The following is a 57463-nucleotide window of genomic DNA, read 5'->3' as shown; positions in this document are numbered from 1 at the left end:
ATGGTATTACACAAGGTATTAGGCACTGTTCTAGGTGCGCAGAATATAGCAATAAAGGAAAAGGACCCCCTAAAAGTGGGGAGGGTGTTTCTGATGATAATGGAGGGGGGACACTGTTACGGTGAATGGGCACTAAAGTGGGAGCCTGGAGGCGGTCATATTGGTCCAGGAAGGGCATCATGGCGCTGGTGCAGGGTGGGACTGTGCAGGTGGTGAGAAGTGATCGGATTCTCTATTTGTTTTGAGGGGAAAGTCGCTCTCCTGTGGCCGTGAGAAAGAGGAAGCAAGAGCGCCTCCAAGGTACCTGGGGTGAACTGCGGAAGGATGGAGCCCGCCATGCTGGGGAGGAAGAGGGGGAAGCGGGGGAGGAGGGAGGGGGACCCCTGGGAGTAGAGCTCTGGACCTGCGGGGCCACCACGTGGAGCGATCAGGAAGGCGCTCGGACTGTGGGTTGGAGAGATAAGTTTATTTGTCTCAGTGGGTGTCCCTGGATTGGAGAGGAGGAGGGAGTGTCCCCATAACTAGCAGTTTCTGGGGATGAGGAAGAATCAGGAAAGAAGGAGCGACGGTAGGGATGGGAAGAGGACGGAGTGAATCAAATAAAAGAGCACCATCCGGGTCCCAGGCTGCCACGCTTCCTGTAAAACCGGGAGAGAGGGAGATCTGGGGTTTAATACCGTGGAGGTCATTGGTGAAGGCAAAAGCAGTTCCACAGGTTGAAGACAAAGTAGGAAGGAGAAAGGGTGTGTGGGTGAGTTTTACTACAGTTTTTCGTGGGGAGAGGCAGAGTGGAGGCTGAGACTAGGGCAGAGGCTAGACAGGGAGGGCGCTCAGTCTTTTTTTTTTTTTTGCCTTAAAGTGGAAGCTGCCCAGGAGAACGGCTCTAATTGGGGGAGGGGAGCAAAAACAGAAGATAAGTGATGGTGGGGGTTACCGCAGAATTGGAACCCCGGTAAATTGCTGGTGGCAGTGTGAAGTGATGCAGCTGCTGGGGAAGAGAGTTGGCGTTTTCTCAAAAGTTAAACATGGAATTACCACATCACCAGAAATTCCACTCCTAGGAATGTATCCCAAGTAACTGAAAACAGGTATTCAGGCAAATACCTGTACCTGCTTGTTCCTAGCAATGTTATTCACATTACTTAAAAGACGGGGACAATCCATGTGTCCCGCCGTGGATGAATGGACACATAGAATGTGGTCTGACCAGAATGGAATACTATCCATTTGTGACAACAAAGGAAGTTCTGACACATACTACAATGTGACTGAACCCTGAACACATACACAGAGCAAAAGGAACTAGAGGCAAAAAGTCAGGGTGTATGAGTCCATTAAGCCTGCGAAATGTCCAGAGTAGGTAAATGCACAGAGACTGAAATTAGATCAGGGGTTGCCAGGGGCTGGTGGGGAGCAGGTGAGGGGAAACAACTGCTTCCTAAGTAAGTGGTGGGATCCCCTGGTGGTTCGGTGGGTTAAGAGTCTGCCTCACAATGCAGAGGCCACCGGTTCAATCACTGCTCCGGGAAGATCCCACATGCTATACGGACAACTAAGCCTGTGCGCCACAACTACTGAAGCCCGTGAGCCTACAGCCTGTGCTTCAAAGCAAGAGAAGCCACCTCAATGAGAAGCCCTTGCACCACAACGAAGAGTAGCCCCTGCTTGAGACAACTAGAGAAAACCCTCGTGTAGCAAGAAGACCCACCACAGCCAAAAAATAAAGAAATAAAACTTTAAAATAAATAGGTGGTGGTAAAAAATATGTGAAAAACTTTGTACTTAGATCAGTTTTAGGTTCACAGGAAAATGAGGAAGGTAGGTACAGATACTTCCCCTATATTCCATGCCCCCACACATGCATAGCCTCCCCCATTATGAGTACCAGAGTGGTACCTTTCTTACAATCCATAAACCTACAGTGACATGTCATTATCACCCAAAATCTGTCGTTTGCCTTCGAGTTCATTCTTGGTTCTGTACATTCTATGGGTGTGGACAAATGTATAATGACATATAGTCGAAGCTATGGTATTTCCAGTAGTCATGTATGTGTGTAAGAGTTGAACCATAAAGAAGGCTGAGCACCAAAGGATTGACACTTTCGAACTGTGGCGCTGGAGAAGACTCTTGAGAGTCCCTGGGACAGCAAGGAGATCAAAGCAGTCAATCCTAAAGGAAATCAACCCTGAATATTCACTGGAAGGACTGATGCTGAAGCTGAAGCTCCAATACTTTGGCCACCTGATGCAAAGAGCCGACTCATTGGAAAAGACCCTGATACTGGGAAAGACTTGAGGGCAGGAGGAGAAGGGGGTGACAGAGGATGAGATGGCTGGATGGCATCACCAACACAATGGACATGATTTTGCGCAAACTCTGGGAAACGGTGAAGGACAGGGAAGCCTGGCGTGCTGCAGTCCATGGGTGGCAAAGACAAAACTTAGAGACTAAACAACAATAATGATGTGTATCCACCATCACAGCATCATACAGGGTATTTTCACTGCCCTAAAAATCCTCTGTGCTCCCCCTATTCGTCTCTCCCTGCCCTCTGATTCCTGGAAACCACTGATCTTGTTACTGTCTCCATAGTTCTGCCTTTCCTCAAAATGCCATAGGGATCGAATCATGCAGTATGTAGCCTTTTCAGGTTGGCTTATTTCACTTAGTCATATGCATTTAAGTTTCCTCCATGTCTTTTCATGGCCCCGTAGCTCATTTCTTTTTAGCTCTGAATAACATTTTATTGTTTGGATGTACTACAGTTTATCCACTCACCTGATGAAAGGTGTCTTGGTTGTGTCCAACTCTTGATAATTATGAATAAGGCTTATATAAACGGCTGTGTGCAGGTTTTTGTGTGTGCATAAGTTTTCAGCTGTGCTGGCTAAGTACCAAAGGAGTGCTATTGCTGGATCATATGGTAAGAGTATGTTTAGTTTTGTAAGAAATTGCCAAATTGCCTTCCAGAGTGACTGGGCCATTTTGCATTCCACCAGCAATGAGCCAGACTTCCTGTTGCTCCAATCCCTCACCAGCATTGGTGTGGTCTGTTTTCTGGATTTTGGCCATTCTCATAGGTGTGTACTGGTTTCTTGTTGTCTTAATTTGCAATTCCCTGGTGATATATGTGGAGCATCTTTTCATGTGCTCATTTGCACTATGAACATGTTTGGAAGTCTGTGTTGGTGATAGCCGCACAGTTTTATGAATATACTAAATGCACTGAAGTTTCTCTTATTTTTAAAAATTATTTATATTTTTTGGACGGGCATGGCTTTTCCCTAGTTGTGGTGCACAGGGGCTACTTTCTAATTGTGGTGCTCTGGCTTCTTGCTGTGGTGGCTTCTCTTGTTGCAGAGCACCGGCTCTAGGGTGTGTGGGCTTCAGTAGTTGCAGCACGTGGGCCCGATAGTCGTGGCTCCTGGGCTCTAAGGCACAAGCTCAGTAGTTGTAGTCGGGCTTAGCTGCTCTGAGGCACATGGGATCTTCCCAGACCAGGGATCGAAACTGTGTCTCCTGCATTGGCAGGTGAATTCTTTACCTCTGAGCCACAAAGGAAGCCCTTGAAGTTTATTTTAAATGGTCAATTTTATGTTATGTCAATTTCATCTCATTAATAAAACAACAAGGTGAAAAATGAATCAGCATACTTGTATGCTGGTGGGAATAATCTAATGGAGAAGGAGGACTGATGGGGTGACTCCTTAAAGAGTCGGGTGGGAGCTGGTGGAGGTGGCCTGGATTTGTGGGATCAGGGCAAATTGTTTCCTCATAGAAGCAGGAAGCGGGGCTGGGCTGGTGCATGGTTCTGGATGCAGGTCGGCAGGCTGGCGGGGCGGGAGGTGGCGGCGATAGAAGTTTTTTTCCCTACTGGTTTTTGTTTTCTCAGTGATGCTGTCTGTTCTGCCACAATGGTCGGTAAACAGGGGAATGATGTTGGTATAAAGAGGAAATGGCCGTTCATTCTAAGCTTGCTTTTTCAGCCCCTTGATGAACGCAGGAAGTCACCAGTAGGTGGCGCTCTCTGCGTGCGATTGACGTCCATCCAGTCATGCATTTCTTTTTGCCCACGTGCTTATTTTTCCGCTTCTACCCCGCGGGGCGTTTGTTCATTCGCCTTTGCCTGCATCCTTCCTCACTCTATTTTCCATCAAGCCACATTCACCTTTGGGTTTTTATCTTTATTAAAAATTCTTTTTTGTTGTTGATTTGGTTTTTCACCTTTGTATATATATTTTTTTTCAATAACCTCAGATACTCAGATGACACCACCCTCATGGCAGAAAGTGAAGAAGAACTAGAGCCTCTTGATGAAAGTGAGAGAGGAGCGTGAAAAAGCTGGCTTAAAACTTGAAAGGTTGTTGCTGAACGATAAGACGCCGGGAATCTTGTCCTCCGGAGGAGAAGAATTCAATCCGGGGCCAGAGACTAGGCTGGACCGCTCAGAGCTTTTGTGTAACAAAGTTTTATTAAAGTATAAAGGAGATAGAGAAAGCTTCTGACATAGGCATCAGAAGGGGGCAAAAGAGTACCCCCCACCTTTGTATTTTTTCATTGTAGATTATACGTAACACGAAATTTACCGTTTTAACCAGTGTAAATTCACAGTTCAGTGGCACTGAGTACATTCATCTTCTGCAACCATCACTATCATCCATCTCCAGAACTCCTTTCATCTTGCAAAACTGAAACTCTGTCCTCATTAAATACTAACTCCCCATTCCCCCTTCCCCAGCCCCTGGTAACCGTTTTTCTAACTTTCTGTCTGTATGAATTTGACTACTCTGGGGACCTCACTTTAATGGAGTCATACAGTGTTTATCCTTTTGTGACTGGTTCTTTCATTCAGCATAATGTCTTCAGGGTTCATCCATGTTGCACCATATGTCAGAATTCCTGAATCACCTTATTTTATTTATAATTTATTTAACTTTTATTCATATTTATTTATTTGCCCCCTACAGTGGAAGCACAGTCTTAAACACAGGACCGCCAGAGAAGCCCTCTGAATTTTTTAAAAAGACGAGTTCCTATATTTCTTGATGCCTATTTGAAATGTAACAGTTAAAAATTCAACTTTTAAACTCTACTGGTGTTCCCCTTAATTTCCTTTCTGCTCTTGTTAGGGCTCTGTCTTCAGGCTTGCCAGGATGTTGAGCTGGCACCGCCCCCACCCCGCCCCCACCCCTGCTTCCTGCACCAGTCCTAACCCTCTCAGGTCCCCAGATCCTGGAACACACACGTGCTGCTGGGGCAAAAATAAGCATCTATGTTAGAAGCAAGTCTGTTTGCTGACAGAGATCAATTAGCCTTGGATTTCTGAGGCTGACTCCTCCATGTTCTTCTGGCCAAGTTGTCCTTGGCCATGATGTAATTTTCCTCCCCACACTGTGAGATTTGAATAGCAGTATTTTTAAAACGTTTTTATTGAAGTACAGTTAATTTACAATTTTGTGTTAGTTTCAGGGGTAGAGCAAAGTGGTTCTTTTTGCCTTTTTTTTTTCTCCAGATTCTTTTGGCTTAGTGGTTAAAAACCTTCCTGCCAATGTAGGAGCTGCAGGAGACTCTGGTTCAGTCCCTGGGTGGGGAAGATTCCCCTGGAGAAGGAAATGGCAACCCACTCCAGTATTCTTGCCTGGGGAATCCCACGGACAGAGGAGCCTGGCGGGCTACAGTCCATGAGGTTGCAAAGAGTTGGACTTGGTTGCAAGACTTGGACAAGACTGAGTCACTGAACATGCATGCACACAATTACAAGGTATTGAGTATATTTCCCTTTGCTATACAGTAGGTCCTTGTTAGTTACCTATTTTATGTATATGTTAATCCCAAATTCCTAATTTATCTCTTCTCCCTCCCTTTCTTCTTTGGTAACCATAAATTTGTTTTCTGTGTCTGTGAAGTCTATTTCTGTTTTGAAATAAGTTCATTTGTATCATTTTTTTTTTAGATTCCACATATAAATGATATCATGTGATATTTGGCTTTCTCTTTCTGATTTACTTTGCTTAGTGTGATAATCCCTAGGTCTATCCACGTTGCTGCAAATGACATTATTTCATTCTTTTTTGAAATAACTCAGTAATGTTCCATTGTACTTATAATTTATATGTATCACATCTTTTTTACCGATTCGTCTGTCAATGGACATTTAGGTTGCTTCCATATCTGTGGGTAGTATTTTGTCTAAGATTTTTGCTTCTATGGACATCAATGAAAACTGGTGTGAATTTTCCTACCTTGCTCCATATTCTTATCTCTCTTCATTGAGGTGAAATTCACATGAACAAAATCAACCTTTTGAAAGCAAACAATTCAGGGACTAATTTAGGCCACTTTCAATGTTGAGCCACCATCACCTCTGTCTCGTTCCAAAACATTTCTCTTATTTTTAATAATTATTTATATTTTTTGGACGGGCATGGCTTTTCCCTAGTTGTGGTGCACAGGGGCTACTTTCTAATTGTGGTGCTCTGGCTTCTTGCTGTGGTGGCTTCTCTTGTTGCAGAGCACCGGCTCTAGGGTGTGTGGGCTTCAGTAGTTGCAGCATGTGGGCCCGATAGTCGTGGCTCCTGGGCTCTAAGGCACAAGTAGTTGTGGTGCACGGGCTTAGCTGCTCTGAAAAGGAAACCCCTGTACTCATTAAACAGATGTCCCATTCCTTCTCCTCCCCTCCCCCTAGTAACCACCAATTTGCTTTGTCTCTGTAGATTTACCTGTTCTGGATATTTCATATAAACAGAATTATACAATATGTAACCTTTTAAGTCTGGCTTCTTTCACTTAGCATACTGGGTTTTTGAGCTTTGTCCATGTTGTAGCCCTATTTGGTTATGGTTTGTAGTCTTTATCATCCTCTTAAAAGAAGTTGGGTATTCTACCCTACCTCTACTTTAAAATATTTTTTTATTTATTTAGTCTGGGCTGGGTCTCTGTTGCCGCACAAGCTTTCCCTAGTTGGGTTGAGTGAGGGGTATTCTCTAGTTGTGGCTCCCGGGCTTCTGTCTGCCGTGTCTTCTCTTATTGCGGAACACGGACTCTAGCGCACTGGCTCAGCAGATGTGGTGCCCGGGCTTTGTTGCTCCGTGGCATGTGGGAACTTCCCGGACCAGGGATCGAACCCCTGTCCCCTGATGGCCAGGTAGATTCTTATCCACTGGACCACCAGGGAAGTCCTGCACCCCACTTTCTTCTTTTTAAAAAAATCTTGGTATCAATTTGAATAAGATGGGAATTATGTGCTACTTGTAATGGCGATAAAACTTGCTTGTAAAATCCTCTAGGTTTTGTGCTTTAAGGAGAGGTAGGTTTTTGTTTTCTACCATTATTCCAAGTTCATTAACATTTATGAGTCTAGTTAAGTGTACTGATTCTTCATGATACAATTTTTGCATTTTATATTTCCCCATGAATGAATTCATTTCATCTTGATTTTCAAATTTATCAGCATATAGTTTATATAGTTTTTAAAAATTGCCTTCACCCACTTTGCCTGTCCCATTCCCTCCCCTGTCTCTGGTACCTACCCATCTGTTCCTTGTATCTATGAGGTTGTTTTTGTTTGTTTGTTTGTTTTGTTTTGTTTTTTAAGATTCCACATATAAATGAGATCATACATTTGTCTTTCTCTCTCTGACTTATTTCATTTAGCATAATGCCTTTAGGATCCATCCATGTGGTTGCAAATGGCAGGATTTCCTTTTTGTGGCTGAATAATATTACGTTGTATATATACCACATCCTCTTTATCCATTCATCTGTCAGTAGACACGTAAGATTGTTTCCATATCTTGGCTATTGTAAACAGTGTTGCTGTGAAAATGGGGGGCGATGCATTTATCTTTTTAAGACAGTGATTTTGTTTCCTTCAGATAAAAACCCATAAGTGGAGTTGTTAGATCAGATGATAATTGTATTTTGGTCACCTGATGTGAACAGCCGATTCATCAGAGAAGTCCCTGATGTTGGAAAAGATTGAGGGAAGGAGAAGAGGGTGTCAGAGGATGAGACGGCTGGATGGCATCACCAATGCAATGGACATGAACTTGGGCAAACTTCAGGAGATGGTGAGGGACAGGGAGGCCTGGGGGTCACAAAGAGTCGGACACAACTGACTGACTGAACAGCAGCAACAAATGGCATTGTATTTTTAAATTGGGGGAGAATCTCTGTCGTGTTTTCCGTCGTGGCTGCATCGATTACATTCCCACCACCAGTACACTATGGTTCCCTTTTTCTCTACATCCTCACCAACATTTGTTATGTCTTGTCTTTTTGATACATAATTAGTCTTTCCGTATATATTTTAAAAACTCTCCTCATTTCCTTCTTGTCCATTCTTTTCAGAGGTTTATCTTATTAATGTTCCCAAAGAGTCAGAATTTTTATTCTTGCCATGTTTTGTTCCTTTGTCCTCTGTTTTGCTGATTCCTTTAATCTCTGTTAGTTCCTTATTTTCTTGTGTCATTCGGTTTTCTCAACTGTGCACTTCCTCATCTGCTGCCAGGTCACCTGTCTGGCTGAGTGCAGCCTCCCTCCCTGGCCAGGTGCTTGTTGTCCAGTCAGGAGGTCCTGGTCAAGCGGATGGGCTCTCAGTCCTGAATTGTGAATCTTGGGTCTGCACGGGTGAGGCCAAGTGGGGCCAGGCTTTGCAGGGCCAAGTGTGGGGGGAGGGAGGCTGGGGGCTTGAAGGCATAGGCGGTGGATGTCGCATCCCCCCCAGTTGAAGAGGAGTCCAAGAAGTCCAAGAAGTCTTCCTGGAGGAGTAACTCAGTTGGGAGGCTGAGTGGATGTGGGTCTTGAATGGTGAGCTTTCAGCACCTTGGAGAAGACTCGTGGGCCTTCCATATAGGCCCCCTATAAAGATGCACACACACATTCTCTGTAGAATAAAACATATCCTCTGTGGGGAAGCACGCAACAAGCATGCGATAATATGCACAAGCCCACAGGACCCATGAGAATATACACGGAGGAACAAACATGAGCAGGTGCAGGATGTAAGCGGCAGTGAATGAAGATTACCAGAATTCCTAATTCATCCTGAGGGACTAGTGGGCCAAGGGCACCTGGCACTAGATGAACAGAAAAGCTTCAGGTCAGGCAAGATCCAGGAGTGCTGTATCATATCAGAGGTAGGCGAACAGAGGAAAGACCTGATGCCCTAATCTTGTTTCTCTCTGGGAGGGAGGCTGGAATTCTACCATCCCCTTTCAGGAAGCAGAGGTGCTCACTGCCTGGGTTGAGGTGGGTGAGGCAGAAGGTACTGGTGGTGTCTGCATGTCCAAGAGAAAGGGGAAGCCTACAGACACAGGAAGGAGGACTGGCTGGAGGCAGGGGGCAGCACTAGAAGCAGGATTCCTTGTTAGGGGACGGGGGGAGGGGGTGTCTGCATCTGTGAGAAGCCCTGGATCCCTGTTTGCCAGCTGGCCCTGGGGGGTCCAGACTGGTCCTTCCCCTTTGTTGCTGCAGCTGTAACTCTGCTCCCATTCCTCAGTTTCCCCTTGGATGTCCCTGAATTCCCCTTAGTGGTCTAAGGGCTTTCTTCGGAGGCTCTCAGAGACCTCAGCTCCACCCAGCAGGCTCCACACTGTCTTGCCTTCCACCGATGAGCCACAACCTCTCCTGGGACACAGGAGGCCTGGTTGAGTCCCCTGTTTGGGACATCATGGATTCACCTAGGACATGATAAGAGTGTGTGTCCAAAGAGAGCGGACTTCTGTTGATCAGGACGCAAAGTTACTCAAGACATAGAGCCTGAGGAATTCTTCCAGAATAGATGAAATTGAAAAAGATAATTGATGAGACAAAGGACAACTAAATGCATCATGTGACCCTGGGTTGCATCCTATATAGCATATGAGGGGGACAACTGGAAAACTCTGATGGTCTGTAGTTTGGATAATACTGTTGTATCAGTTGGACTTCCCTGGTGGCTCAGCAGTAAAGAATCCTCCTGCCAATGGAGAAGACGCAGGAGAGGCGGGTTTGGTCCCTGAATTAGGAAGATCCCCTGGAGCAGGAAATGGCAACCAACTCCAAGAGGAAAGTCAACTGAAGTCCTTTGCTCATCTTTAAAATGTTTGGTTATTGTTGAGTTGTGAGTGTTCTTTATATATGCTATGTACTAGACTCTTTTCAGGTATATGATTTGTGAATATTTTCTCCCATCCTGCTGGTTGTCTTTTTGCATGTCCCTTTTAAGTTGTATTTATTAACAATAGAATGAGTATCTGTCCGTACACCCCACCACTTCAAAAGCTACAACAGTGTTAGTCATTTAAATCTACCTGAATCCCATCCCCCTGCCTCCCAAGATCAAAAGCAACATGAATTTTCTGAATTTTGTGTTTGTTTTCTATTTATTACAGAAACAATTCTACTAACAAATGTCCACGCCTAAACCATACATCATTTTGTTTGCGTTGTTTCTGAACTTTATAGATCCTGAGTGGTTGTGCCAATTTATAACCCCCATGTGAGGTTATTTAAATAATGTTTTTAATTTTTAAAAATTAATTAATTTTTATTTTTGGCTGCACTGGGTCTTTGTTGCTACACGTGGACTTTCTGTAGTTGTGGCGAGCAGGGGCTACTCCTTCCTGAGGTGCCCGGGCTTCCCACTGCCGTGGCTTCTCTTGTTGCAGAGCACAGGCTCTAGGCGCTCCAGCTCAGGGCTTGTGGTGTGTGGGCTTAGCGGCCCTGCAGCATGTGTGATCTTTCCTGGACCCAGGATCGAACCCATGCCCCTGGCATTGGCAGGAAGATTTGTATCCAGTAGACCACCAGAGAAAGCCCTATATGTGAGGTTATTGATTCCCATCTTCTCCAACATTTGCTTTGGCCCATTTATTTTTGACAACTGAATGGGCCTGAAATTGTATCTCACCGTCTTGCTTTGCGTTTCCCTGATTAACACTGGGATTTGAGTATGTCTTCACATGCTTATTGGCTGTAAGTATCGCAACCCACTCCAGTATTCTTGCCTGGGAAATCCCATGGACAGATGAGCCTCGCGGGCTACAGTCCATGGGGTCACAAAGAGTTGGGCACGACTTAACGACTAGACAACAACAGCAAGATCTCTTCTGTAAATGCCCATTGTAGTTTTTGCTTCTGTTTTTTTTTTTTTTTAAGGTCACTTGTCCTTTTCTGACTGAGCTGTAGCTGTAGGAAAAACTGGATGTATCTTTGGGGATAAAGAGGTAAGGCATTTGCCCTTCTGTTAATTGCCAAAACCCCCAGGGTGTGTGTGTGTGTGCGCGCGCGCGCACACACACACAGGTGTAGTGGGTTGGGGTGGGGCATGGTCCAGGTCAGATCCTTTTTCCCTGCAAATCTCACCCACAGAGGGTGCCGTCACTGTTTTAGCTGGGACAGCAAGGAGAACCGGCATTCATCGTTGGTTTAATTTGCGCTTTGCTCAGATCAAGGGAGCCTGCACATCTTTTTGTCTCTTCCCAGGTTGTTCACATCTCTCCCGTGTGGACCACTGTGCATCTTTTCATCCCTCTGTCCTCCCCTCAGGACCTGATTCTTTCTCATCACATTTCCTCATTCACATTTCTGCGTGACAACCCTTCACAGCTCGTTATTCTTTTCCTTTTTCCCTGTTTCTCCTGTCCTCTCCTGTTCTTCCCTCTAGGTCATCCATCTTCAGAGGCAGCATCCACCAAGCCCCTAGTCTTCTCTCCCTCCTCTTCTCTCTGTTCTCTCCAATGCCTCCTTTTCTCCTACCTCCCACACCGTCCCTTCTCTTTTCCTCTTTGTTCCTTCCCATGCCATCTCAGCTGTTCTTACTATTTTCCCTTCTCATCTTTTCAGTCCCTCTTTCTGGCATCTCTAACACCTGCCTCTTTTTTTTTTTTTTTTACTTTATTGATGTATAGTTGATTTACAAAGTTGTGTTAATTTCTGTTATATAGTAAGGTAATTTAGATATGTATATTTTTTCATATTCTTTTCCATTATGGTTTATCACAGGACATTAAATATAGTTCCCTGTGCTATACAGTAAGACCTTACTGTTGATCCATCCTCTATGTAATAGTTTGCATCTACCAATCCCAAACTCCCAATCTGTCCCTCCCCTGCCACCTTGAGTCTATTTGATTCATAAACAGAAGTTCATTTGTGTCATATTTTAGATTCCACATGTAAGTGACTCAGACAGTAAAGAATCTGCCTGCAATGCAGGAGACCCAAGCTGATCCCTGGGTCAGTCAGGAAGATCCCCTAGAGAAGGGAATGGCTACCCACTCCAGTATTCTTGCCTGGAGAATTCCAAGGACAGGGGAGCCTGGTGGGCTACAGTCCATGAGGTTGCAAAGAGTCAGACATGACTGAGTGACTAACACTTTCACTTTTGTACTTTAGGTCTATCTAGATAACCTCTAGGTCTACCCAGGTTCCTACAAATGGCATTATCTCATTCCTTTTTATGGGTAATATTCCATTGTGTATATATACATCTTTTCTATCCATTTATCTGTGGACGGACACTCAGGTTGTTTCCATATCTTGCTACTGTAAACAGTACTGCTATAAACAGGGGCGCACGGATCTTTTTGAACTACTTTTGCCTGGATATATGCCCAGGATTGGGGTTGCTGGATCACATGACTCTCTTTTCTCTGCCCTCCTCCCCCCCCGTCCTTGTCTCTCAGTGGACACAGAGCAGCAGCCTTTCTCCTCTTTGCCATCTCTTCCTACTCCCATCCTCTGCTTTGCTGAGAAGCACAGAAGGCAAGATCGGTTCCCCTACCCTTTCTCTTCTCCAACCCCTTCTCTGGTGTTCCCAGAAGGCAGCACTTTCTGGTCCTGCATGGAACCTTGTGGCTGTGATTTCTGGGGCACCAGGGTGGGGGTACCCTCCTGCATAGCTCGTAAGGAGATGCTGAATTCTCCCAGGTGGACCCTTGAGAAGGAAGCCTGCAGGAAGTCCCCCCCCCCCACTATTTCACTGTCTCCAGGGAGGTCCTGGGGACCTTGAGGATGGCCTTGAGAGGGAGCTGCAGGAACAGGCGTGAGTCTCCCCTCTGCCCATCTGCTCTGTGACCTTGGGCAAAGGAGTCCACCTGTCTGAGCTCAGTACCTGCTCATCTGTATTCAGGGTCTGTGAGCAGCTAATGCAGGGCTGCCCTGGTGTGGGAGGAGATGGCTTGGCTCAGGCGCTGGCTGGGAGTCGGGGACTCACCCAAGGGGGTCCCTACGCACTGCTTGCAGTCTGGGTCCCCAAGGGGTGAGCATGTGTCTTGGGGTGGCATTGAAGGTCTCACTGGTGGGGTACGCAAGTCCGGGCTGCCTTGGGGCCTCTGGGGATGGATGAGGAGCTGTAAGGGGGACACAAGCTCTCAGGCAGAGAAGCTGGTTCCGGTCAATGTTTATTGGACCCCTTTCAGCCCGGGGCTCTTCACATTTGCCAGGCTGCAGCCTGCAGGTGGCGCTGGCGGGCTGCAGCGTCCGTGTAGCTGCCCGCCGCCCCTCCTCCCTTCCCGCAGCTCCGTCGGTTGCTCAGAGAAGGCGGGAGGGTGGGTTGAAGGAAGGGGCTGGAGACTGATCATCAGCCCCACCCACCTGGGGCCCTCCCCGTCTCCACAAAGTCTGCCCGAGATCCCCCAGTCCAGCTGCCCCACAGATCGGAGCTGCCCGGCGCTGGGGCAGCCCCCTCGCGGCCAGTCCTCTGGCCGGCTACGTGTCTGGTGTGTGCCCGTTGGCCATGCGACCGACTGCCCGGCTCCGAGGGCCGTCAGTGGGGGCTGCTCCGGGCCGCGGCGCCGCCCCGTTCTTCATCTGAGGACACTCCTCGGCCGCCTCCCCATCGCTGGAGTCTAACTCCTCCACGTCACTGCGAACATCCTTCTCCATCTGGGGAAGAGGAGGCAGGGAACTGGCTTGGCTGGGGCCCCAGGAAGGCATGCCGCTAGCCAACACCACCCCGACCCTACCTGGCCTTTCATTCCTTTTTTAAAATTAATTAATTAATTAATTAACTTTCTTTTGGCCCCAAGCACCGCACAGGGGATCTTAGTTCCCCCGACCAGAGGTTGAACCTGTGCCCCCTGCATTGGCAGCATGGAGTCTTAACCACCAGACTCCCTACCTGGCCTTTCTTTATGAAGCTGTAGATCATGCGGAGGATGAGGCAAGACCAGAACACATGCAGTAGCTGTAGAACCACCAGAAGTATGTTCAAGAAGTAGTAGCCGAAGAAGGGGCCCAGGTTGATAATGGACTCGTAGTACGTGGTATAGAGGATCCTACGGGGTGGGCGGGAGGGAGAGGCAGGCCTTTACTGGCTGCTGTAGCACCCAGTCCTGGGAATCTCCTAACATGCATGACCTTCCTTGCTCTAGAACCTTCTATGGCTCCCCATTACCCTCCTCCCACCAAAGAATAAGGCCTGTGCTCTTCAGTTGGGCAGTTTAGTCATCCCCTCACCTGATTATATTAAACTCACAGAATGCACAAGCTGGCCGACTGGCTAGCCACAAGCATGAACCCCAAGGGGGAGCTTAGTGTCCCAGTAGCTCTCCTGGGTGGTCCTTTCACACCTTCTCGGGCCCCCGTCATTTCCCCCGCTGCCACCTCCACCCAGATCAGCTGTAGGGTCATCAGTGACCTGCCTTGATCAGAGAGCAGAGGCACCTGGCTGGCCCTGCCACCTGCTCTTTCCCCTTGAGCCTTCAGGGACCCACACTCCCAGGTCCCCACTTCATGACTGCTCCCTCTCCATCTCCTCTGCAGGCTCCCCTGACCTGCAACCCCAGAATTGGGCCTCTCTGTCAACACCTGGTCTCCGGTGACCCCATCCAGTCTCGTGGATGAAAACACTGAACATTTACCCCTCTCCCCAGGATCCCAGGCTAGTGTCCACCGCTTCCTCCACTTTTCGGTGGCTGTGGTGGTGACTGGGGGTGTTGCCAGCCCCTTAAACCCAGCACAGTCACAGCTAAGCTCCTGTTCCTCAAGCAGCAACTCTGACCCCATTCCCGTCTCATAAGCCTCGAGTCATCTCCTTGAGCCCACACACTTCTCTCACCTGCCCTGGTCCTGCCCCATCATTGGCTACCCGGACCAGTGCTGTCATCTGGGCCTGGCCCTCAGCTTCAGCCCCAGCCTCCTACCAGCTATTCCCCCTGCAGCCACCAGAGGGAGCATGTGAGAACTCACATCGGGTCCCTCCAGTCCTCTACTCAGGGCTCCCACCTGCCTCGGGATAAAGACCCAATTTCTCCCCAAAGCCTGCATACTCTGTCCGTCATGCTCTGCCTTCACTTCCTCCCTCTCTCCCTCTGCTTCCGCCACAGGGGTCTTCTATCTATTCTTCCAACATGCTGCACACGGTCCTGCCTCTATGAATGCTGTCAGTGAGGCCTTCTCCAACCACCTTAATTCCAACTCTCCACGCAGTTCCTAAGCTCTTCCTGACTTTTCTTCTCTTTAGCACAATCACTGCTGCACATATTCTGTAGCCGACTTGTTTGCCTATTATACTTCTGCATCCACCAGTGTCAGCTCCACAGGACCTTCCCACTGTTCCCTCTGCTGGTGTGAAAGAGGAGGGAGGTGGGAGGCTCAGCAAATTCCCAGGCAAAGACCTGACCAAACGGGGACCCGACCCAGTCTCCCAGTCCATGTTCCAGGCACCCGGGGCTGATGATGACTAAGCCCAGTGCTCTGTTTGCCTACCTCTGGGCCTTTGCATAGGCTGTGTCCTGTGTTGGAAACCCCTTTCCCTGCCTCCTCCTAGAAGCCTCCAGGCCAACAACCCCAGTTCCCTGGATTGGGGAACCCAAGAACCGACGGTGAGGCAGACCCGTATCTCAGCCACCTCCAGCCCCCACCCCCCACCGCGGAAGGGCTGACTCACTGGGTGGGGAAGAGCACAAGGCGAGTGTAGAAAAAAACCAGCGAGAAGATGATGAACAGAGTGTCGCACAGGCGCCGCCAGCGTGTGTAGTTGAACAATTTACTGGCCTGGGGAGGGCAGCAGAGAGAAATAGACCTGGGAAGGGCAGGGCCAAGAAATGGCGGGGCCTCCTCCCAGCGAAAAAGTGCCCCGGGGCTGGGCCAGGTGAGTTGGGGCAGGGTTTCATCTCTAGGAACTGCCTAGACAGGTAAAGTGTGATCTGCACGGGTGATGGGGTGGGGGCCTGACCTCTCTGGAGACTGCCAGGGAGTGGTGCCTCAGCTCCCTGAAGGCAGACATGGGGTGGGGCCCTCAGCTCCCTGCAGACAGTGGGTGGGACCTCAACCCCAGGGGCACGTGGGAGGGTGGGGGGTGGGGGGCGGGTGGAAGCCAGAAGGGGTCAGGCTGGGCCCAGCCCACCTCCAGCAGGTAATCGGAGGAATCATGCAGCAGCAGCACCAGGGAGCCGATGCGCATCAGATTCAAGCTATAGGAGAAGCTGATCAGGATGATGGTCACGAAGTGATGGATCACCTGCTCCTTGAAGTCCTGTGTGAGAGAGATGGTCACCGCCGGGATGACGCTGGGTGGCTGGAGCAGGCCCTCCCAGGGGGGTTGCTTGGAGGATGGGTACCATGCCACCTCCCTGAGGCGTCAAGGTTCTTGGAGTGTGGGATAAGGCCACCCCTCCCCACCTGGAACTGGGTCATAATCATCCCAGGGCATCACTTCCCCATCCAGACTCTTGGCCTGACCTCACCTTGCGCTTGGTGTCAAAGGGCAGTGTCATCAGCAGAGAGACGTAGAAACTCAGCTCCAAGAGGTACCAGTGGTACAGGCCTGGCTTCATGGGCTGTGGCAGGGGTGCAAGGTTAGCTGTGGGGAGTGGAGGCGCCCACAGGGCATGGGGTATGGGGCAGGGCCCTCCCCATTTGCTCAAACCCACCACACATGACTCCCAATGAGTGAGGAAGGCATGAGCTCCCTGTCCGTAGAGGTAACCAAGGCAGTGGTTTTGTGGTTTCCTGCTCCAAGTGTCCTGACTCCTGGCCCCTCTCTATTCCACAAGGGAGCCAAAAACTAGAGTGGGACTCAGAGGAGAATGATGGTAGGATGTCCAGCTTTGGCTCTCCTGCCTGTGACCACAGGAATTCTGACCATGCTGATCTTCCCACCAGCCTCCAAACACCCGCCTGGCGCTCACCTGATGTGGGTAATTTTCCCAGCACGTGACCGGCGTCCACAGCCACGACTCCTGCAGGGACGGGGGGAGTCTGAGGATGTCCAAAGGTTAGCACCCAAAACTCGCACCCCAGGCCTGGGTCCTCCTCCCGGGCTCCCGGGTTCTCAACGTGCTGCTCACACTCAGGCTGGCTGTTTCGGGTCAACTACAGCTCTGCCCTCACTGTCGGGTATGCGCAGGAGTGTGTGTGTGCTAAGTCACTTCAGTTGTGTCTAACCCTTTGTGACCCTATGGACTGTAATCCACCAGGCTCCTCTGTCCATGGCATTCTCCAGGCAAGAATACTGGAGTGGGTTGCCGTGCCCTCCTCCAGGGGATCTTCCCGACCCAGGGATTGGACCCGCATCTCTTATGTCTCCTGCATTGGCAAGTAGGTTCTTACCATTGGTGCCACCTGGAAGGCCCTCTCACTGTACACCAGAGGTTTGTTATTCAGAATCCCCAGCCCCAACACAGAGTAGGTCCTCAACAGGCCACCCATCAAGTGAACATTCACCATCACCTTGCCACGTTCCTTCCGCCCTCCCTGTGCCTTTGCATGTTTCCCCATCTGCCTGAGCCCCACACACCCCTCCCCAATCCAATCTGGGCCCAGCACATAGTAGGTGCTTGTGGGATACACGGCAGGCAAGCCATCAGGTACACTCACGTGATAAAGAACCATGGTTCCACTGATGAAGGAGCACAGATAGAAGGCAAACCTCCAGCTGCAGGTGGGGAGGGAGCCCATGAAGCAGCTGCCAAAAGAGCAGATCCCCCCTCACTGCACCCCCAGACACCCCCTCACCAGCCCCACCCTGGGCTTACCTGGCCTCACAGAACTTCTTGGTCAGGCAGGGCCGGTCCTGATTCCGGCGTCTCCGGAACCAGCACTGAGTCTGCCGCAGTGTGAGGCCACACTGGGTGGCCAGGAGGTTCATCTGGGACTGGAGAGCGGGTGATGAGGGCCAGGGTCACAGAGGTGGCCTCCCACCACTGTCCCAGGACAGTCAGAACCCAGCTCTGCATACCCCGTCTCCACGCCGTGGTCCTAAACCTCACCTGTGGGGTGGTCTACCTATGTTGATAGGGGAATAGGGGATTTCACAGGATGCTGTGTGCGTACTCAGTCACTTCAGTCATGTCCGACTCTTTTGGGATTCTCCAGGCAGGAATACTGGAGTGGGTTGCCATTTCCTCCTCCAGGGAATCTTCCCAAACCCAGGGATTGAACCCAAGTCTCCTGCATCGGCAGGTGGATTTGTTACTGCTGGGCCATGGGGAAGTCCATAGGGTGGAACCCCCCAAAACAGGCCTTATAAAAACCCAGCCCTGGGACTTCCCTAGTGGTCTAACAGTTAAAAATCCGTCGGCCAACACAGGGAACACAGGTTCAGTCCCTGGTCCAGGAAGATTCCACATGCCTCAGGGCCACCAGACCCATTTGCCAAAAGCCCGAGTGCCCTAAAGCCCGTGTGCCCTAAAGCCCGTGCTCCGCCACAAGAGAAGCCAAAACAACGAGATGCCTGCACACTGCAACTAGAGAGCAGCCCTCCCTCCACTCACCACAAGCAGAGAAAGCCTGTGCATAGCAACAAAAGAACCAGCGCAGCCAAGAATAAGAATAAAAACCAAAACCCAGTCCTGCTCACAGGCTGATGGGCCTTGGGATTCAGGGGTTGGGGGTGGGGGTTTTCTTGCACCCCTTCCAGAGCTACCCCCAGGGCACCCAAGCAGACTGACGGGGATGGAGGAGAGGGTCAGGGATCTCACCTCTGTGGGTTTCCGCCCTTTCATTAAGAAGTACTTCTCCAGCGTGGCATTGGGCTTCGCTGGCCTCCTGGTCTGGTTCCGCACGCCCAGCCACCGGCTCAGGGGCAGGCCAATGAATCTGGGTGCGGAAGGAGACAAAGCTTGTCAGTCCAGGTGGGGAAATGGGGTCACTGGGGCCAGGCTGCAGTTTGGGAGCCTGCAGTGGGTGGCCTGGCTGTTGCAATGGGTACAACCTAAGAAAGGCAGGTGGGGGGCTTCCTTGGTGGTCCAGTGGTTAGGACTCCACCTTCCAATGGTGGGGGCATAGGTTTGATCTCTGGTATGGGTACTAAGGTCTTACATGCCTCAGAGTATGGCCAAAAATTTTTTTTAAAAGGCAGTTGGATTGGTCTCCAGGATGTGAGATGATCAACTCTGGTGGTACCCAGGCACCTTTGGATGTGAGAGTTGGACCGTAAAGAAGGCTGAGCGTTGAAGAATTGATGCTTTGGAATCGTGGTGCTTGAGAAGATTCTTGAGAGTCCCATGGACAGCAAGGAGATCAAACCAGTCAATCCTAAAGGAATTCAATCCTGAATATTCATTGAAAGGACTGATGCTGAAGCTCCCAATAGTTTGGCCACCTGATGTGAAGAGCTGAATCAATGGAAAAGACCCTGATGTGGGGAAAGATTGAAGGCAAAAGGAGAAGGGGGATGCAGAGGATGAGATGGATGGATGGCATCATCGACTCAATGGACATGAGTCTGAGCAAATTCCGGGACATAGTGAAGGACAGGGAAGCCTGGCGTGCTGCAGTCCATGGGGTGGGAGAGTTGGATATGGCTTAGGGACTGAACAGCAGGCACCTTCACACCATCCCAAAGCAGGGATGAGCATCCCCTCACTGCCTGAGTTCTGATATGCGCTCCCCCCCACCGCCTGGCTGTGGGTCCCCCATAGGCAGGAGCAGGTCTGCTCCTTCTCAGGCCTTCTCCCTCCCAGCATCCCCTCCTCCCTTGTGGACATTTGGAGGAGCTGGGACCCTGGTGAGGCAATCACCACAGTGCCCACAAGGGGGCCTCCAAGACCAGGGTCAGGACCAAAGGGCATGTACACCATATCAATACCACCTTTCATTGGGGGAAACTGAGGTTCAGGGCAGCTCAACAAGGGACTCATTCCAGACACACTCCTGCTGGGAGGCAGGGAGGGAGGAGGCAGGAATGCGACATGACTGCCGTGGTTTTTTTTTTGGCTGTGCCTCAGGTCATGCTGGATCCTAGTTCCCCAACAAGGGATGGAACCCCGGCCCTCTGCAGCTGAACCGTGGACTCCTAAGCACTGGACCACTAGAGAGGTCCCACGACTGCCATTTATTGAAAACTTACGATCTGCCAAGCATGTGTCTAAGTCCACCTGTGTGCTGGCTCACTTAACCCTATTACTATTGTTCCCATTGTCCTGATAGGCAAACTGAAGCTGAGAAAGGCCAGAGGTCCACCCCAGGTGACGCAGCAAGTGAAAGGCAGGCCCAGGATCCACTTTCCCTTAATGGGGAAAACCTCTGCCTGTGTTTGACCCCAGAAAAGCTACTTCCAACCCCATTGCCCTTTAGAAAAGCAAGGGATATCTTTGGGAGGAGTTAATATGCCCATCTCAGCTGGAGCCCTTGGCTAAATAGGTGAGAAAACAGACCCAGCCTTCAAGGCCTGGCTGAATTGGGCCTCCCAGAATCCCTCAGGCAAAACCTGATCCTAGATGACCTACCTGCTGTGTGACCTCAGGCAAGTCACTTAACCTCTCTGTGCCTCCATTTCCTCTTCTGTAAAATGGGGATAAGAACAGTACCACTTCACCAGGTGGCCATGAGGGCTGTTAAGACACACAAATTGCTCAGAGCAGGGGTGTCTGGTAAATATAATGTCAAAGAATGGGCCCTGGCTTCCCCGTGTCCTGTGTCCCGGCAGCCCTGACTCCAGGAAGCTCCTCGTGAGTGGGACAGGCAAGGTGTAGAAAGCCCAGGGGGTTGCAAAGAAGGCTGGGGACCTGGGACTGCCCTGGCAGTCCAGTGGCCGAGACTCCATGCTCCCAATGCAGGGGGCCCAGGTTCAACCCCTGGTCAGGGGACTAGATCCCACATGCCACAGCTAAAAGGTCCTGCATGCTGGAACTAAAGATACCACATCCCACAGCGAAGATCATAAATATTTTTTAGAAAAAGGTGGGGGATCTGAAATCACACGTGAGCTATGGAGGAAGGGGAGCGGGAGGGGCCCCGGGCACCGAGGGGGAAGCCAAGGGGGACAAACCTTGTGGGGCTGGGCCATGGGGGCCGGGCAGAGGTGGGAGCTGCGACCACAGCGCAAGTCAGGTAGCGGAGCATGGCACAGAGGGAAGGGACCCAGGAGATGGACGGCCAGGGAAAGGGGAAGAACTGCAGTTTGGGGCAGTGAATGGATTGCATGAGAAATAACTGAAAATCCATGGGTCTGAGAAACCAAGAGGGCACCAAGAACCTGGGCGTTCGGCATACACTCAGGGACCAGGGGCCCGGCTGCAGGAGGTGAGTGGAGGAGGGTCCCAAAGTGGGGGCTGGAGTACCTTAGCCCTTCCTTTGGCTACAAAGGAGATCAAAGGGAAGATGTTGGAAGGAACAAGGAGGGAAGGGTGGTGGTGGGGGAGCGGGCGCTGGGGAGGGAGGAGAGGCACCCATACAGGAAGGAAGGACGAGGGAGTGGGGGGTGGGAGTTCCTTCACTTACTGAATGGCCTCTGCAGACCCATCCAGGTCAGCAAAGCAAGCAAGAGCATCCCCCCCCCCCCCCCCCGCCATGGTCCCCACTTGTTTTCCGAGATGCTGGCACTCCCAGAAACCTGCAGCCCATGTCCCGGGCCTCTGAGACCCTCAGAATATGGGTGGCAGTAGCTGGGGTGGGGGTCAGGATGGAGCCAGAAGAGCACTTTGACTCAGAGCCAGGCTCCCTCCAGGGACACATAAAGATGCGATTCTGCAGATGGGAGAGCGCAGGGTGGGCGTCGCAGTCACTTACCTCTCGAAGGTGAAGCGAACGACCACCAGGGCCAGCGCCAGGGGCAGAGCCATCAGTGTGTCCCGGGGGTGGGGGAAGACCAGGCCATCGCGGTCCTCCAGTTGAGCCCATGAGACGTTCGGGGGGAGCCAGAACCTCTCGTGCCACAGCCAGTCATGCAGGCTGGACCACATCCTGCGGACACAGGGTCCAGTAAGTGGACAGCTCGGCACACGGGACACGTTGAGTGGGAGGACCGGGCAACCAGGAGTTTGTTAGAGCCAGTGTGAAGGATATACTTGGGCTGTGTGTCCTCAGGCAAATGACCTGACCTCTCTGAATCTCAAGTTCATATGTAAAACTGGGAAGGCAATACCCACCTCGCAGCCCAGCTTCATCAGGTGCACAAAGTGCTTAGCCCGGTGACTGCTGACCCTTAAATGCAGCTTGTGATGGTAGTTATTATGCTGTACTTTACAGACATGAGAAAGGCAGCCAGGAGGGAGGGACTGATTAGGGTGATGACCTTGAGCTCTCGAGCAGCCCCAGCCGGGAAGGTTTTCTGTCATTGCAGGGAGGTTCCTCTGAAACAGCCCAAAGATGAAAGATTTAAGGAATCCACAATTCCCTCCCTGGCCATCCTTCCACGCATGGACTCTCCTTGAGTTGTGAATGTCAGCTGTCTCACTCACTTTCTCCTGGCCACGGCTGGGCAAGAGTGCCTACAGTCTGACCGAGCTTGCTGCCAGATAATGGAACAACGGTCAGGGTGGGCCAGCTTTCCACCAAGAGCTGCTGGGGAGCTGCTGTGGGGCCCAGCTGTCCTGAGGAGCCCAAATAGCTTCTCTGGTTCCCAAGATTTAAAACAAGTGTCCAATCCCCATACTGGTCCCCACTTGAGAAGTCTGTTCATCCATCCATTCTTCCATTCATCAGACCACCCATCCATCTACTCATCTGTTCAGTCCACCTATTCAACTATTCATCCATCCAGCCATATCATTTGCTTGCCCACCTGTACATGTATGAGTTCATCCATCCATCCATTCACCCATCTACTTGTCCATCATCCCATCCATCCATCCACCTGTCCACACATCCATACCCACCTGTCTATCTACCTGTCTGTTCATCCGTCTACCCACCCACTGTCCATCTACTCATCTATCCATCCCTCCACCCACCTATTCATCTGTTCAGCTAGCCAGCCATGTGCCTGCCCACCTTTACATCTTTGCATCCAGCTATCTACCCATCCATCAACTCATCTATCATCTGTTCATCCACCCACCCGTTCACTTATCCATCCATTCATCCACCCATCTGTCTACCTACCTATCCACCCATCCATCCATGAGATGTTCTCTGAGTGGCTTATACATGCCAGAGCCTGAGGCTGGATGCTGGAGACACAGCAGGGAACAAAGCAGACACATTCCTGTCCCCATGAAGCTCACAGCCCAGCAGGGGGAAGCAGCCAGCCCCCAAGTAAATAGATTCATACATAAATGAGACAACACATCGTGATGGGGCCTGGTAGAAACAGGGTGACGTGATTTATCATGGAAAGTCTCTAAGGAAACACCATCTGAGCTGAGACCTAGAGATGAGGAAGCCTTGAGAATGTGCAGAAGTGGGTAGTAGTGGTGGGAGGGGGACTGGGAGGGACTTTCCAGAGTGGCAGGTGCAAAGGCCCTGAGGCAGGACTGAGCAACACTGAGCAAGGGAGGACCAGCAAGGATTCCTTTGTGGCTGGAGCAGAGTGAGCAAGGGGAGAGAGTGGGAGGAGGTGAGGGCAGGAAGGGGGTGGGGGCAGGTCACGCAGGGTCTGCAGACTGTGAGGAGGAATCAGATGATTTCCTCCAACATCTTACAGAAAAGTCAAATTTACAGTGAGTGTCTATATACCCACCACTAGGCTCCACCATTCGTGTTTTGCTCTGTTGCTTTATAACACATCTGCCCATGTATCCACCCATCCCTCTATCTACCCCCCAGTGCATTTCTTTTTTTTTTTTTTTTTTTTGTTTTTTGTGTTTTTTTTTATTTTTTATTTTTTTTCATTTTTTTTTATTTATTATTATTATTATTTTTTTCCAGTGGGTTTTGTCATACATTGATATGAATCAGCCATGGATTTACATGTATTCCCAATCCCGATCCCCCCCAGTGCATTTCTGGGTGGACTTCAAAAAACAGCTGGGGGACCACAGCGTTGCTTCTTCCTCAGCCCAGGAGAATTTTATCACCCCAAAGTCTATGACAGCAGAGAACCAACAAAAGAATCAGCTCCTGTTAATGTTGTTTTAATCTTAAGACAACATTCCCTGGTGGCTCAGATGTTAAAGAATCTGCCTGCAATGCAGGAGACCCAGGTTCAGACTATAGCGCTAGTGGTAAAGAATCCATCTACCAATACAGAAGATGCAAGAAACTTGGGTTCCATCCCTGAGCTGGGAAGATCCCCTGGAGGAGGAAATGGCAACCCACTCCATATTTTTGCCTGGTAAATCCCATGAACAGAGGAACTGGCGGGCTTTGGGGCCCATGGGGTCACAGAAAGTTGGACATGACTGAGCAACAAACACCTTACTTCTTTCAAGATTAAATAATATATTTTTTTTTAAGACTTATTCTCAAGATTTTATCTGCTGCTTCAGAGATTGTGATTTACCCTCCAATTTAATACATATTCTATTTTTATTACTACAATTTCTACAATGTGATTTTATATATGCACATACACATACAGGTGTATTTAAGACAGAGTTTATTTGGCTGGGACAACTAAGCTGGGAATCAGAAATTTTTTCTCAATTTGTTCTTTAAGTACCACTTAGTAACTCACCTTTCCTATCTTGTTTCAGTAAGTGTTTTAGCTTTTAAAAAGTTATTATATTTAGAAATCTATTTATGGAATTTTCTCTTCCATTGCACTTATCTACATTTCCATCTTTACACCATTACCACATCTTGATTTGCTGTCTTTTTATCTTACCTTTTAATGCTTTGACATTTCTTTTCTAAATGTACTTTTATAACTTTGTTAAATTGTAAAATCCTGTGATATTAGTATAAAATTGGTATACTATTAATAATAAAGTAATTTGCATTAAAAGCAAACAGAAAACCACAAAATAAGCAGCTTAGGGGGAGGAATAAATTAGGAGTTTGGGGTTAAAATATACATACTACTATATATAAAAGTGATAACCAACAAGGACCTATTGAATAGCACAGGGAACTCTACTCAATTTCTTGTAGTAACCTGTAGTGGAAAAGAATCTAAAAAAGAATCGAGTGCATAACTGTGCTGTGTGTCTGAAACTAACACAACACTGAAGATCAACCACGTGCCCAAGTCTTTGCGACCACGTGGACGGTAGCCTACCAGGCTCCCCCACCCGGGGAATTTTCCAGTCAAGAATATTGGAGTGGGTTGCCATTTCCTCCTCCAGGGGATCCTTCCAGCTCAGGGACTGAACCCAAGTTTCTTGCATCTCCTGCACTGGCAGGCATTCTTTGCCATCACCACTAGGGCCATGCTTCAATAAATATTTTAAAAAACTAGCTGACGTCAAGTCACATCACCCTTAAATATTTCAGCATGCAGATCATTAACTAGAGTTCAATATTGACTTGTTTTTTTTCTTTGAAGGTAAAATTTACTAGAGCACAATGCATCAGCATTAAGTGCACAATTGCTGAGTTTTGACCAATACACGCACCTATGGAAACCAACCTCCAGCCACAAACATTCCCCTCCCTCCATCAGGTTCTCTCTCTCCCTCAGCCCCTTCTCAGTCAACCTCCATCTCCTCTGTCCAAAGGGAACCTCTGCTCCAGTTCCCCCCCCCCCGCCACTGGGGGTTACTTTTGTCTGTTCCAGAGCTTCATATAAATGGAATCACAAACCCCATCTCTGTGTCGCGCTTCTTTCACTTGTGTCTGGCTTCTTTCACTTGTATAATATTTTCAAGATTCACCTCTGTTGTTGCAAGTTCAGTAGCTTCAATTCTCAAATTGCTGGTACTAAATGAACAGTGAAAGTTGCTCACTCGTGTCCGACTCTTTGTGACCCCATGGACTGTTAGCCTGTCAGGCTCTTCAATCCATGGGCTTCTCCGGGCAAGAATACTGGAGTGGGTTGCCATTCCCTTCTCCCAACCCAGGGATTGAACCCAGGGATCCCACATGGCAGACAGATTCTTTACCATCTGAGCTACCAGGGAAGCCCCACTAAATGAATATACCGCAGTTGGTTGTCATTCACTTGTTTTTTTAACTTTTACTTATTATTGATTAAATGTATTTGTTTTATTTATTTTTTTGGCTACACTGGGTCTTTGTTGCTGCGTGCAGGCTTTTCTCTAGTTGTGGCGACCAGGGGCTACTCTCTAACTGCAGTACACAGGCTTCTTATTGCAGTGGCTTCTCTTGTTGAGGAGCACGGGCTCTAGGGCACATGGGCTTCAGTAGGTGTGGCCCATGGACTTAGTTGCTCCGAAGTATGTGGGATCCTCCCAGATCAGGGATCGAATCAACCACTGGACCACCAAGCAAGTCTATCATTCACTTGTTGGTGGGCATCTGAGATGCATTCAGTTTGGGGTAGTTAAAAGCAAAACTGTTCAGAACATTCACGTCCCAGTCTTGTGTGAATCGACGTCTTCCTGTCTCCTGGGTCTGTCTGGAGGAGTGGAATTACCTGGTCATACTTGGGCTTCGCTAGTGGTTCAGACTGTAAAGAATCTGCCTGCAATGCAGGAGATCTGGGTTTGAGCCCTGGGTCAGGAGGATCCCCTGGAAAAATGAATGGCAACCCACTCCAGTATTCTTGCCTGAATCCATGAGGTCGCAAAGTATCGGACAGGACAGAGTGACTGACACTTTCACTTTTCTACTTTCGCTGCATATTTTCCTTGATGAGCAACTACCAAACTGCATTCTGGAATGGCTGTACCATTTTCCACTTGATCTTGTGAAGTCTGGGAGTTTTATGGCCCTCAGTTTTATTTTGGGTGGGATGGCAAGGGCGGGGTGGGGGTGGGTGGGTGTGGATTCCCAGACAGGAAGTGGCTTTGGAGGCCAGAATAGGGGCCCACCCAGGAGAAGCTACTACATCCCCCGCCGCCCCAAGACCCACCAACTAGCAACCTTAATTCCACCTGCAAGCTCCGTCTCCCTTTGCCACAAGGGGTAGCATGTACCCCCAGGTTCCGGGATTAGGATGCAGATGTCGTTAAGGGGGGCATTATTTCTCCCCCCTCACATTGCCAGGTAAGAGGGGTTACTCTTAGGAGCAGGCAGGGATCAGAGGGGCCAAGAGAGGTTGCTGGGGGTTGGAATGTCCTGTCTCTTGATGCATGTGGTATTCTGGTTGAGAAAATGCAGTGAGCTGCGCTTCCATGCTGTGCGTCCCTCCTCTGTGCAGATTAAAATATCTGCCTTGAAAAACATCTAGGACCCATTGTTTTGGCTTCTCTTGTTATGGAGCATGGGCTTCAGTCATGGTGGGGCACCTGCCCAGTTGCCCTCTGGCACATGTAAACTCCCCGGATCAGGGGTTGAACTCGTGTCCCCTGCATTGGCAGGTGGATTCTTAAACCACTAGACCAGCAGGGAAGCCCTGGTTTTAACTAGCAGTAATCTTTCGAAGTTCCGACTACCTGGTCTTTGTTGCAAACACTCCTGTATATCCTGATTCCTGCCTCATCTCTTCAGAGCACTCCCTCAGAGCTATCTGAGAGGCTCTCTCTGGGCTTGAAGTCCTCAGAATGTCCACAGGGTAAAACATAATTTCCACTTTTAGGTTGTGCATTTTTTTTTTTTTCAGTAGACAGTGGATTTGGGAGGCAGGAGTTGGGTTTGGTGACAAGGGGGAGGGGCGTGCCTTGGATGTCCCCAAGGCCATGGATTAGGCTGGAGCTCCTCCGGGGTTGGGGCAGGTAATGGATGAAATCCCCCAGGGAGGAAGTATACAGGAGCAGTCAGCCCAAAGACCATGGCAGAGGGCGTTCAAGTTCAGGCATCGGTGAAGTGATGAATAGCAGCCACCGCCGCTGTACACTCTGGGGTGGGAGGGACACCAAGAGGCCCCAGCCTGCCGGATGGGCCAAAGTGTCCAAAAAAAAAAGGGAACAAAGAGTGCTGCTCACCATCCAGTTATACAAAGGGTTAAACCGCAACCTACAGGCAGGGCGCCCACAGGGGAATTCAGGATAGAAGAAAAACAGGATGAGGCATTCTGTGCTTTGGATAAAAAGGGTCCCTGGATAGTTCAGACTCATAGCCAGAAGAATTTCAATGACCTCAGATTCTTGCATCTTCCCAAACACAGAAAAGCACGGAAATGATTATCTTATCTGTTCTTTGTCACAGGCAGTCATATTTTCCCAAGGTGTGTGCTGGACTGTATGTATTTCTTACCCCCCAAAATTCATGTATATTCTGGCTCCTCCCTACCTCTTTTCCAGCTGTTTACTCCGAGCTACCAAGTGGCTGTCTCCAGAGCTGTTGTCCTCAATGAAGACCCTGAGGTGGCGCAGTGGTAAAGACCCCCCTTGGCAATGCAGGAGACACAAGAGACACAGGTTTGATCCCTGGGTTGGGACGATCCCCTCGAAGGGGCAATGGCAACCTACACCCCTATTTCTGGAAAATCCCTTGGACAGAGGAGCCTGGCGGGCTACAGTCCATGGGGTTGCAAAGAGTCAGACATGACTGAGTGCACATATAAAGACTCTGAATAAAAAGTAAACTCACAGCTCTCCTATTGTGCAATTTTCCTTAAGACAGGTGTGTGACAGTGGTTGGTTTAGACCCACAAGGTTCAGGAGACCCAGACAGAACAGACAGATGGATAGGAGGATGGAGGGACTTCTGCCCAAGTGGTTGATGTCTATTAAAAAAGATAAATTAGGAGTTTGTGATTAACATATAACATATAACACTACTTTTCTGGTGGCCCAGACAGTAAAGAATCCACCTGCAATGCAGGAGACCGGGTTTGATCCCTGGATCGGAAAGATGCCCTGGAGAATGGCTACCCATTCCAGCATTCTTGCCTGGAGAATCCCATGGGCAGAGAAGCCTAGTGGGCTACAGTCCATGAGGTCGCAGAGAGTCAGACATGACTGAGCAACTATACACACAAATATGAAATTGATAAACAAGAAGGACCAGTTGTATACCACAAGGAATTGTATTCAATATCTTGTAATAACCCAGAATGGAAAAGAATCTAAAAAACAATATATATATATATAAAAGAATTTAAGGAATTCTGAAAAAGTATTTATATATACATATATATGTATATATATATATACATATTGTTTCCTGGGTAGCTCAGCTGGTAAAGAACCCGTCTACAATGCAGGAGACCCCAGTTCGATTCCTGGGTCTGAAAGATTGCCCTGGAGAAGGGATAGGCTGCCCACTCCAGTATTCTTGGGCTTCCTTGGTGGCTCAGATGGTAAACGATCTGCCTGCAATGCGGGAGACCTGGGTTCGATCCCTGGGTTGGAAGATCCCCTGGAGGAGGGCATGGCAACCCACTCCAGTATTCTTGCCTGGAGAATCCCACGGACAGAGGAGCCTGGAGGGCTATAGCCCATAGAGTCACAAAGAGTTGGACATGACTGAGCAACTAACCATATATATATATATATATATATATATATATATATATAAACTGAATCACTGTCCTATACACCTGAAACTAACACAACATTGTAAATTAACTATACTTCAATTTTAAAAAATGGTTTAAAAAAATACATAAAAAAATAAAAAAAAAACACATAAACAAACTCACTAACAGGAAAATTTGGCTTGATCCCATGCACCCACAGGGGCATGAGTGCACACGCCCAGCCTGGAATTTCTGGCCCCACCCCCACACAACCTCCCAGCAAGAGCTACATTCACGACAGGGTATCTATAGCCTTCTCAAGGGCCCTCCCACCTATCTGAACACCCCTCAGTACAGATGTAAGTGGGCTGGGCAGCCTGGGAAGGTCCACAGCCAGCTAGAGCTGGAGCCAGAACTCAGAAGTCCAGGCCCCCAGCCACATGTTCTTCCCCCACCCAAGATCTGAGTCCCTGCACCCATGGTGCTTGCATGTCATGATGAGCTTTGGGGACAAGTGAAAATGCACAAGAGCAATGGCATCCCATAATCCCAGGCCTCTGCCAACGTTCCCAGCTCAAAGCCCACTTTCACTGCCTGATATACTCTGCTCCCAGCACACACCCCAGCTTTTACGAATGCTGTCCTCTGCCTAGAATGACCATCTAATACTTATTGTCCCATGCTGAGTAATGAGAACACAAAATGGTGATGAAAACTAGTAAGGTCTCAGCCCTCACAGGCTAACGTACCTCTCCTATCTGTCTGGCAAACTCCTACGCATCCTTCAAAACCCAGTTCAATTGCCACTTCCTCCTGGAGGCACCTCTCAATTGTCCCCTCCTCAGATCCAGTTAAAGCACCCTCTGCCAGCCCTGCCTCATTCACTATGATGTTGGAAGCTGGCTAGACAGCCATTTTTCAGAGGGGGGTTGGAGAAGGAAGGAAGCATGACCAACCTCAAAGCCTAGTCTTCTCAGCTGAAGCAGGCATAGCCTTGTCTGGTCCCCAAGTCTGAAGGGGGAACAGAAATGCACTTTCCAAATCTCAGACCCTTCCAAAGGGGGCTGCCGACTGCAGAAGACTCATCCTTGGACCTCCTCAGTCAGTCAGTTCAGTTGCTTAGTCATGTCCAGCTCTTTGTGACCCCATGGACTGCAGCACGCTAGGCTTCCCTGTCCATCACCAACTCCCAGAGTTTACCCAAACTCATGTCCACTGAGTTGGTGATGCCACCCAATCATCTCATCCACTGTCGTCCCCTTCTCCTCCTGCCTTCAATCTTTTCCAGCATCAGAGTCTTTTCCAGTGAGTCAGTTCTTCACATCAGATTGCCAAAGTATAGGAGCTTCAGCATCAGTCCTTCCAATGAATATCCAGGATTGATTTCCATTAGGATTGACTGGTTTGATCTCCTTGCAGTCCAGGGACTCTCAAGAGTCTTCTCCAACACCACAGTTCAAAAGCATCAATTCTTCGGTGCTCAGCTTTCTTTGTGGTTCAATTCTTACATCCATACGTGACTACTGGAAAAACCCTTTCTCTAAACTGTGCCTGTCTATTCACTCACCCCCTTCACTCTCTTGATAAAGAAGAGACACTGAACTCTGAGAAGTCACCCACCTCCTTGCTCTGTGGTCAAGCAGGCCAGTGAGCCTGCATGTGGAACACATGGGCAGTGTCTGACATGAAGAAGGGGCTCAGGTATGGCTGTAACTAGGCATCAATGGCCTGCAAGACTCAAACATTTTTTCCACTCCCTCCTCCAACAGATGCCCTCCTCTGCAGGGGCAGGCGGGAACGAGGCTCTGGGTGGTACTCCTCCTCAACTTTCATTTTTTTCTCCTTTGGACTCCAGTTCCTCTGCTTGTTCCCTGTGGACCCTCTATCTCTCTGGGCCTCAAGGTGCCCCATCTGAAAAATGGGTACAGCCAGATCTTCTGCTTTGCTGCACCACTGTACAGGTTCAGGAAGTTGGGTGGCTTGTAAGTGCTCCACGCTGGTCTTGCACTGGATTTGATTCCTCCAATTTACCTGCCATTGACCTCACTACTTGTGTTTCAGTTGCCTCATCTGTAAAATGCGAATAACAATGCCCACCCCCCAATGGGGGAGGGGTTGGGAATGATGCCTGGGGTGGAGTGAGCTAAGTAAAAATGTAGTTATGTAGTTACTGTTAGCAGCTGGGTGCGGGAAAGCAGTCTGGGAAGGAGGGCACTGATCTGTGCAGGTTCTGAGCGGTTCTCCCAGGGACATCCTCCCATCCATGCTCCTCCCCACCCTGCCTCTGCAGCCTTCCCTTAAAGCTGTAGCCAATGAGTGAGCTCAGGATGGCTGCTGAGGGGTCATCTGGAGAATCACCAAGTGGGCAGCTGGTCAGGCCTAACCAGCCTGAGGTTTTATCCTCATCTCCCCTCCCACGCTCGGGTTCCTCCCCCTCCTCCCCAAGCTGGTCTCCCGGCCTGGACTGCTTCTCAAAGGCACTTTGGCCCCACTCCCAGCCCTGCCCCTGCCACCTGGGAGCCAGACTCTGATAATCCTTCTTAGTGCCTAAAAATATCCCCAGATTGGGGGGGCAAGTGGAAGAGAGTGATCAGGGCTTTGTGCTGACATGGGGAGGGGGAGGATGAGCAGAGCACCCCTGAACTCCCCCTCTCCAAAGGCCCTGTCACCACCCAGCAGAGCAGAGCTGTGCACACACATTTTATTTTAAATCTAGCTGGAAGTGCAGGGCTTGCCTGGGCTGTGCAGGGAAGAACAGACACACACACACATACTCACTCTCTGCCCCCACAGCCTTGCCTGCTTGGGGTCACCTGACTCCTTCGGCTAGAGGCCCAGGCAGGGAGCACGTGATGGGCTAAGAGGGGGTTATTTGTAGATAACACAGCCACCCCTGCACCCAGCCCCAGCTCCTCCACTCTGGCCTCTCTGAGCAGGGTCCCTGCAGAGTGCTCACGACCAGAGATGTAGCCAGGCCAGAAGATACCACCTTCAAGGACCCTAAGGGGGGCCCCAAGTCCAGGGCTCTGCCTCTCCCCTCCATGCTCTGGCCTTGTTGGTACACCCCCTCCCCCAACTCAATTCACTGCAATGGCTGCTTGGTGGGCTTCCAATTCACCAATCAATTGGTGATTGGTGAATGATTCACCAATCATTCCTCCTCCAGGGCCTGCATGTGCTGTGTCCAAAACTCACCAAGCTCACTCCCATCTCAGGACCTCTGCATGTGCTATGACCAACTCACAAAGCTCATTTCTGCCTCAGGGCCTTTGCATATGCTTGTCCAACTCACCAAGTTCATTCCTGCCTCAGGACCTTTGCACATGCTGTTCTCCCAGGCAACCCCTGTCTATCTCTGTCTCATCATTCACATCTTGGTTCACTGTTACCTCCTTAGAGAATTCTTCTTAGATCACTACCAAAGAAGCCATCATATTATTCCATCTCCTTACCCAATTTTGTTTTTTTTTTTGTCATCCCAATTGAACTGTTTTCTTTCTTTCTTTTTTTTCAATGTTTACAATTATCTATTTCTTTACTTACTTTTGGCCATGCTGAGTCTCTGTTGCAGTTTGCAGGCTTCAGTAGTTACGGCACATGGGCTTAGTTGCCCCATGGCACGTGGGATTTTCCTGGCCCAGGTATAGAACCCTGGTCCCTTGCATTGGAAGCACAGAGTCTTAGCCCATGTCCCCTGGAATCCCCAGCCCATTGGCCACCCCTCATCACCACAGCCTGCTTCTCCAGGTTCCCCGGCTGCACCTTCTCAGAATCACCCCTTGGCAACGCAACCCCCTACCACCGTCCTCTCCGCCTAATAAAGCAACCATCAGTGAGGGCTAGAGGGTTGATCTGCAGATGCCTGAGGGCTGAATGTGGGACATCCACCCTCCTGGAATCTGCTCCCTCCCTCCTACAGCCTCAGGAATATCCCAGGTGCTACAGCCCCCAAGGGCACCGCCCAGTGGCCCAAAGTCTTTACACAGGTGGTGTCTTTTTCCTAAAGTGCCCGCACCCCCTTCACTGGGCTCATTTGTACTAGTCTTTAAGACCTGGGTCAGATTGAATTCCCTACTTAAGAGGCCTTCTCTATCCTTCCCACCCTAAGGAGGCAGAGCTCCTTCCCTAGTCCCGCCCACCCCACCAGGGCCTTTTTTCAAAGCTTCTGTTCAGCCCTGGCTGGCTCCACTGAACTTAGAGAGCCGAGCCTTCCCACCAGCGAGTGGGGGTCAGACCAGGAAGAGACCTGTGGGGTCGCCAGCATCGCCCAGTGTACGGGTGTGCTGGGGAGTTGGTTAGGGGAGTTTCAAGAAGGACCGAGGGAAGAGAGATCAGGTCTCTGGAAGTTTTAGTGGGCAAGTGAGCAGATCCAGCCCCAGAGGCAAGGTGGGCGGCAGGATCTGATTGTTACCTGCACAGGATTCAGACAGAGCAAGCAAACGGATGGGCTTGTAAGGGGAGTGCTTGCTGAGTGCGTGCTCAGTCGTGTCCAACTCTTTGTGACCCCAGACTGTAGCCCTCTGTCCATGGGATTCTCCAGACAAGAATACTGGAGCAGGTTGCCATTTCCTTTTCCAGGGGATCTTCCTGACCCAGGGGTTGAATCTGCATCTCCTATGTCTCCTGCTCATGCAACTAGTTAAAAACAAAAACACACAACTCTGGGGCTTCCTTGGAGGTCCAGACTCTGTGCTTCCATTGCAGAGAGCATTGATCCCTGGTCAGGGAACTAAGATCCCACATGCTATGTGACACAGCCAAAAATTTTTTTAAAAAACCAAAAACATGACTACTGAGGGACATGCAAAAACTATGCATGATTAAAGTGTGTGATTCAAGGCATTTGACATATATATGTACTGACTGATGGGACTCATCACCTCGATCAAGATATCCATCACTATAGGCTTCCCAGGTGACTTAGTGGGAAAAAATCCGCCTGTCAATGCAGAAGCCGCGGGCCCGATCCCTGGGTAAGGAAGATCCCCTGGAGGAGGAAATGGCAACCCACTCTAGTACGCTTTCCTGGAAATTTTCATAGCCAGAGGAGCCTGGTGGGCTACAGTCCATGGGATAGCAAAGAGCACACACACATATCCATCACTCCCCACATTTTTTGTGTGTCCCTTGGAGTTCCTCCCTCTCTCCCTTCCAGTGAGAACTGGAAGCAACCTGGATGTCTAGTGCTGGGGATCAGAAATTTCCATCAGAAATTCAGTATTCCATACTATGAAATATTACATAAGCATTTAAAAGGAGGAGGAAGATATGGTACAGACCAACCTGGAGGGCATGATACCCAATGAAATAAGCCAATCTCAGAAAGACAGATAGTATCTGATTCCACTTACAGGAGGTCCTTAGTTAGAGGAGTCAGGTTTATAGAGACAGGAAGTAGAATGATGGGTGCCAGGGGCCGGAGTAGCTGGATGGGGAGTTAAGTGTTCAATGGGAACAGTTTCTGTTTGGAAAATGAAAAAGTCACGGAGATGGGTTACATGACAATGTGAATATTGTATAAAATGGTCCAGATGATAATTTTTTTGCTATATGTGGTTTACCACAATTAAAATAATTTTTAATTAAGAAAATTATCAAATTGGGATGAAGAGAGGAGGAATAGCTAAGCTCATGGACTTGGGAGGATCACTGAGTTGAAAAAATGAAAGCAAAATACAGAGACACTAATGGACTGATATGTAATTCATGTAATGGAAAACCACCAAAAGAGTTTTGTCCTTGGTATTTATAACAGTGGAGTTAGCTGCATCAGACCAGCCCTCTCAGAGATAATAATGATAAACTCTGGACTATATACTAAAAAACTGTTATACCTTGAAGCTTTGGTGTTACCACATTCTATATCCATTAGCCACATGTGCTCATTTAACTTCCAATTAATTAAAATTAAAATCTAAAATTCAGTCCCTTAGCTGTATTGTGAATATTTCTATACTTAATAGCCACATGTGGCTTGTGGCTACCATATTGGGCAGTGTAGGTATGGAACATTTCCATCATTGCAGAAAATTCTACTGGGCAGTAGGGCTCTAGAGAGTGACCAAAAAGAGGCAGAAGTTGGAAGGGAGTCTCTACCTACACTAAGGGAATGGCACGGGGTGAGTCTTCCATTTTTCACTGGAAATAGAAACTGGATTGAAAAATGATAAGACAGAATCCAAAGGGACCATAACAGTTCAACAATGGGGCAGAACATACAGGAAAGAAAAAAGCCAAAAACAACAACAAAAAATTAGGTCCAAATTCTATCCAAAATTGCTGTGCAAGTCTCTTGCTAACCCTTGAACCATGTGCAGGGCAGACTCCAACCAGCCTAGCTAAAGCTAAAGGAAAATAAGATATAACCCTCCTCCCACCCCAGGGGAAAGAGACTTTGGATCTTGAGTTCAGACAGTTTAATTGCCTGTGAAAATTTTAAAAAGGGATGTGGGGAAGAATCAATGTTCTTCGGAGGAACACAGCAGAATACAGAGTGTCTACAACTTATCTTTCATAATGTCCAGAATACAACCCAAAATTATTTGACATGTGAAGAAACAGGAACACATGACCTATGCTCAAGAAAGAAGGAAATCACTGAAGACTGACCTTGAGGTGACCCAGATGTTGGAATGAGCAGATAAGGACTTTGAAGCGGCTATTATAAATATATTCAGGGATGTGAAGGAAAAGCACCTCCTAATGAATGAACAACAACAACAACAACAAACCTCAGTAGGGAAGCAGAAATTATTTTAAAAAAATGCACCAACTGGAGATTCTAAAACTGAAAAATACAATATTTTGAATAAAAAGATTGACTCAGCCATAAAAAGAATGAAATTTTGCCATTTGCAAGAACATGGATGGACTTGGAGGGTATTATGCTTAGTGAAATAAGTCAGACAGAGAAAGACAAACACTGTATGATATTACTTATATGTGAAATCTAAAAAATAAAACAAGCTAGTGAATATAGCATGAGCGAAACAGACCCACAAACTAGAGGTTGCTGGTAGGAAGAGAGAAGGCGGAGGGGCAAGAGAAGGGTAGGAAATTAAGAGGTACAAGCTACTATATATAAAATAAATAAGCTACAAGGACATATTGTACAACACAGGGAACACAGTAAATATTTTATGATAACAACAAATGGAATACAACCTTTATAAATTGTGAATCACTATACCGTGATTCATATAATATCGAAACATATAATATTGTACATCAACTATACCTTAAAAAATAAATAAAATACAATATACATTGTACAAGAAGAAAAAGAAAGCATTATTTATCCAGAAAAAATGCCAAAAAAAGTTTTTTGGTGTTTTTTCCCCCCAACTCCCAACTGTGGAATTAATAGTAGATTGGAAACAGTAGAAAAGACAGCTAACTAATTTGGAGACTGATAATAGCAAATACTGAACAGAAGAAGAGAGAAGAAAAAACTAAAGATTGAATAAAAATGTATATCTAGAAACGGACAGCGGTGGCTGCTTAATATTGTGAATGTACTTAATGCTACCTAGTCGTGCAATTAAAAATGGTTAAAATGGTAAAATGTTTAGCTTGCATGTATTTTACCACAATTTAAAAAAATATACAGAGTCTCAGTGACCTTGGGAGAACATCGAAAGATCCAACACAAGTGCAGTTGGAGTGCTCTAAAGGATATAGTCCACACTCCGGACAGATATTCTATCAGGAAGGTGGGGGAGGGGGGAAGCTGGTCCACTTATTTTGTGAGTCACTGATTTTTACAAGAAGTGTATTTCAAGGTGACTTAAAATTTTTTTTTTAATTGCGCAATACACCTAACATAAAATGTGCCATCCTAAATGCAGTTACTGTTCTCTTGTCACGGATGAACTGACTTATCTACCCAGGGCCACAGAGCTGGTAACTGACCAGGCTGCATGTGAGCTCAGCTCCGTACCACCCGGTGTTCTAGATGGACATGGGCTCACGGAACCTCAGCCTCTGCATTCTTGGCAAACAGGACCTGCTGCCTTTATGCCTACGCTTCACCCCATGTACTTTGGGCTTTGCCTGGGTCATCAGTGACTACCCCCTGGCCCACGCCAGCCCCAGCGGTCAGTTTTCTTTATGTAGATTCCTGACCTTCTAGTGGTGTGTGTTCTTGTTGTTCAGCTGTTAAGTCAGGTCCAGCCCTCTGAGACCCCATGGACTGCAGCACGCCAGGCTTCTCTGTCCTCCACTATCTCCTGGAGTTTGCTCAAATTCATGTCCATTGAGCCAGTGATGCTGTCTAACCATCTCATCCTCTGTCGTCCCTTTCTCCTGCTGCCCTCAATTTTTCCCAGCATCAGGGTCTTTTCCAATGAGTTGGCTCTTTGCATGAGGTGGCCAAAGTATTGGAGCTTCAGCTTCAGTCCTTCCAGTGAATACTCTGGACTGATTTCCTTTAGGATTAACTGGTTTGATCTCCTTGCTGTTCAAGGGACTCTCAAGAGTCTTCTCCAGCACCACAATTTGAAAGCATCAATTCTTCCTAGTGGTCTATCTGCCCCCTTTGTCTGTCTCTCCTTCCAAGAAACATGGCATCCTGGCTAATCTAATCCAAGCTGTTTTCTTTTCCTTTGACCCTAAATAAGGCCAGTCCTGAACCCTCTCACACCAGCTTTTCTCCCTGGGAAATCTCACCCCCACTGTTAGTGAGCCTGTGCTTTGGTTTTCCAGATTCCCGCAGTTTCCATGTTTCTCTCCCAATGCCAAAATGGTTAACGCAACAGTGCCTGGCTATGCCTTGCCCAGATGTATCTCACTCAAGTCACCCTGCACCACAAGTGTGCTTCTTGGTCAACATCCCACCATGTACCCAGTCTTTGGGGACAAGAATCTGAGAGTCATCTCAGACCCTTCCTTATCACCCCCGCCCCCCCCAACCCCAGACACTCAGCTACTCCCCAGATCCTGCAACTGCATCTGTCTCTCCCGTAACAATCAAGCGAGTTCCTTCTCCGCTCAATCCCCACTACCGAGGACCCATCTCTGATTTCAATTCTCGTGGTTACCTCCACCTTGATCTCTCTGCCTCTGGTATTGCTTTTTCTTTTCTTTTTTTTTTTTAATGTTATCAATATTTATTTTTATTTATTTATTTGGTTGCACCAGGTCTCAGTTGCCACATGACGGATCCAGTTCCCTGACCAGGGATCGAACCCTGACCCCCCTTCATTGGGAGCTCAGAATCGTAGTCACTGGACCACCAGGGAAGTCCCCTGCCCCAGGCTGCCTCCCCCATCCACGTTTCCCTCCCTGAAAGAGAAAAGCCAGCACTGGAGAGGGTGTGGAGAAAATGGAACCCTTGTACACTGTTGGTAGGAATGTAAATTGGTGTGGCCACTATGGAGAACAGTATGGAGGTTCCTTAGAAAATGTAAAATAGAGCTACCATATGATCCAGCAATCCCACTCCTGGGCATGTGCTCAGAAAATATGAAAACTTTAATTTGAAAAGATACACACACCCCAGTGTTCACTGCAGCACCATTTGCAAACAAGACATGGAAGCAACCTAAAAGTTCATCAGTAGAGGAGTGGATAAAGATGAAGTGGTACATATCAACAATGGACTATTACTCAGCCATAAAGAGAATGAAATAATGCCATTTGCAGTCCCATGGAGGGACCTTAGATATCATATTAAATTAAGACAGTCAAAGAAAAATACCATATATCACTTACATGTGGACTCTAAAACAAGTATACAAATGAACTTATTCACAAAACAGAAACAGACTCCCACACATAGAAAACAAATTTACAGTTCCCAAAGGGAAAAAGGGTGAGGGGATGAATCGATGAAGAGTTTGAGATTAGCAGATTCAAACTACTATATACAGATAAACAACAAGGACCGACTGTATAGCACAGGGAACTGTATTCAATATCATGTAATAAATTATAATGGGAAAGGAAAAAAAGAGAGCCAGTGTCAGCATCATAAACAGACAGTGGCCATAAAACAAACACAATGTAAGCAGGATGACATTTGGTGCTGGCAGGTACTGAACTCTAGGAGCCTGCCAGTCCAGGTCTGAGCCCTCCCAGTTCAAGCATTCAAGTGGAAGTTGGCAAGTGTCCCCTGGGCCTTAAAGACACAGCAGCAGCAACAGGAGCCTTGGGCCTCGATGTCCCCAGAAGGGGGGTGATTCTCCTGTGAACAGTCCTGGCACGCGTGGGCTGTCCTTGGGACCTCAGATGACCTGCATCAGGCGAAGCGCCCCAGAGATTAAAAAATTACATAAATTAGATGGTATATGGGCTTCCCTGGTAGTTTGGTAGTTCAGACAGTGAAGAAATCCACCGGCAATGCGGGAGACCCACGTTCAGTCCCTGGGTTGGGAAGATCCCCTGGAGAAGGAAATGGCCACCCACTCCAGTATTCTGGTCTGGAGACTCTCAAGGACAGAGGACCCTGGCAGTGTGTTTGAATTGAACCCTTCTCAATTAGTAGATGTTGTTTCTAAAGCATTCAACAACAGGGAACAGAAGCAAGAAGTGAAACGGAAGGCTGCTTTTCTGGTAACAGCATTAAAGCGAGTAACCTAAAGGAGGGCTTCCCGGGTAGCTCAGTGGTAAAGAATCCACCTGCCAATGCAGGCAACCCAGGTTTGATCCCTGGGTCAGGAAGATCCCCTGCAGGAGGAAATGGATACCCACTCCAGTATTCTTGCCTGGAGAATCCCATGGACAGAGGAGCCTGGAGGGCCACAGTCCACGGGGTCCCAGAGAGTTGGACACCACTGAGCATGCATGCATGAACACAGGCCTGCAGACCTGTCAGGGTCCCAGGGGAACCAAGGGTTGAGACAGAGGCAAACTGTGAGTGCGGAGAGAAAAACCAGCCTGGGCAGATCCACTCTTGCCAGGTGGCCCCAGGCTAGCAGTGCCTTCACTGATGCAGTCATCACCCCACTGCCTACCTATCCGCCCACCCAGGTAAGGGTGGGGAGCCAAGCAGGGCTTGTGTGAGAAGACTCACCCTCTGGGTGGGTGGAGGTTCCAAAGCCAAGGGAAGGGTCCCCAGGGGGAGTCTGTGTGTGGGCCCTTTAAGACCCAGGGGTGTTTCTGTAACAAGAGTACTTCCTCTTCCCCACCCACCCCACACCAGTCCCAAAGAGGCTCACTCTACAAGCCCTCCCCCACACTGGAGACTGGGGCTGCTGGGGGTTGGAGGCCAACCTTCCCTTCGTGCCTGGGGTTGATCACCAAGGTCTATATGATCTGGCTCTGCCCTGGCCCCCTCTACCCTGCCGACCTCCTGCAGCCGTGAGACTCCATGGTTCTCAGCCTGGAGTCCATGGCCACAATTCCTGAGGTCTGCTCAAATCTCAGAAACATGGCTGTAATGCAGTGTGTGTGTGCCAGGTCGCTCGATCGTATCTGACTCTTTGCGACCCCATGGACTGTAGCCCACCAGGCTCCTCTGTCCATTGGATTCTCTAGGCAAGAATACTGGAGTGGGTTGCCATGCGCTCCTAAAGAGTTCACCTGCCAATGCAGGAGACACGGGTTCGATCCCCCTGGTCCAGGAAGATCCCACATGCCGCGGAACAATTAGGCCCGTGCTCCACAACCACAGAGCCTGTGCTCTAGAGCCCCTGAGCCACAACTACTGAAGCCTGAGGGACCTTGAGCCCACGTTCCCCATCAAGGGGAGCCACCTCAATAAGAAGGCTGTGCACTGCAAGAAGAGTAGTCTCCGCTTGCTGCAGCTAGAGAAAAGCCTGTCCAACAGTGAAGACTCAGCACAGCCAGAAATAAATAAAATCACAACAGCAAAGGACCGCCCTGAATGAAAGCTGTGGCTGCAAATGTCATGTGAATTTGGTTGTGTAGAAAAGGTAACAGTTTCAACATTCAGAGTCACTACTTTGCCAGTGAGAACTACATCAGAGGAAGCAGGTATCTGAGTACAGCCTGCTACCTCCTTCAAGAATAGCCTTAAAATCTATAGTCCAGGGACTTCCCTGACAGTCCAGTGGTTAAGAACGTTGCCTTCCAATGCAGGGGTTGTGGGTTTCACCCTGGGTCAGGAAGCTAAGATCCCACCTGCCTCAAGGCCAAAAAAGCAAAATATAAAACAGGAACAGTATTGTAATAAATTCAATAAAGATTTTTAAAATGGTCCACCTCAAAATAAAATAAAATTCTAAAGATGACATACTGATCACATACATCCTAAAGGGTCATGGCATTTGTCCTGAAGAATGGGTTATGAAAAAAACTTTTATCCTAAAATGAAAGATTCAAAACCTACAGAGGGGGGGAAATACACACACACACACACACACACACACACACATTACCTTTAAGAGAGACTTGGGCTACCAGAAGTAAAGTAGCCCCCCTCCCCTCATTCTTCACACATTTCTGAAAAATTCTAGGAATACACAGGAAAGTCCGAAGTGTCCCACCCCAGGGTCTAATTTGCCCCCAACTCCTTCCACTCTCTGGTCAGGCTCCCAGGAAGCTGTGGCTGGCGTCAGTGCCCAGTGTTTCTGTCATCTCCATTTTGCAGCTGGGGAAACCGAGGCACAGGGGAGGGGATGGGTAGGAAGTGGAGAATTGGGATTCATTGAAATCTAAGCCTGTCTTCAGGGACTTCCCTGATGGGTCAGTGGTTAAAAATTTGCCTTGCAATGCAACTGCAGATCTGTCCAGGCAGGCTTTTTTTCTCCAAAGTTCGCGATTTGCCTCTGTCTCAACCTTTGGCTCCTCTGGGACCCTGACAGGTCTGCAGGCTTGTGTTCATGCATGCATGCTCAGTCCTGTCCAACTCTTTGTGACCTCAGGGTTCGATCCCTGGTCAGGGAACTAAGGGCCCACATGCAGAGGGCAACTAAGTCCATGCACCACAACCACCGAGTGAGTCTCTGAAACTGGAGGGGTTTGGTGCACACCCGGCTGAATGGTGAGGGTGGGAAGCGTCAACAGGCGCAGCTGACCAGGTCCTTGTTCACAGGGGGTATGGGGCAGGACGCCAAATCATTTCTCCTACACCAGGAAAGGGAGCGACTGTGGGCTGGTGGAGGGGCCATCCTCAAAGTATACCTGCTTGGGTTTTTGCTGCTCATCCTCAAGGATCAGCAGGCCCCTGCCTGCCATCTCCTGTCACCTCCCGGTGAACATGCTGCCCCAACACCCAGCTCTGGGCTCTGTGTCCTCCTCCTCTTCCTCCCTGGCCCCCTTTCTCAGCCTCCATTAGCGCCCTCCCCCTTGTTCCTTCCTTCCACTCCCTCCGGTGCTTCCAGGAAGCCTCCCAGGTCAGCAGAGCCCCCAGCAAGTGCAGAAGGAAGGGGAGAAGCTTTGTTGTTGTTCAGTCGCTCAGTTGTATCCAACTTTGCAACCCCATGGACTGCAGCATGCCAGGCTTCCCTGTGCCTCACTATCTCCCGGAGTTTGTTCAAACTCATGTCCATCGAGTCAGTGATGCCATCCAACCATCTCATCCTCTGTCGCCCCCTTCTCCTCTTGCCTTCAATCTTTCCCAGCATCAGCTTTGTCCACCAGGAAAGGTCCCCTCTCTTCCTTCCTCCTGCCAGCCTCCTCTGCCTTTGGGGCACACCGTCCACTCCACAAAGGGAACAACACACCAAAGAAACTGCACAGCAGTGGGGCCCAGTAACCTCACTCCCCCTTGAGTAGGGACCCACCCAGGGTCTGCAACTGTTGGGCTGAGGGGCCCTAAGGGCCCTCAGTCTTTTCATCTGACACTCTCCCCCCTGGCTCATGCTGCTCCAGCCACATGAGCCTCTTTGCTAAACCTCTTAACATGCTGGGCTGGGTCCTGCCTCAGAATCTTTGCACATGCTGGACCCTCTGCCCAAAATGCCCTTCCTCCAGATGTCCGCCTGGCTGGCTCCTTCTCATCCTTCAGGTTTCTCTTGCCCCCTTCCCAGAACATCAGCTCCACCAATGAGGTGGTGGTGGGGGGTGTGTGGCAAAGAAGCTTCCTTTTATTCACTGTTAGTCCCCACTGCCTCCCAGCACGCATACTTCATCAACACTTACTGAATGAATCAATGACAGGCGGGGCGGGTGGGAACTGGGGACCAGTGCAAGGTAGAAGGGGATCCTGAGGGGCGGCTGGCAGGGGCTTGACCCCCTCCCCAGACATACTCATGGCCCGGAAACCATATGATTTGGGAAGCCTAGGAGGATGTGGGGAGAGGGGTGAGCTCCTGCTCTTCAGGGTGGAGACCTGGTGTGACAGAATCATGTTGACAAAGGTGTGCGTGCGTGTTACGCTGCTTCAGTCGCGTCCAACTCTTTCGACACTATGGGCCGTAGCCTGCCAGGCTCCTCTGTCCATGGGGATTCCCCAGGCAAGAATACTGGAGTGGGTTGCCAATCCCTTCTCTAGGGGATCTTCCCGACCCAGGGATCAAACCCTCACCTCCTGTGTCTCCTGCTTTGCAGGCGGATTCTTTACCGCTGAGCCACTGGGGAAGCCCAACTTCAAGTCTATCCAGGGTCCAGGCTCACTTCTCACTCATCCACACCTCCACCTGGTCCAGCCTCATCATGGTCTGGACCAGTGCAGTCTCTCTCATGCTGATTTCCTGACTCCTTGCCCCCAGCTTCTCCCATTTACCCAAGGTGACTCCCCTCCACATCTCTGTTCACTGGTCTCTCTGCCCGTGAACTCTATTCTTTTAATTAAAAAATTGTATTTATTTACTTATTTTTGGCTGCTCTGGGTCTCTGCTGCTGTGCACAGGCTTCCTCTAGTTGTGGCACATGGAGTTCTCATTGCAGCAGCTCCTCTTGTTGCGGACTTTATGGCACGCAGGCTTCAGTGGTCACAGCTCTAGAGTACAGGCTCCATTGTTGTGGTACATGGGGCTAGTTGCCCCACAGCACATGGACTCCTCCCAGAACAGACATCGGGCCCACATCCCCCGAATTGGCAGGCAGACTCTTAACGACTGGACCTCCAAGAAAGTCCTGCCCATGAACTCTTGATAGTCTTCAGCAACCAGGCCAGTGGTCACCTCCAACAAGAAGCCTGACTCCTGACCCCTCTTGAGGCTGAGTCAGGTCACTTCTCTGGGCTCCTCCCTCCTCCTCCCCACTACCCCTCCAGGCATCCACTCTGCCTTGCCAGGTGGTTGTTATTACCAGATAGGCATTGCGCTCACCTCTGAGGTGACGAATGCTATTATTCCCAATTTTACAGGTGAAGAAATTGAACCAGAGGTGAAGTCACTAGCCTGAGAGCACTGCATTCAAACTGGCAGGATGAGCTCAGAGGCAGCTTCCAGCAGCCAGAGAGGGGACAGCCTGCAGTGCCCAGATAAGAGAGGAGCGTGCCCCCCAGCGCCTGTCTTCCTGTGGGCATCCCAGGGGTGGTGGGAGGACTGGTCCGCTCCCCACAGCCAACTCCAATCATGACGGCAGTTCCTGCCGAGCACTTCGCGCTGGGCACTGGGCCAACCAAACACTTTACATGCCTGACTCACTTGATCTGCCGACGCCTGTGGGTTCTGGAGGTGGATGCACTTATGAGTTCTTCCCATTTCTCAGAGCAAGAAATGGAGGCTCACCGGGCCCTGAACTCCCACCAGAGCTGCAGCCCCTCCCCCTCACCCGAGGCATAAGGCTGCCCTTGGGATTGGCCAAACCCCTTTTTATTTCCTAGCTGAGGCTGCCTTTGATTGGAACATCATCCCCAGATACAGGTACTATGGACCCATTTTATAGATGGGCAAACTGAAGCCCAGAAAACTTTCTCTGGGGACTCAAGACCAGTGCAATGACCAAGGCTCCCTCCCAGCTGGAAATAGGTGAGCAGGGAGGCCGGGCAAGGAAGGTTCCAACTGCCTCCTCCCTGCAGCCTGGCTGGGGCCTCAGGGACCCAGGTATGCTGAGTGAGCTTCCGGGAACTCCCATCACCGCCAAGTTTATTCATAGCAGCTGCTCCTGGAAGGGGCTTCCCATGTGGCTCAGTGGTAAAGAATCCACCTGCCAATGCAGGACAATCCCTGGGTCGGGAAGATTCCATGGAGAAGGGAATGGCAACCCACTCCAGGATTCTTGCCTGGAAAATTCCATGAACAGAGGAACCTGGCAAGCTATGGTCCATGGGGTGGCAGAGTCAGACACAACTGAGCACACATACACACAGGCTCCTGGAAGGGGGCTGAGTTGAGGCTGGGGACTCTGGGGGCTTCAAAGACACCTCTACACTCCAGAATTTCTATTTCAAGTGGCCCCATACAACAGATCCAGGCTGCCCCCTTGCACTCAGTCACCTTGGACCTGGCCTGGGTTCCCAGTGGTGTCTTCAGGACGTCCCCCCTCAAGTGGCATCTCAGGTTTTGCAAATCAGTCTGAGTCACAACAGCCTCACACCCCCTGACCTGTTTCTCCCTCGGTTTCCCCATGCTTCCACACTCCCAGCTGCCCACACCAGAAATCTCTTCCATGCACCTGTCTTCCCGCCCCACTTCTGAGCAGGCATGGAATGCAGGCGAAGTCCCTCTGCCAAAGAAGAACCCCAAACCGCCCACTTTCCATCGCCCCCTTCCTGTCGGGTCCAAACCCACAGTCTCCTCCTCCCATCTCTTTTTGGGGAGCAGAGTAGCTGCTGGATCTTTGTAAGACACAGCTGGACCCTGTCACTCACTTTGTCCTAAGCCTCCGTGGTCCCCACAGACCTGAGAACGGAATCCACACACTGCTCAGTTATCTTCTTGGCCCGAGGCCAAGGTCTTCGCACCTCGATACCCGGCCCATCGAACTTGAGCCACGCTCGCCTCTTTTCAGCTCTGCAGACACGCCAGTTTGGGCCCTGACTCATAATCTTTTGCTGTTTTCTGGGCCTAAAAACCCCTCGCTGGCTGATTCTCTCAGGCCTGGCTGACACCTTTTCCGAGAATTCCTCCGCGACCCTAGCCCATCTCCCAGAGGTGTGGTCTTCTGCGCTCTGTGCATGGGCTGACATGATCCGTGTCTGTTTACGCGGGTCCTAGCAGTCTACGCGGCCGGGTTGCAGGCTCTGAGGTTAGGGCCCCGGCTGCATCCCCAGCAGGTACAGATTCTCTGGTGAACGACTGAAAGACCCCCGCATCGCGCTCCTCGCGTTCACACATTCCGGACTCCCCACGATCCCCCCCCACCCCCGCCCCCGTCGTGTTAGGCTCGTCCCCACTCTCGCCCACCCGTTACGCAGCCGCCGCGTCCTCCTGCGCTCGCTGCGCCCCGGCTCTCGGGGGAGCGGGGCTCTCTCAGGGAGGCGGCCGGGGCCTGGGACCAGACGGGAAGCCCCGGGAGGCCGTCCCGGGCGAGGATGGGGGACAGCGGCTGTGTCTGAGGACCGCCGCGGACGCCATGGCCGTGGAGGCGGGGCCGGAGCTCGCTGCTAGGGTGGCGTTCCCGGCCGCGTTAGGATAGCTGGGGTCTCACTTACCTGGGGGGCTCAGGCGGCCGGGAGCACCAGGGGCCGGCGGTGGGGTGGGTGGCTGACAGCTCGCCTGCCGCAGATGCAGAGGAGGAGACGCGCGCAGCCGGCACCAGGCACCCGGACTCTGCTCCAGGCGCCGCCTCTGCGGGGGGCCGGGAAGCAGGCTTTGGGGGCAGCGCGGGCCGGGATCGGGGGGCGGGGCCTGGAGGGCGGGGCCGGGGCGGGGCCGGGCAGAGGCCTTCAAGGCTCGGGGTCCTAGCGGCGCTCGGGCCCCTCTTGCTACAAGGCCGCTTCCTAGACCCCCGCCCCGCATAAGGGACCCCGCCTCCAACCCCGCCCCGCGCCACGGGACCCCGCCTCCAGTCCCGCCCGGCCCCGCCCCGCGGCGCTATTTAGCCTGAACCCCGCCACGGGTTTCTTCGCTCTGCGGTAGCTCTTTCCTTTGAACCTACCTCCATCTGCTGTGCGCTCAGTCCGGCCCGCATTTCTCTTCCGTTCTCTGCAAGTCCTCTCCAGCGCCCTCCCGGGTCCTCTTTGCTGGCCTGGCTCTGACCCATCCGTGTATCTGCCGACACACCATCGCGCCTGGACCCGCCTGAGTGCACCGCTGGGTGCTGTGCAGAAGGCCCCCGACTCACCACCTCAGGCCTCGGAGGCCACCCCAGTGCCCCCAAGGTCTGGTGACCTGTCCCAGCCCTCAGGCCGAGCTGGTCCAGTTTTTGGTTCATGGGACCAACTGCGGAGTTGGGAAGCCAAGGAACCCCCCCTGCGGGCTGGGAGGCGTATAGGGCAGTTGGGCGAGTTTGTGGTTCAGTGGGGTGCAGAGATAGGCGGCGGAGCTGTGAAGATAAAGGCGGGGAGGTAGAACGGTGTTGGTGGTGGCGAAACCCCAGTTTCCCTCTTGTAGGGAGGAAGAAGGTGACCCCCTTCCCCCACCCTCCAGCGCACAGGGGCAGGGAGCCGGGGCAAGCCGTGAATGCTGGGCAATCCCGCGTCGCGCAGAGGTAGTTTGTAAGCACCTGGGCAGCATCTAAGAGACTTGCAGTCCAGCTGTCGCCAGTTGAAGGGAAGAGGGTTCCAGAACCACCGGCCAACCCCACAACGTCTAGGCAAGTGGCTCACCTTTGAACAATAAGTCTCTCCCTGTAGCAGACCCTGGGCGAGGTGGGTGAACCCCAGGTTATTTTGGCTGTGGGGCCCTAGGCAAGTTGCTTCACATCTTCTGAGATTGATTTCCACACACACAAAGGGGGAGGACAGCAGAGCCAACTGTAGCAAGTGTGGTTGAAGCTGTCCCACTCCATCCAGCTTGCCCGCATTTGCACCTTCTGTTCCCTCTGCTGCGCTGTCCCTTCTCTTCCCAAATGTGTGCATCCTTCTTCAGCTCTCAGTCTGGTCCTCAGAGCCCCCCTGCCCCCTCTGCCCCACCATCCACATTCACCCTTTTATTCTCTCCTCTTCCTCCAAGAGCTCCTTTGTTGTTTAGCTGCTCAGTCTTGTCCAACTCTTTTGTGACCCCATGAACTGTATGTAGCCCACCAGGCTCCTCTGTCCATGGGATGTTCCAGGCAAGAAAACTGAAGTGGGTTCCCATTTCCTTCTCCAAGGGATCTTCCCCACCCAGGGGTCAAACCCGTGTCTCCTGCATTGGCAGGCAGATTCTTTACTGCTGAGCTTCCAGGGAAGTCCAAGAGCTCGTTTGCACACAAGGAAAAGTCAAACAATAAAGACTCTTTTCTCAGCATCGTGAAAATTTTATTGTTCAGTCACTCAGTCATGTCCACGGTACCTTGCACCTGGGGGTGTGCAGAACATGAGAGCCATTTGGATTAATAGTGACACCAGAGACCTGGTAGGATGGGGGCAGTCCAGGCCCCAGAGGAGGAGCAGCAGGTTCCTAGAGGTGTAGAGGGTAGGTCCTCAAAAGAGGATTTGGGTGGGCTGGGGTCAGGGAGAGATTTCAGGTGGGAGGTACTTTCTGGGCAGAGGTGGGGAGGCTGGAGGAAGGGCTTCGCCTGGCAAAAAGAGATGCAGGCTGGAACTTCTGCACACGGGCCACTTCTCCACTACTCCCTGCCCTTCTGTGCCCAACCACTCCCCACTCCAGCTATTAGCATGGAGTGTTCCGGGCAGGCTTCCTGGAAGAGGTGACATCTGTAACCAGGGGGATTCAGCTGAATTAGGGTCCGATGGTGAGTGAGGAGAGGACCGGGCTGGACCAGTCACTAAAGGCCCTCCAGGGTTCTCTGGGGAGAGGCACAGTCAGATTTGAAGTTAGACACAATCAGATTTAAAATGAAACAGAAGCAGGAGCAGCTGGGGTCTGATCTGGGAGTTGTAGACAGGCGTGAAGAGAGGAACTCCAGATGGATTTAGCAGTAAAATCTCCAGGGTATGGGGGAATCAGAGGAGGCCAGGTTCTGGGTGGTGAGAGTAGGCAGATGGAATCATTTCTAAGTTGGTGGGTCCAATGTAGGCTGTCTGGGTGGTGGGAAGGGGGACCCTAGGGAGACTTGGGGAGCTCCTTTCCTCCTTCCTTCCACACTTTCACACCCTCTGTACTTGAGGGTGGGACAGGAAGGTAGGATTGGGGAGGCTCATAAGCCCTGATCCAGGTAATAAACTGAGGGCTTCTTTGTCCCTTCTGTGCCCCCACCCCCCAGTCTGATGGCTGGTCCCAGTGGCCTTTTCCAGACCCTGGGGTCATCATGGCCAGGTCTGGAGGCTGGACTCTAAATCCTGGACAATGAGCCCTGTGCTAGACAGAATATAAGGATGCCTGCACATGCTTGGAACCTGTGAATATGTGACCTTACAAGGCAAAAGGTCATGCATGGCTGATTAAGTTAAGGATCTGGAGATGGGGGGATTATCCAACATCATCACAGGGGCCTCATTAGTATTCATTTTTTTGGCTATACTGTGTGGCCTGTGGTGGTTATGGTTAGTCACTCAGTCGTATCCGACTCTTTGCAACCCCAAGGACTGCAGCCCGCCAGGCATCTCTGTCCATGGGGCTTCTCCAGGCAACAATACTGGGGTGGGTTGCCATGCCCTTCACCACTGTATGGCATATTGGATCTTATTTCCCCAAGCAAGGATCAAACCTGCACCACCTACAGTGGAATCTCAGAGTCCCGAACACTGAAGAACCAACAGGGAATACCCACAAGGGTCCTTATAAGAGAGAGAGAGGAGAGTCAGAGAGAAAGAAATGGGAAGATGCTAACCTGTTGATTTTGAAGGTGGAGGATTAGCAGCCTCTAGAATTGGAAAAGGCCAGGAAACACATTTTCCCCTAGAACTTCCAAAAGGAATCCAGCCTTACTGACCCCTTGATTTTAGCCCAGTGAGACCCGTTTTTGGCTCCTACTTCCAGAACAGTCAGATAGTAAATGTGAATTGTTTTAAGCCACCAAGTTTCTGATGATTTGTCTCTGTAGCAATAGGAGACTCAGACAGAGCCCCAACCTCCTATCCGGAGTCCTGCTTGCACTGTCAGACCCCTCTCTGATCCTGACACGATTTCAAAATCAGCACCCACAGCCCAGCCAGGGTCTGAGGACCCACCCAGGTCAGACCCACACCCCCTGCTATGTGCCCCCATCACCCATTCTTTTGGACTCTGCCCACTCTGGTGGTCTCAGGGGCTGCTGCTTCCTGGCCTGGTGGGGCAGGGACTGAAGTCCTAGGTGTCCGTCTGTCTGTCACTGCCTCTCTGTGCCCTGGAGGGTTCAGCTCATGACTCTTACTCCAGTCCCTCACACTGGACAGGTATCTGGTGTCCCAGGCCCTTGGCTGACTGTCCTCCCTGGCCCAGCCTTTGCCCATCAGGGTCTTGCCCTCACTGAGGGGCTTCTCTTTCTGATGACAGAGGCCCTCGGTTCAGACAGATCTGAGCCCACGTTCATGCTGTGTGACCTTGGGTGTATGACACGGCCTCTCTGAGTCCCATGGAATCCTCTTCTATGGGATGGAAGATAATGAGGCTAGGTGGGGCGGGGGGATCCTAGAGGGACCACTCTCCCTGTGTGACCCCCCATTCCAAATGACTTGAGTCAAGGCTGGGGGAGGAGATAGGGTGGAGAGGATGGGAGAGAGGAGAGGACTTTGCACTGGCTCTTCCTCTGCTGAAATACTCTTCCTGCTTGTCCATGGAGTCGCCTTGGTTCCTTTTTTTCTTTTTAAGTTATTGATGATTTCATTTATGTATTTACTTTTTTTGGCTATTGAGGGCAGGAGGAGAAGGGGGTGACAGAGGATGAGATGGTTGGATGGCATCACCGACTCAATGAACATGAGTTTGAGCAAATTCCAGGAGATGGTGAAGGACAGGGAAGCCTGGCGTGCTGCAGTCTATGGGGTTGCAGAGCTGGACATGACTGAGATACTGAACAACAAAATTTCGGCTGTGCTGGGTCTTTTCTAGTTGAGGGGAGTGAAGGCGAGGGCACGCGGGCCTCAGGAGTTGCTATGCAAGGGGCTCGGTAGTTGCAGTTCCCCTGGCTCTGGAGCATAGGCTCAATAGTTGTTGCACGTTGCATGTGGGATCCTCCCCCGAACCAGGGATCGAACTCGTGTCCCCTGCACTGGCAGGTGGATTCTTTACCACTGAGCCACCAGGGGGCTTCCCTCCCCCCCCCCCCCAACACACACACTTGATTCTTTAATCAAAGCCACCTTCTGCCACCTAGAATGGGGCCTGGCATACAGCAGTGCCTCATAAATGTTCATTAAGGGCAGACGGGATGAGGAGGGGCCAGACGAGAAATGGATTTTTTCCAGGAAAGACTTAGAAAGAGGGCTTGTTGGGTGTGTCTGGGTCTCTGTGTCCATCTGCGTTTCTGTGTGTTTCTTTGTGTGTCTGGAAGTGTGTCTGTCTGCCTGTCTGCGTGCATCTCTGGTTATTTGTCTGGGTGTGTCTCTAGGTGTGTGTGTGTCCGTCCGTGTGTCAGTCTATCTGTGGAGGTATCTGTGTGTGTGTATCTGAGCGTGGACAGACTGAAGCCTTGCTTTCCCCTGCTCAGGGGCTCTGGATCTCACGTTCTCCCCTGCCCCCTCCACCAGAGCAGTGTCTAGCTCCTCTCTTATCCCGCTGCTTCCCCTCCTCCTCTCCCCACCCCAGCACCCTCCGGGCTCTGTACCTGTGTCCTCACCTGAGGACAAGGTAGGTACTCAGAGAGTGTTAATTGCTCAGTTGTGTCTAACTCTTTGTGAGCCCATGGACTGTAGCCTGCCAGGCTTCTCTGTCCCTGTGATTTTCCAGGCAAGACCACTGGAGTGGGTTCCCATTTCCTTCTCCAGGGGATCTTCCCAACCCAGGGACGGAACCCAGGTCTTCCATATTGCAGGCAGGCAAGATAAAGATACTGTCTGAGCCACCAGGAAAGCCCCAGGTGTTCAGAGTACCTGGCTTCTCTCCGGCACCAGTCTGGCCCTTTCAGCTCCCAGGGCCCCACGCTCACTGGTTTGAGTTGCATGACCAGGTTGGTGTCAGGTGTTGTGCTGAGAGCCTTACAGAGATGAGCCTGTGTGGTTCTGTCTATGAAGCAAGTGCATTGAAAATTCCCATTTTGTTGCAGCAAGGGGGAACCCTTCCAAGGCCCAAAAGATGTTTTGCAAGACTGAAAACCCTTTTGACTTTACTTCCTCTCTGCCTCTCCCTCTGATTCTGCCACTTCAATTTCTTGTTGCAGAGATAGAACCCGTGCCACCTGCAATAGAAGCTCAGAGTCTTAATCTTTGGTCTGCCACAAAAGTCCCTGAATCTTCTTCTTTTTTTTTTTTTTTAATGTAATTCTTTAAGAGTGCTTTTATATCAGTACAAAAATAAATCTCTTATTTTTTTTTTTTTTGGAAAGGAGGAGTGTTCTGGTTTATTATTATTATTATTTTGGTGATAGCTTTAGAGATATAATTTATGCACTATCCAGTTCCTCAATTTATAGTGTTCAAGTCAAGGGTTTTTAATAAAGCCACAGAGTTGGGCAGCTTTTGCCACTGTGTTCTTTAAAATATATATATATGTTTACTTGGCTGCACTGAATCTTAGTTAAGGCATGTGGGATCTAGTTCCCTGGCCAGGGATTGAACTCAGCACCCCCATCCCCCACTCGTCCCAGCTACTAAACCACCAGGCAAGTCCCTTCCACAGTGTTCTTTTTGAGGAAACCAGTTCCCTATCCATGGGCAAGAAGGGTGCTTCTAATTTGAGCAATGGTATAATGAGTAACCTGGTGCAGGGCTGAGGTTGAGTCAGGGTTAAATAGATCACCACAAATTCCTAGAAGTAAAATTGCTAGTCAGGGCATGTGTGAGGATAGAATTTTGATAGCCATTGCCACAAGGTTCCCTGACCTCCACCATGGCAGCACTATCAGACTTTTCTAATCTGAGAGGTTAAAAAACCTTGTACTTATTTGCATCATTTTGGGTGAGGCTGAGCATTTTCTCCATTTTTAAAAGGTGGATCTTGCCCCCTCCCCTGCAAAGAAAGGGAACTTCCTGGCGGTTCTGTAATTAGGACACCCGCTCTCAACACCAAGGGCCTAGTTTAATCCCTGGTCAGGGGAATTAAAGTCCCACCAGCCCCACTTCTGAGGACCACCACCCTCCAATAAAAAAAGGTGGATTTCTATGTTCTTTTCCTGGAAAATTTTTCTTGTTTTAATTTTTTTTTGTTTGTTTTAAAGTTATAGAGGCTTTAAAAAATTTATGGTAAGATACTAGAAACTCTTTTTTAAATATTAAGGAGATTAACTATTCTTTGATAAGAGCTGCCATGTCCACACCCCCATCATAGCTTTAAAAATTCATTTTACCAAAGTATAGGTGATTTATGATGTGTTAATTTCAGCTGTACAGTAGTGATTCATCCTTTCATTCATATATATATATATATATTCTTTTCCAATATAGTTTATCATAGGATAATAATATCAACCCTGAATATTCATTGGAAGGTCTGATGCTGAAGCTGAAGCTCCAATACTTTGGTCCCCTGATGTGAAGAGCTGACTGATTAGAAAAGACCCTAGATGCAGGGAAAGACTGAGGGCAGGAGGAGGAGAAGGGGGTGTCAGAGGATGAGATGGTTGGATGGCATCACTGACTCAATGGACATGAGTTTGAGCAAACTCCAGGAGATAGTGGAGGACAGAGAAGCCTGGCGTGCTGCAGTCCTTGGGGTCACGAGGAGTTGGACACGACTGAGCGACTGAACAACAGGATGTTGAATGCGGGTTCCTGTGCTACACGCAGGACTTTGTTGCTTATCCATCCTATATTTAATAGTTTGCATCTGCAAATCCCAAATTCCCACTCAACTCCTCCTCTACCCCACCCCCCTTGGCAACCACAAGGCTGTTCTCTATGTCTGTGAATCTGTTTTTTGTTTCATAGATAAGTTCATGTCATAATTTAGATTCCATAAATATAAGTGAAATCATATGGTATCTGTTGGGCTTCCCAGGTGGCTCAGTGGTAAAGAATCCACCTGCCAATGCAGGAGACCCAAGAGATACGGGTTCCCTGGGTTTGGGTCACAAAGACTTAGGGACTCAACAACAACACTGATTTGTCCGTGTCAGTTCTTAGCTGTGGCACACCAGATCTTCGTCCTGCAGAGTCTTAGCCACCTGAGCACCGGGAAGTCCCTCATCCGTCTTTTTGGATGCAGTTTTGGGAAGATCCCTAGAGCTGTCATCTCTGCCAGGAGGGTAGTTTTGAAATGTGGAGAAACATCAGAATTGTCACAATATGAAAGCTGTTTACTACTAAATTGACAATGGAGGAAATAATTTGATACCCAAACCTCCAGGTTTTTGTTTTTTGGTTTTTTTTTTCCCAGAAATGAGCTACACCCATGGAACATGACTTTCTCTGGGGAGCGTGGGGAGGGCAGAGGAATCAGTCCTCTGGTTGCAGGATATTATAAACAATCCACAAAGCAATGCTAGCACAATGCAATTCCACTGCAAAATGATATGAAAAGTCTTGCACCCTGGTGAGATTCCGCGCAGTAGAAGGAAGAGACTGTGGATGGGGAACAACAACGCTGGTAAGTCATTGCCAAAGAAAGCCTTGCTGGTCAATCCAAGAAAGAACGGAGAAGGGGGGCCACTGGCAAAGGAAGGATTGGCTGCTCCAGGGAGAATGACTCAAAACACCGGAAGACTCAGACCCAGAGACCTGTGTGTAGTTTTTCTGAGGATGCAGTAACAAAGTATCACTAACTGGATGGCTTAAAGTCAGAAACTTGTTTTCTTCCAGTTGTGAAAGTTCAAAGTCCAGAATCAAGATGTTGGCAAGGCCATGCTACCTCCAAGGGCTCTAGGAAAGAATGTTTTTCCTGCCTCTTTCTAGCTTCTGGTGGCTGCAGACAGACCTAGGCTTGCAGGAGCATCCCTCCAGTTTCTGCCTGTCCTCACTTCTCTGTGTGTTTGTTTCTCTGTGTCCAGATTTCTCTTGTTTATTTCTTTATTTGGCTGCATCAGATCTTTTTTGCAGCAGGTGGGCTCTCTAGTTGTGGCTCTTGGGCTGAGTTGTGCTGTGTTGTGTGGAATCTTAGTTCCCCAACCAGGGATCAATCCTGCAAATCCCCTGCATTGCAAGGCAGATTCTTAACTACTGGGCCACCAGAGAAGTCCATAAATGTCCCTTGTAAGGACACTGGTCATTGGATTTAGGGCCCATTCAACTCTTGTGTGGGAAATCCCATGGACAGAAGAGCCAGGCGGGCTACAGTCCATGGGGTTGCAAAGAGTCAGATATGACTGAGCAACTAGATACACACTACTCCAGGGTGACCTCGTCTTACCTTGATGACATCTGCAAAGACTATTTCTGAATCAGGTTATATTGGCAGTAATGGAGGTTAGGGTTTCAGCCTATCTTTTGCTGGGGACACAATTCAATTCACAATAGCACCCCCCAGGTATTGTTTTGTTTTGTTTTGTTATCCTTGTGTATGTCTATTTTCCCCCAAAATGACTTTTTCCAGAATGCTATTAAAATATTACATTGTTGTCGTTCAGTCACTAAGCCCTGTTTGGCTCTTTGTGACCCCATGAGCTACAGCACACCAGGCTCCTCTGTCTTCTACTATTTCCTGGAGTTTGCTCAGATTCATTGAATTGGTGATGTTATCTAACCATCTCATCCTCTACCTCCCCCTCTCCTTTTGCCTTCAATTTTTTATAGCATCAGGGTCTTTTCCGATGAATTGACTCTTTGCGTCAGGTGGCCCAAGTATTGGAGCTTCAGCTTTAGCATCAGTTCTTCCAATGAATATTTAAGGCTGACTTCCCTTAGGATTGACTGGTTTGATCTCCTTTGCAGTCCAAGGGACTCTCAAGAGTCTTCTCCAGCACAACAATTCAAAAGCATCAACTCTTCAGAGCTCAGCCTTCTTTATGGTCCAACTCTCACATTCTTACATGACTACTGGAATATTACATAGTGCGTGTGTTAGTTGCTGGGTCATGTCTGACTCTTTGTGACCCTATTGACTTTGGCCCACCAGGTCCCTCTGTCTGTGGTATTCTCCAGGCAAGAATACTGGAGAGGGTAGCCGTTCCTTTTTCCAAGGGATCTTTCCAACCCAGGGATCGAACCTGAGTTTCCTGCATTGTGGGCAGATTCTTTGCCATCTGAGCCACCAGGAATATTACACATAAACTATTAAATACCAATTTGTGAGCTAAATTTGTTGTTGTTCAGTCACGTCTGACTCTTTGAGACCCCATGAAATGCAGCACAGCAGGCTACCCTGTCCTTTACTATCTCCCAGAGTTTGCGCAAACTCATGTCCATTGAGTTGGTGATGCCATCCAACTGTCTCATCCTCTGTCGTCCCCTTCACCTCTTGCCCTCAATCTTTCCCAGCATCAGGGTCTTTTCCAATGAGTCGGCTCTTTGCATCAGGGGCCAAAGGATTGGAGCTCCAGCTTCAGCTCAGCATCAGTCCTTCCAATGAATAGTCAGGGTTGATTTCCTTTAGGACTGACTGGTTTGATCTCCTTGCTGTCCAAGGGAAGATGCTTATGAAGGGAATGCTCCTTGCCAAAAGTCCAATGAATGTGTTTCAACAATTAGTTGTAGTTTCAATTATAATCCACATCTTGTTCAAATGAATTCCTTGTCACAATTTGGACACTTTTTTGGAAAGTTACAGTTCCTTCCAATCAGCCCTTTTATTTCCGCCCTCTGAGGTTTTGGGGCCACTGTTAATTGGAGGGGCTTTTCTCTGGGACCTGTGATCCAAAGCTAATAAGAAGGCCCCCTGGTAATTCCAGGTCACTGCAGCGGGTGGGTATGGGGGTGTGTGGGTGAGAATGGGATGTCCAGGACATGGGTAGGAGGTCAAGATAACCTTCCCAAGGAGTGAATATCCCTCAGCTGAGGAGTACGGTGGGCAGGCATGCAGGGGGCTGGGCCACAGGGGATTCCACTGAAACAAAAGCCCAGTG

General features: G+C 49.7%; 1 protein-coding gene across 3 annotated transcripts; it reads right to left on the bottom strand.

Annotated features, from left to right (window-relative positions):
- Window positions 1-13375: 13375 nt before the first annotated feature.
- Window positions 13376-47166, bottom strand: CERS4 (ceramide synthase 4). Of its 3 annotated transcripts, XM_061150493.1 has the most exons (12): window positions 47001-47166; window positions 22302-22505; window positions 21943-22116; window positions 18912-19029; window positions 17967-18085; window positions 17809-17866; window positions 17121-17171; window positions 16677-16769; window positions 16337-16465; window positions 15878-15984; window positions 14108-14264; window positions 13376-13872 (listed from the first exon to the last, which is right to left on the bottom strand). In XM_061150493.1, exons 3-12 carry the CDS (start codon window positions 22113-22115, stop codon window positions 13696-13698), a joined length of 1182 nt encoding a protein of 393 aa, XP_061006476.1. In that variant the 5' UTR covers window position 22116; window positions 22302-22505; window positions 47001-47166; the 3' UTR covers window positions 13376-13695. The 3 variants fall into 3 exon arrangements, with proteins under 3 accessions (XP_061006476.1, XP_061006475.1, XP_061006477.1); XM_061150492.1 differs by lacking the exon at window positions 22302-22505 and having other exon boundaries at window positions 47001-47165; XM_061150494.1 differs by lacking the exons at window positions 22302-22505; window positions 47001-47166 and adding an exon at window positions 19344-19467 and having other exon boundaries at window positions 21943-22038.
- Between the last annotated feature and the right edge of the window lie 10297 nt (window positions 47167-57463).

Source organism: Dama dama, chromosome 9, assembly GCF_033118175.1.
Source record: "Dama dama isolate Ldn47 chromosome 9, ASM3311817v1, whole genome shotgun sequence".
NCBI classification, from domain to species: domain Eukaryota; kingdom Metazoa; phylum Chordata; class Mammalia; order Artiodactyla; family Cervidae; genus Dama; species Dama dama.
This window is presented reverse-complemented; position numbering and strand designations above follow the sequence as displayed.

Excerpts from the sequence above, each read along its gene's own strand:
- CERS4 (XM_061150493.1), bottom strand. The coding sequence starts at position 22,115 with ATGTGGTCCAGCCTGCATGACTGGCTGTGGCACGAGAGGTTCTGGCTC. Across the intron at positions 17,867-17,966 it reads AAGAAGTTCTGTGAGGCCAG|CTGGAGGTTTGCCTTCTATC; the intron begins GTAAGCCCAGGG and ends CCCCACCTGCAG. Across the intron at positions 15,985-16,336 it reads CCTCCGATTACCTGCTGGAG|GCCAGTAAATTGTTCAACTA; the intron begins GTGGGCTGGGCC and ends TGCCCTCCCCAG.